A 72,089-nucleotide genomic window follows, 5' to 3' on the forward strand; every position below is an offset into this window, starting at 1 on the left:
TTTGAGCTTGTTTCCCATACAACAAGGTTTGAACAAATTTTGAGAGTACTAAAGAAAGAACTCTTTCTGAGTTACCTACTATAGCGATCCTAACATGGAAATTCATTTGCCTGAGTCCAAAGAACAAATGAATGATGAAGAAGCGATTGAGGTTGACTTGGCTGAGGTGGCGGCTATTAAGGCATAAGTTTGTAAAGAATCTAAAGACTTTGAAGAGGAGGTTAAGTCGTTGAAGACTTAGAAGATTCCTCAATTTACCTATGATGCTGAAAACAAGTTATATGACCCATAAGAGGACATATCTTTTTGACATTAAAAAGGCCAATAAGATATTCGATCAATCGCCTAGAGAAGAGGAAGAAGTTTGAATATTTTCTTCTAAAAACTATGGTCTTCAATCTCCTAGAGAAGGTCTGAAGTCTATTTTTAATAGATATGGATCGAAACTTAATCAATTTTGTCTTAGGCAACAAAACCAAAAAGGTGAGCAAAAATTGCAAATCACCATATGTCGAGGTGATTGTAATAAAATAGTTTCTCGGAAGATTGAGAAGCTAATCCAACCAACAATCTTTTGAAACTCAAAGAGACCAAGGATGATTAGACTACCAATTAATGAGGTTAGTTGTTGGTATAGTATGCACAGTATATCTTACAAGAGATATACTCTTCCTAAAGATAGCAAGCAATGGCTTTAAGACAAGCTAAAGAAGAACTGTATAATAAAGTTGTCTAAAGGAAGCAACTAAGCAATGAAAATAATAATATTGCTCCAGTACAGCAAGGAGCCATTGTGTCCAAAAAAGATAGTCATTCTAAAAATTCAAAAGTCTAGGTAGTGAAGAAAGTAGAACCTCAACTTAAAGGCCAAACAAACATGGATGAAGCTGAAATTTTTGAGGAGGATAATGGAAATGATAGTATGAAGGAAAATAACTTAATTGTTAATTCAACAAATTAGAAGTTAACAATGAAATCTAAATCCTTGGAAGAAATGGAATGTAACATGGTTTACAGTTTGTCATTTTCATTTAGAGCTCGAACAAATCAACCGAGCATCATAGAAGGCGATGTTGTTGAGGATGGGGGCATTGACCCAAGCTCATTGAACATCTTGAAGGTACTTCTAAATATAAGTGCAGCCAAGAATGAACTAAGCAGATTATCTATAAAAGTCGGCTGAAGGAATGCCTACACATCTTAAGCTGCTTTATAGTCAAGGACACTTTGACAGTATGTTAATGAGTAGGATCTTGATAGACAATGGCATTTTTATCAATATTTTACTTGCTTTCATGCTTATAATTTTCAAAAAATTTTGAATAGTGTCTAATCCGATCAAAAGTGACAATGAGCAACTTTCCTAAAAGAGTCACAAAGATGAGAGGGATCCTACTGGTAGAATTCACAGCTGGAAGTAAGACCATTATGATCGGACTTTTTGTAGTGGAATCAAAGTCTACTCATCATGCTTTACTTGGTAGAAATTGAATCCATTCCAAATTACATTCCATTATTTCTTCGCATCATTCTTTTTCGGAATGGTGAAGAAATAGAGGTGGTTTAAGGCCGATAATCAACCATTGTTAGTCCATTAATTCTATAGAGGCTAGATATTATGAAGATGATCTTGGCCTCTTTCAATTTTACAGAATGTCAAAATAAGATTGTCCCATTGGAATTACAGCTTTGAAATAACCAAACGCAATGTGTAGTGTGGCCTAAGATATTTGTTAGGAGCTAGCTCGGCTAACTATGTCTAACATTCCTAAGAATGAAATCAAAACAATCCAATTAGTAGTGATCCAATAGAAGATAAGAACATGGAAGTTGATGCGAATCCGCTGGTGCCCGCGCAACCGACAACACGCTGGGGTGCTGACCCGATACGGATGAAGACCTGGTCGATCACTAGGGCTCAAGCTAAGAGGTTTAGGGAAAACCTTGCTGCCTTTATCCAGGAAGTAATTCATTCTCAAGAGGGTTTGTCCATACCCAAAGATCCAAGATTTGTTTTGAGCATACAAGTGGTGGAAGTCGATATGGACCCAGGTAGCGATTTTGGTGCATTTATGGATCCCGGGCAGCGGGAAATGGGGTGAAATATTCTTGAATTCACTTGATATCACTAAGCTGGTCATTTAAGTGGTGTTCACATGAGAGAGAAATTGGCCGGGTTTTGCTGTATTTTCCGCTAACTTTACTGTATTTTGCTGAGTTAGCTCTTTCTCTTTCCTCCAAGCAAGGACAATGTGTGAGACTCCATAATAATCTTATTTGACATCCTAAAAAGCATATAGAAGCCGATTTGGAGCTCAAATTGGTCAAAGATGGGCCAAAGTCAATTTAGTCAAAAAGCTAGTATTTTAGTTTCCTAATTTGATTTCTACTTTTTGTTTTAGGAACCTTTACTTTTGGTCTTTATTTATTTATATGCTGGACAAATAAGTTTAGGAAAGTTATTATTTTATTATTTTCATTGTAAATTAATTAATTCCTAATTCAAAATAAGGAAATTAATTAATCCAAATTAGATTAGGAAAGGGTGTGAAATTAGGCAATTTCCTAATTGGATTCTATGTTGGCCAAAATTTCCTAATCCTTTTAGGGTTTTATTTTGTTCATTCAAAGCCTATTTAAAAGCTTATTTTCAATGAGAAATCAAGCTTGAATTTTATACTGAAAATTATTTGTGAGATTGAATTCTCTTTATTCTTTTGAACATCTAAAACACCATTAGTGAATGGGTGTTTTAGTTTGATTTATCAATAGGATATCCATCACCTATTATGACGTCTTCATTATGGCAAGATTTCTAATCATAGGTTGGTTAGGGATTGAGGTGACCATCAGAACTTGAACATAATTAGATCCGGGCTAATATAATACGAGTTTAGGCGTAGGTCATCCTAGGTTCGTATCAGAAGTGGTTGAGGCTATGATCTGAAGATTTATAAGTTACTTAACTGAAAAGAAAGTGGAAGATAATTTGGCCATTACTTAAGCTAAATGCATCATGGAGGAAGACAAAGAATTAGAGGTGGAGATAAAGATTAAGTTTGATGAACTTGAACTTGCTCCAGCTAAGCTAGATGATATGAAGGCCAAAGTCTAAGATCTTTTTATTGAGGTAAACTTAGGAGCTAAGGAAGATCCTTAGCCAACATTTGTTAATGGCATACTAAAACCAGAATTACTAGCTGATGTCATTAAACTCCTCAAAGAAGTCAAGGATTGCTTTGCATTAGATTACCACAAAATACTCAACTTAGATAGAAATTTGGTTGAATACTGCTTGTTAATTAAGAATATATTTAAGCCATACAAACAAATGCTATGAAGAATATCATCCAAAGTCATACTGAAGGTGAAAATTAAATAGAAAGATTACTTAAAGCTGGTTTCTTCAGAAAATCCTGATATATGGAATGGTTATGTAATATAATCTCAGTGGTAAAGAAAAATGGCAAAATATGAATTTGTGTTGATTTTAAAAATCTGAATCTAGCCACCCTTAAAGATGAATATCCAATGCCAGTGGCTAAACTACTTGTAGATGGAGCAGCTCAGCACGAAATTCTGCTTTATGGATGGACATTCAGGATACAATTAAATTTTTATCCCCATGATTAAAAGCAGCTCAGTTTGGTGGCTTACAGCATTGGCCACTTGATTGGGCTTCCTAGACCTGTACACAAAAGAACAAAGGTAATGAAAGTTTTTTGTGATTTTATGTACTTGAATTATGCAATGAAATTCTCATACGATATTGATGAAGTGTTTAGGAACATATGAATGTTTAATCATATTTGCTTGCAATTTTTCTTGAATTATGTAACTATCTATCTCAATGTGCTTTGTAAGTGTATGGAAAATTGGGTATGGAAATCTAGCTATGGCAAATATATGTAACATAATGGTCTCATTAGACTTGTACTTAATTTTGTAAACCCATTTGCACCCAATTGGTTTATGTCCATTGGGAAGAGGGACAACACACTCCATGTGTTATTTTGTAACAATGCTTACAATTCTACATTCATGGCTTCTATCCAATGTGGTTCAAGGATAGCTTGACTATAAGATTTATCCTCAGTGTTATAACGTTAGCTAGAAAAGGATGATGGGTAGAAGAAATATGAGAGCAACAAAGTACTCACTAATTTAGCTCCCTTTTCCCTTGCATCTTTCAGGGCTCATAGGTTTTATAATCTAGTTCTCTTGAGGCTCAATATCATTATTGGAACATTTCTGGTCAAGTACACACTCTGATACCATCAATAATGCCTCATGCCACTGGCGTCCTGTCACCTTCTTGCTCCACCAATGCTGTCTCCATTTTTGTCATCACACTCTAAGCAATATGGGGTTTCTATTCAAACTTTCTAAGGGGTCACCCATCCTAGGATTGCTTTTATTCGAGCATATGCTTGACCTAGAGTTCTTTCAAACACTGAAGCCAACAGGTTTGAAAAGGCCTTGGTTGTTAAAATAAATTATTATCTTTACATTTGAGCCATTACCATTCCACACCTAGGCAATGTGTGATTGCTCATTAATCTTGCCCCATCTTGTCTCACATTTTTCAGGACTCATAGGTTTATAATTTACCCCTTAATTGCTCACCCATCTTACCCTTTCTCGCCTCGCATCCTTCAAAGCTCATAGGTTTTATGTTAGAGCTTTAGAGAAGAGATTTTGTAGAAGTTTACCCCATATTATCAATAGAAACTTTTATTTTATTTTATATTTTTTCTCTTTTATTCTTGAATCTTTTAAGTACTACTTGACTGTTTTTGGTTCTTATTTAATTCAACCCGATTTTTTCCCAAAATAGTCTGGTATCTTTTGTTGTAATGATGTTTTGTAGTTCTCATCTTTCTTATTAAGTTTGTGAGTGATTCAATATTGTGTTCTAATGGTAGAGCTAATGGTGGTAGTCACATTGTCATGATGACATTCAATAAAGTGAAGGAATCCTTGCAAAGGATAAGGAAATTTACTTCCTAACTTGGCCAGTATGCTCCTCAACCACCTCGGATGAAAAGAGTCTTACCATATGATGCGGTATCACAACAACTAAAGAGCAAATGAAGTCACTAGGATAATGTTCGAGGAATGGCACAACTTGCAATAGTGGAAAAAGAAGTCTAATTATGAACTTAGGGCATATTCATCCCAATCAGTCTTAGTCATCCTGAGCAGAATAAGTCCTACTAATATGACTTCCATTAAGGAAGAAAGGAACAATGTAGATGATGGAGCTCAATTTCACAACCACTTTTAGATGTTTGGAAAACTAATAAGAGTGTAATAAAGGCAAGAGCATCAAACATGTAGAGCACATCCTTCAACCAGATAAGTAGAATAATAAAAGAAACTATTCAAAATTACTAGGAAATGTCTCATTTAAAGTAGCAAGATGAAGACCTGGAAACTCAATTGAAAGAACAAAGCTTGACAAGTGAAAATTACATTGTGGATAATTTCAAAGTTGTTAATAAAGGTATGACCAACTAAAACTCTTATATATTTAAGTTATTTTTTATGATCTAACGCACAAAGATCAAGCACCTTAAAAAGTCAATCTATGTGGATTTAGTATTCAAAAAGATTAAAAACTGCAATGTAAAAAGGCATCTAGCTAGGTGCCTAGTACATACATTGTTATGGTGAAAAACTGCAACATAGCACAAAGGGAATTGCCAAGTAGAAAGGCTTGAATCCAAACGCTTTTAATTGAGGAGCATAAGTTAAACGAAAAGCATCATAAAATAATCCAGAAGGACACCAAACTATTGAACAAAGTTCCAAGGAAGCATGGCATAAAGCATGTATGTATTCTTAAAAATTAATTTAGATATGTGATCCTATTTTCTTCTAATATCGGGAAAGGTAGTTGCATCATCATTTGCAACCATAAAAAAAAGCAACTCATTATGGAACTCGAAACACTTAAAACCTAAACTATTGAGTATAGAGACAAAAGAGTCTTCAATGCAGAGGGGAATAAAGCAATCAAAGATGAAATGGTGAACCTATTGAAAGTAGAGGGTATACTCATAATGCTCGTATCATTAACCAAGTTAAATTTTGAATACACGTTTAAATTGAATTTCAAGGCATATAACAATGAAGCAGAGTAGAGAACAATATTAACCGGGTGAATATTTGTAAAAGCATTATATGCTTAGGTGCTAATTGTTATAGTAATTCACCACTCGTGATGACCCAAGTAAGTGTTTCCAAACTCATGATATTAGAATGAAAAATATGTAGAGATGCTTGAAGAGTCAAAGAGTATTAGCTAATGCAACTATCATGATATGTGAATACACATGTTGATTTATCTACTAATCTTGCATTTTTGAATTTGAAAAGTTTAGCAAGGATAGTTTATGCCTACTCAAACTGCCAAATATAGTGCAAAATGAAATAAGCAACCCCATTTCTTAGCTCATAGTTGACTTGAATGGGTAGTTAACATCAAAAGTTTAGTGGATGAATATTAAGCAGCAAATTTTTCTTTAACGAGTGAGGGTATTTTTTATCATACCTATAGTGTTTTCAGCAAACAAAAGCAGGATGTGTAGGAGAAGATATTAAAGCACAAATCAAGATCACCACACCATAAAAAGGTAATATAATCTTAAAGTTCATCTTATAAATTTTCATGTAAATGGTCAGGTATATAGGCAAGTGACGGTTAACATAAAAGACCAAAATGATGGGTTATTAAGAACAAATTAGGAAAATCCTTACAAAGTAATTTAATTGATGAAGCATGCACCAATTTGATTTGAATATATGGGAAAAAATGAGCGGCAACACCAATGGAATACTAAGTTGCAACATCAAAAATAGTATCGCCTAAGATCATAACTTTTGTCTAAGTGCATTTTTATGTTATCTTGTAGTATAGTTCAAGTGTTAGCTTTTGTTTTTTGTTTTTTTTTTAATAGAATGCCATCATTTTACAGCCACTACATTAAAAAAATAATAATAAATAAAAAATAAAACAGTGAAAAAGTCTTAGGTAATTTGAAAGCTAGAAGTTTAATAGCTTGACACCTAGTTGGCACGAATATTTCCCAATTGTTGAAAAGTTGGAAGTTGAATGGCTTGGGACTTAGGTAATTTAGATGTTTTCCAATTAAAAAAAAAAAGTCCTAAGTGGTCAAAAAACTGAAAGTTGAATAGTTTGACACCTAGTTAGAAAGAATATTTGCTAGGTGTTGAAAATTTAGGAGTTGAACGACTTAACACTTAGTTGGGATAAATAGTTCCTTAGTGTTTAAAAGCTAAAATTTGAATGGCTTGGCACTTTGACCATAAAAAAAAAAAAAACAAAAAAAAAACAAAAAAAAACAAAAAACAAAAAACAAAAAACAAAAAACAAAAAACAAAAACATAAATAAAAGATGTTAGTTGGTTAAAAACCTAAAAGTTGAGTACCTTAACACCTAGTTGGCCCAAATATTTCCTAACTGTTCAAAAGTTGAAAGTTGAACAATTTAACGCTTAGATTGATAAAATATTTTGCAAGTATTTAGTGATTTGATATAGAATAGCGATATATTCAATAAGCTTGGTGACCAGCAATCAAATAGTCATCCTTCAAGCTCTATACCTAGTATATCTTAGTAATTTCTAAATATTACATGGGTCGGGTGATTAATGGTTGTATAATCATCTTTCGGATCCAAAACTTATTGTGTTTCATGACTTCCTAACGCCTCATTTGGTACGCTATATAAGGCTGTATAAAATTGTACGTCTAACGATGCATTAGTAATACTAAAAACCTTGGTATTATCTAATACAAACTACGGTCTTGAATTCAATGTCTCCAACAAAGAAAACCATTTTTGGACCTCATGTACATAGGTAATGGATTCTCATTTTTTTTCTTTCTTCGATTTGAGTTTTCTTCTCATTTTATTAATATTTTTATCTTATATATATATATATATATATATATATTTCATCTTTTCTCGTCTTCAACTTTGTTTTTTCTTTTAACTTTCAATTTTTTTCATTCTTCAACCTGATCTGCCTATTAAATTGGCAAGAAGAACAATCTCTTTGATTTTTGTTATTTTTTTTTTTATCATCCATTTTTTTACCATATATATATATTCTTTTTAAAACTTCTCTAATCTCTTGAATAGATATATTTGCCCTAACATATCTCAAACCCTCTTGGAAGTAGTATCACTCTCATCTGTGCAGGTCAATGTAGGCAACTTTTTTTTTTTTTTCTTTCTTGATCTTTCTATTTGTTTTTTAATTTTTATTTTTTATATTGTGTTTATTTTTCATTTTTTATCTTTTATTTCCCTTGCCTTCAAACGATTTATTTTTTTATTTTTTGACTTTTCTTTATATAATCTTTCAATTTGGGGATGATTAATGTGATCTTTATGCAATTTACCAAAGGGTCTTTGCTTGGGATTTGGGTATGCATGTATGTCACTATATCTTTCTATCCAATGAAGAATTGATTGTGATTAACGATTAGTCCAAGTTTTTTTGTAGAATTTTGGTGCTAGAATTTAGTATAGGTGGCATGTAGAAAGTTTTATGATTGTAAGATATTGCTGCTACTATATTTGGTCTAATAAACTTGTAGTAACTTCTTATTTTATTTTATTTAGCTTTGGTAGCATTGGATGGATTGCTGCTTCTTGACAAATAAAATCCATGTATTAATTAATTAATTTTCTTTTTTTTTTGACTGAATTATTAATTTGTTTTTCTTTTTTTTGACTGAATTATTAATTTGTTTTTTTTGTGAGTATTTGTTTTCTTCTTTTTCCCTTGTTTTTTACTTCGCTTTTTATGATTTTTTTTAGTTAGAATATTTCTTTGTGTCAGTTTTTTGCTCAAGTAGCCATCTGTTTATATATTGCTAAGATTGTTTAATTAGCACACACAGACAATTGTAATCAAAAGCCACTTGAACAATCATGCTAAGTAGTAACTTCTTATTTTCTTTGATTTAGCTTTGATAGCATCATGGACTACTACTTCTTGATGAGTAAAATCCATGTAGTAATTAACTTGTTTTCTTGTGAGTAACTTATTTGTTTTTTTCTTTCCCCCCCTTTTTTGGCTCTACTTTTGTTGATTTTTCTTAGTTAGAATATTTATTTTTATTGGCTTTTTGCTCAAGTGGCCATCTATTTATATATTTGCTGAGATCGAGTAATTAGCATACACACAATCATAACCATAAGCCACTTGAACAACCATGCTAAACTCTATAAAGTAAATAGATTTAAGATATTTCCTAAAAAAACCTTTGAATTTCATTACAAATTTTTTGTATATTCTTCTGGAAGTGATCATATTGATTTACTTTTATTTTTTTATGGATAGAGAAGGATCAAGAAAAGGTCTTTGCCTTTCTAATCATAAAGGTGTGGCACTTACCATGATGGGTTTATTGTTGATGATGATGTTGTGGATATGAAAGAGAAGACAAAGGCTTTATAACAATTACATGCTTAGAGATTGAGGCTTTATGAGACGAAATTGAGTTATTTAGATGGTATAATAGGTAACAATGACTTGGAATGTATTAATTAACTTTGAATGGATAGAAGAAATTTTGGAATATTATGTGAGTTACTTCATAGTGATGGAATGATCAAGATTGATGGTATAGTATCATTGGAGGAGTAAGTATGTATGTTTTTATACATACTTGCTCACCATTTGAAAAATCGTATTGTTGGTAATAGATTTAAGAGATAAGGAGAAACAATTAGTAAGTATTTCAATTATATATTACATGGTGAATTATGATTGCAAGGTAGGTTACTTCATATTCCATAACCAATTGTTAAAATTAATATCGATAATAGGTGGAGATGGTTTAAGGTAAGCTAACAAGAGTGTAGGAAATTTTGGGTATATTTGCAATTTCTTGTTTATATGCTAAATATTTATACCTTACATAGAATTGCTTGGGTGCATTTTAAGGTTTGTGTGTCCGAATAGAACAAACCAAGATACCAAACCAAAAAAGGAGAAATTGCGACTAATTTTTTCGGTGTTTGTTCGTGTGACATGAAATATATCTTTGCGTTACAGGAGTGGAAAGGCTCTACCTTTAATTCTAAAGTACTTTAGGATGCAATAACTAGGCCAAATGGATTAAAAGTCCCCCACAAGTATATAGAGATATATGTAATTTAGTTGTTTGAATAATAAAATAAAAAACACTTAAAAAATTATTTTTTTCCTTCATAATAGGCAACTTTTACCTTTTAGATGATGGTACACAAATAAGGAGAGGTTTTTTGCACTTTATAGAGAAACTCAATATCATTTATTAGAATGGAAAGTGGGAGGTAAACCTAATAATACTGAGGAGTACTATAATATGAAACATACTTTAGCAAGGAATGTGATAGAAAGATATTTTGGATTGCTTAAGATGCGATAGAGCATCTTAAAAAGTCCATCCTTTTAGCCTATTAAAACTTAATACCGAATAATGATGGCATATTGCTTATTACACAACTTTATTAGAGGTGAAATGGTTGTCGATTCAATAGACAATAAAGCAAATAATAATGATAGAAATCTAGAAAATGAAGAAAGTGAGGGAAAACCACAGTTGGTAGAATTGACTCTTCAAATAAATGGACAACTTGGATGAAGAACTTAGCAAAGCAAATGTATGAATAGTGGAGTGGGAATAGGCACCACTAACTTATATTTCTATGTTTGACATCTAGTGATGTAATGATTGTTTTTGTATTTTAACATTATGTATGTTTGAACTATTATGTCTTTGTAATCTATTTGATGTTTGTACCTATTTGTTTGCTTTTCTGTATTTTTATTTTTTTCCAACTTCAATGAATGACCCTATTATAGCCAAATAAAAATTACAAAGTATTGTATTTTAATCAAATTCAATGTCTTATATTATTCATTATTCACTAGGACATTAACCAAAAGTCACTTATCTTGATCGAACATTTCAAATAATTAATACTATTTTTCATATTATATTACCCCAAAAATAATTAAAGTATATGCAAGTATAGTTGGCTACATATTGTAATTATCATAAACTTAACATTGATCATAGATTAACATTGATCATCAACAAAAATACATGACTTTAATCAATATAAACCTACATTTATATATATATTGGTAGTTAATAGAAATATATATATATATATATATATTCGCTTGTGATACGAACCTAATTGACTTGCTCCTAAACCCCATATTATACTAGCCTGGATTGAAATTAAGTTCAGATTCTAATGGTCACCTTAACCCCTAATCAACTTGTAATTAGAAATCTTGGTATATGATGAAGATGCCACAATAGGTGATGGATGTCCTATTGATAAGTCAAACTAAAACACTTGATTTCTATTAAGTATGTTAGGTGTTCAAAGAGAATAAAGAGAGTTGTTTCTCATAAAATAAATTTTTGTATCATATCTAAGCTGCTTCTTCATTAAAAAATAAGCCTTTAAATAGCCTTTGCACGAACAAAATAAAACTTTAAAGGACTATGTAAAAACCAACCAAGTGTTTAGAAAACTAAGGTGTGGTCGAATTTTTTTACCTCCTTTCCTAATCTTAACATTGATCATCAACAAAAATACATGGCTTCAATCAATATAAACCCACATTTATATATATATATATATATATTGGTAGTTAATAGAAATTTATATATATATATATATATATTTGCTTGTGATCCGAACCTAGGTCGACTTGCTCCTAAACCCGTATTATACTAGTCTGGATCGAAATTGATCACTTTAACCCCTAATTAACTTGTGATTAGAAACTTTGGTATATGATGAAGATGCCACAACAGATAATGGATGTCCTATTGAACACTTGATTTCTATTGTGTGTTTTAGGTGTTTAAAGAGAACAAAGACAATTCTTTCTCACAAAATAAATTTCTATATCATATCTAAGCTGCTTCTTCATTGAAAAATAAGCCTTTAAAGTAGACTTTAAATGAACAAAATAAAACCCTAAAAGGCCAGGTAAAAACCGACCAAGTTTTTAGGAAACTAAGATGTGGTCGAATTTTTACCTCATTTCCTAATTTAATTTAGTTTAATTAATTTCTTAATTTTGAAATATGAATTAATTAATTTATAATCAAATAATAAAGTATCAACTTTTCTAAGTTAATTTGTCCAGAAAATAATCAAATAAAAACCAAATAAAAGACTATTTCCTAAAATAAAAGTCAAATGCTCAAATTAGGAAACTAGTTGACTAGTTGTGAACAAAGCTTTTTTCTTTTTTTTTTTTCCAATCACCAGCTAGTTTGGACTCCAAATTAACTCTCATATACCATGTAGGATGCCAAATAGGATTAATATTTGTTCCCATACGTTGCACTTGATTGGAATAAGTCAAACTTGCTTGATCAACAAAAGAAGTCAAAGCTAGTGCCAAATTGGACAATTTTCAGCCACATGGAGATTGTGCGTAAATATGATGTTTGGACTGTCTGGTTTCTGCCTTGACATGATTTCATGGTCTTTTGGAGTCCTCACTCATCATCGTCTTTTATATATTTATTTATTTATTATTTTTCTTCTTGTGAATCACTTATCATCTTAAACATAAGTATTGCCTCGTAGTATATGTTAAGAATTGTAGGCATGGATATCCTCTTCTTGATTTCATAGGCTATAATTTTTTCTTTAAAAATAATCTTTTTAGTGACTGAAAAAAATATATTTTTAAAATAAAAATTGATTTAATATATTTTCACAAACAAAATTAATATATGTTTTTTTTAAAAGAAAATATGGTAAAAGAAATTCAATATTTCCATATATATATATATATATATATAATAGAAAATGAAAGTATACATGTAAATATTTAGGAAACAACTAATTAGTAAATATTAATAATTATAAAACAAATGGTTGAGAAATAAATGTTAAAATGATAAAAGAAATGATTTTTTTAGTGTAACGGCACTTAAGTCATTTTATCATATCACATAGGAGAGAGAAAATTTTTGAATGGAAATCAACTTTTATGGGGCATATTTGAAATCTTTCAAACCTCGAGATACTATTTGAAATCAGAATAAACCTGACCGGGTGTAATTGAAATTAACTTCTTTTTTAATTCCAAAAATAAAACAATAAAACTTAATAAAATTCCAAATAAAAATTAAATTTTTGATAAAAAAAAGTTAAAATTTCATTTATAACAATAATTTATAAAATAATAATATAATAAAATAGTATAGTACAATATACTGTTGCACTAAATAAGGTATTGTTATATAAGCATTTTATACAAGCATGTACCAAATACAAGATAGATATAGTATAATACATTTCAGCACAATTAATTAAAATACAACTCAGCCAATACAATTAAGCACAATACAGTAATGCATACTAAACGAGCCCTAAGTGTTCAATGAGCTTAGCTTAAAAAAATAGCTCAACAATTATTTTGATAAAATAACACTCAGCTCGTATAAAAGGTTTCCAAATATTTGATGAGCATCGTAAAGATGTGTTCTTAATACTTACATGTTTGCATTAAAACAGTTTGCAAGCTTGAGGTTGGAAATAACTACATGTTTACCTCATAGCATTTTGAAAGCTCGGATGGAGTTTTCAAAAAATACATAAAAAGATATGTCCAAGATGCAACATTTACAATATCTAACTGTTTCTTGGGAAATTAAACAATGAATTAAGTGTTTGAAAGGCAACATGTACCTGAGCAAATAACCAACGGAAAGCACAACAAAAAAGCTATTTTATGCAAATATCTTTCTTTAGAAATGAAGCCAACGCTTTAACAAGTGAACTCGATATAAACTTAAGTATTCACTTCAAAGTACTCATCAACTAATGTAGAAAGAGCATTCCATATTCAATTTACATGTTCTTAACCAAGGCCACTAGCAAAGTACAACTCTTAAACTCCAAGCTAGTTTGTAATTCACCAAAAAGACACTTGATGTTTTGATAGGAAAAGATACAAGCAGAATGTCACTCTTCATCTAAGGGATCATCAAGGTAAAAGGCGTCAGCAAAGCATTACTCTATAACTAACAACTAATACAATGAATGGAGAGTATGCTTTTTACATAGTTATTCAACAAACCGGGGAGTAGTTGAAGTTTTGATCTCTTCACAACAACATTTCCTTCATGAGCTAACTCTAATATAACCAAAGTTTTCGTAACAACCTCACAATTTTGAACTCTTATGAAATTAACAACAATCAAGGCACAAAATATGATATTTAATATCTTAGAGTTCTAATCACTTGCAATTATCTCTTCATTTGTCCATTGATCCATAGGCTTTATACTTTCAATTCCATCTCAAAACAAAATTAGAGCTCTCCATCCAATTATCACTAACCACAAAACTTTCTTTTCCAATGATTTCAAGAATACCCGCATTCTTGCTTTCCAAAAACTGTAATTTAAGCCATCAAGTTATGAAGATCTGACAACTGAACCACCTTCTCTAATCGTGTCCATTTTTCCAAACATCCAGAATATCACATCCAAGATGTTGACCCAAACTAAATTGAATCAATTCTAATACCAATTAAAAGTGTGGAATCAGACTTAGAATGGGGGGGTTGAATAGGTTTGAGGTGAATTTTTAACTAGCTATTTGGCAAGATACGTATAAGAACATATTCTACTTCTTTCATAACTTTGTTACCTCCAAACTATAATTTCAAATCCATAATATAATATATAAACAACTGAGGAATTAGTCCTCCAAAGTAGTAATATGGAAAGTTGTAAAGGCAAAAAGTAAAATTCAAAAAAATAAAAATCAACCCAGAGATTTTTACATTGAAACTCTAGATGGGAAAAATCACTGGTGTTATTCATCATCTTTAGTCGATATCCATTAAGAAATTGAGAACATATACAACAAGACTCATAGTGTAACAGATACACCAACATCTTTATGTTAGTGGATAATCAAACTTTCTAGCCTTAGACTCTTCAAATGTTAGACAGCTTCGTCGTCACAATGGTCCTCCTAGCAAGAGAACTTCATCACTATTGTACAACAATCCTCCTCGCAATGATATGTCTCTACTAATATCACAATAGTCTTCCCCGCAAGTGAATAGCTCCATCAATAATTTTTCTCAACAAATCATGGCTCCACCAATAATATTTCTCAACAAATCTTCTAGTAAAATGATGGGCTAAAGTTTTAAAACATGATCTTGATGATTTTAAGGTGAAACCATGTCAAAAACCCTTCAGATTTAAGCGGATGAAAATGGGTTTAAAAGAAATCTAGAGGAAACTAAAATTAAATGTGAAAATCATGTTTTTGTTAATAAAATGGAAATAAAAATATGATTTCCCTCATAAACCTCTCTTAGATTAGCTTAGAATAGCTTGGGCCTAAGATCTAGATAGAAGCACCGACTATGGAGGTGTGTGGCTAAAAATAAAAAAAATAAAAAAACCCTAAAATTGAAGAAGATGACAAATAGTTTTCGTTATTGACCAATCGATAACTAAAACAAAGGATCCAAATTTTGACTCATTAAAAAGCATAAAACAATATGAAAATAAGTATACCCTCCTTAAAAATAAATTGAAAAATTATTAAAAAAAAAAAGTGTTAGTGCTTAACCACCTAAGACCAGCGAAGTCTTTAAGTTATTTACCATTCTTAATTGAAATTTGGTTTGGATGCTCTGGCATAAACTGAAACTGATACATTTACAACTCATTGTTTTCAATCATGAAAATAACCAGCACAAAATTAAATATTTTATTATTTAATTTTCTTTCTTGAAAGAATTAATTTTTTGAGGAAAATGTTATTTGTTTATGAAATTTTAGAATGTTTAATAAATCTTTCAGAAATAGAAGGTCACATTAAAAATGTCTTCTTCTTTTTTCCACATCAGTTTGAGAAAGTGTTTAGATAGACCTATTAGATAGATTTTTTTTGTTTAGTAGCAGTCTATTATTTTGATGTGGTAAAAAAAATCTAATAATAGGTAAAACCATTAAAAATACTCTAAGGTCATCGATCACCTTAATAGTATCAAATTCTTTTTCTTAGCAAATCAGCTTGACTGGATGCTTAGATAGATCTAATAAAAAAATATTTTTTAAGTAGCAATCTATTTTTTCTAATGTGAAAAAACAAATATGATTACTTATGCTCTTAGGGTAAATTTGTATATATTATATTGTTAATGTTCTTTAAAGAACTAGTATCGATCCCGTATGATGTATGGTATATGTAACATAATAGATGATTTCGATAATGAATTATATTTAAATCAAATCAAATTAATTAAGTATATTATTTTTAATAAGTAAAGATTAAAGATCATTGATAATTTATTATAGATTTTACAATTTTCATTGATATTGTTTAGTAGTTTTGCAAAAATAAACCATTTTGGATATCTCTTTTAATGGATATGTGAATGCCACTCTAAATTCAATTAGAGAAATAAAAAATATATGATAATAAAATAATAAAAATTATGCAAAATGAATCTGACAAAAATCAAGCGATTGTACTAATTTGTATAGAACAAACAAATTAAAGATTCTTAAATGTCTTGTGAGAAAAAGGATTTTAAATTTAAATTTAATCAACTAAATGAGACAACAACAAATAACAATAACTTTTTTAGAAAATAAAAAATATTATAACAAAAATTGAAATTATAGAGGAGACATTGTTCAATATTTATATGTCTAACTGATTTGGAATTGAAAGAGCACTTGCTCCATTGCCTATTTATAGGTGAAAATCTTAATATTAACACAAATATTATTTTGAATGATAAATGTAAATTTTTTCCAATTCCTAAAATCAAGCTACTGATCCAAATTAAATATTTTTTCTCCATTATTTGAATCAATTTGAAAAATGGCCATATATAGTCACCACCATTTTCAATTTAAATATTATAAACCTATTCTTATATATGTCCTCATTTATTTGAGGAAAAAAATTTATTTATTTCCAAAATAAATAATTAGCTTTATTCAAGCTTTATTTGTTCCAAAAAATAATTATTATTTCAAAAAGGTATTATTTATTTTATTCAGATTCATTTATTCAAGCTTCTTTAATTTCACGATCAATTCCCAAAATTATTATTTTTATTTAAAAATCATAATTTGGGGTTTAGAAGGGAAAAAAAAAAAAAAACAAAACATAATTTGGACCTACATGACTTAAATAATTGACTACTTTTATGTTTATTTTTTTCTATATTTAAAAATTCAAGTGAAATTAAATACGGCCAATTACCAATTATAATATGAACTATATATAAATTGTATATAATTAATATTTATAAAGTAATTAAAAAAATTTTAAAATTTATTAATTAAAAAAGGTTTGTTAATAATTTGTTGTTCGTGTCAGCATACGTAGTACGTTGATCGAGAGGGATAGAGGGAGACATGGTTGCTTGAGGGTTCTGTCCAAAATCCCAGTTTCCACAAAGCCCAAAAGCCCAAAACCCCACCTTTCTCTTCCACGGCCTCTCTCACCGTGTGGAAGGAGCAGAGACTCTCTCTCTTTGGGGCTGTGGCAGCAGAAGCAGGAATATTACATTTCTCTTCAATGTCTTACGACAAGGAGCTCCATGCTGCCAAGAAAGCTGCTTCTATCGCTGCTACTCTCTGCCAGGCATTTCTCTTTCTCTTTCTTCTCAGCTTGCTTCACGATGGTATTTTGTTCTTTTTTGCATTTGGGTATAAATTGGAATCGTTAATTGAACAAAACCCAGAATTTAAATTGTTAGTAGGGTATGATTCCAGAGCATGATCGGGTAATTTTGAGTGGAAGCCTGAAATCGAACTGTTGCAGAAAATTTATTGTCTCCTTTTCTTTGGTCAAGCCTCAAAAACACAAAACACAGAACATATTGATTTTTTATTTGTCATCTTGATTATGGATGAGAAAACAAATTGATGGGGAAATATTTTACTCTTTCATAATTGGAGCCTAAAATTATTTTTTATGAATCACGTTATTTGGAATTTAAATTTTGACACACCCCACATTGTGAAAGATTGTTATATAAGAAGCACATTGCAAACATATGATCCAGTATGTTTTATCTTTTATAGGTACTTGATTTGTGACAAAAATGTTTTTATATAATAAGAAATTTATTATGTAATTCAAGTTAATCCTTGTTTTTCTTTGTATTATTAATTTTCTTTTATCCTAAGCTGATTTCAAGTACTCTTTCTTTTTATGAACTCCAGAAGGTGCAAAAGGAGCTGTTGAAATCAGATATTCATTCAAAATCAGATAAAAGTCCAGTAACAGTGGCTGATTACGGTTTGATTTCGACTATCCTGTGCATACTGTTTGATCATTTACATGCAGTCAATTGATTTGTCCAAGTTCTTCAATTGATCATATGCATCTTGATTTTCAATAAGGGAGAAGTTCAATATTTATGTGCTAGTTGCTTAGAAGTTGCCTTTTAGGCCCTGTGCTATATATGTAGATTGCTTTTGTTGGTCGAATCTGAATGTTGGATCTTCTATATTCTCATTTTGTGCTTGTCTTCAGCTAAGATTGGAGCAGTTTATAGAAAAACTACCAATGAGTGAAATGGGATTTTGTTAGATCTTGCTAGATATATGACCTCAATATTAAGAATGTAGCATTTGAAGTTTATAAAGTATTGCCATCAAGTTAAATGGGTTTCATTGCATCTTGCTGGAAAAAGCTAGCATCTATATCATATCATAGGAGAAGCAATTTATAATTTTCTTTGGTCATTTTATTGACAGGACGATTTGCTTGAAGGGATTGATATTGGGCTTGTCCTGCCTTGCATATAGAAGCTAGGAGTGCACTATCTGTATGAACGTCTTCATTCCTAAATGTAGATTAAATCACTGAAAAAATCATCCAGTGACAACAAACATGTGTTAAATAAACTAATTTAATTTATGATGGAACAAGGAAAACATAAAGGTAAATGGATTGTTGGAAAATAAGAATCACCTTGCTATTACATGTAGATAGTGAAGTATCTAGTAAATAGTTAATAATGATACACTACTAGTTGTGAGATTAAAAACCAATTTGGATGAAATATTTTACTCTTTCAAAAGGAAATGTATTATCTATTTTCTATGTCCAAAACTCTTAAAATCTATCTCCAAAACTCTTAGAAACAATACTAAGTAATGATTTGTGTAATGGAGGATATACCCAGAAACACGTATGTAAACAATTTAAGTGGCTGCTACTTAGCAATATGACAATGAAGAAATAACTAAGTAATAGATACCAATTTGACTGCTGCATATCACGCATCAATTGGGGAAATACTAAGCTGAAATCTCCCCTCTCTCTCTCTCTCTCTCTCTCTTATTTTTTGAACAATTCTTGTTTACTAATCTTCCGAAGTACCACCAACCAAGCAAACATTTTAATCTTTGATGGTGCACGTGCTCTGGGTGGTGCGAATGAAAGAACTAAATGAAACTCAATGATAATTAATTAATGGGTGAAAAAAAGCTTCGCAATAGACATTATATGGATTACGAGTCTAGATCGTTTTATCAGAAGAATAAGAATTCAAAACAACAATCTTTATAATCTGATAATGTTCCAAAACTATTGGACATGATAAGCTTTAAAGGCTATTTTTTTATTTTAATCTTATCGTTGAAAAAAAAAAAAAATAGATTTACTCTGCTGTCATAACGAAACTAATGAATATGAATGGTAATTCAATTCTAACATCTTTTATAAATAGAATAGTATCATATTCTAAGTGATAGTCATTCTGTATAACATGCTGATAATCCAATGTTTTGAATTGTTTTAACTATCATACCTTTCTGAGATTCATAAATATAATATGACTGTTATTCTTTATCTATTGCTCAACTGTAACTCAGGTTCACAGGCTCTTGTTAGTTTTGTGTTGGAGAGGGAGCTTCCTACAGAGTCATTCTCGCTAGTTGCTGAGGAGGTGAGTGTGTAAACTTTTCTAGACCATTCTCATATAAACATTACATGTTTCCCTGTTGAATTGTAAAACAACCTGTCAACTTTTTGAACCTCTGTAGGATTCTGGAGATCTTCGCAAGGATGATGCCCAGGAAACACTACAACGCATTACAACACTTATAAATGATACTCTTGCTAGTGATGGATCATATACTGTTTCTAGCTTGACCAACGAGGATGTGCTTAGGGCAATTGACAGTGGCAAATCTGAGGGTGGTTCTTCTGGACGACATTGGGTCTTAGATCCCATAGATGGTACAAAAGGGTATGCTTCAGGACTTGGACTTGTTACTGAAATAGTTGTGTTGTTTATGTATTTAATGTTGTTTCTTGATGTGGGAGGTTGATTTGTCTCTTAGAATGAAGTGTTATTTTCATTTAGTAATATGCCTGTGTAGAATTATTTGTTATTGGTGAAAAGAGGACTATTTAAAAATCCATGGAATTTTATTATACAAGGTCATCTTTTCCAGAGTTGTATTAATTGGGGTTGGAGGGTGAAGGGGCATTTGTAGATTTTGGAAAGATGTATGAGGAGGTGAACAGCCATTGTCCTCAGTGTTTCTAATACTATGGATTATCAACAGCCAAAAATTCGTTATTTGTAGCATTGCAGCAAGTGATGGTTCATATTCTTGTTCATCTTGGAATTTATTTTATTTTATTTTTTTGTTTATTTTATTTTATTTATTTCTCTGAAGGTGATAATACTCTAAAATAAATGGTTTCAGTTTTTTTTTTTATTTTTTATTTTTACCTTTCTTAAGTGTTAATTTATGAATTTTGTTGTTATTTTTCTTGCTAATCTGCAGTCTTCATGTTTACAGTGTCTTCTTAACCACCATGCTGAGACGGCTTATATTTGTAATTGTGCCATAGATTTATTAGAGGAGACCAATATGCTATAGCATTGGCATTGCTGGATGAAGGGAAAGTAGTATTGGGAGTCCTGGCCTGTCCAAATCTTCCTCTGACATCCATTGGTAGTGATACCAAGCATTCTTCACATAATGGAGTTGGTTGCCTCTTCTTTTCTCAGATTGGTTCCGGAACATACATGCAGCCACTTGATGGTTCTCCACCAGTAAAGGTTGTCACTTGCATAAATTTATTTTAGTAGGCATTTGAAAATTATCGTAGCTGTATTTTTGGTGCTGTCCAGGTGCATGTCACTACTATTGAAAATTCTGAAGAAGCATCATTCTTTGAATCTTTTGAAGCGGCACACTCCAAGCATGACTTATCTAGTGCCATTGCTAAAGTAACTAATTCCTCTCCTTAATTTGTAAGCTGGAAATTATTATTGGAATATTTTACTAAAGCATTTATGATGAACAGAAACTAGGTATTAAAGCACCACCAGTTAGAATTGACAGCCAAGCAAAATATGGTGCACTTTCCAGAGGAGATGGGGCCATATATCTGCGTTTCCTTCATAAAGGATACCAATACCATGAGAATATATGGGATCATGCTGCTGGATGCATTGTTGTGACTGGTAAATTCTATCATTTCCTGTTTTCTATCCCATTAATGAATGAGCCTACATGTGATTGGAGATGATGGTATTTTAATAATTTTCAAATACAATTAAATATTTGGGGTAAAGGTTTTGTGCTCTTTATCTTCAAATTACAGAACAATCGAGTGAGAGAGGAAAAATAATTAAGACTTGTGAGGAAAAATCTAATACCAGGCAAGGGTGAAAAGCTTCAACTACACAAACAGTTAGCCAAAGAATTCCAAATTGAATAGAAAATCTTTAGTGTTGAAATAGAAGACTGGGAAGCAGCAGTGAAATTAATGGAGAGAAATGGATTGCAGAGTTTATCATTCAAAATAGTTCTTGGAGGTATTTTCTAGCTTAGTAATTTCGAGAAAGTAGCAGGACAAAGAATGAGTTTATTAGAAATTGGAGAGGTAGTTTGCATTTCGTTTAAATTGATTCTCAACGATAGGAAGACCTCTCAGATTATTACACAAGGCATGTGTATATGGAGACAGAAATACTTCTTTTATTTGTAGGGAAGTTTTATAGGTGGTAGATTAATGGGAGGAAAGGGTGAGACGAACAAAATATAATAAGCTTCCAATAGCTGGAAGGTCAAAAGGGGTGTGAGTTTGAAGAGATAAAACAGATTATTCTTTATGCAGATGAATAAACCTTGAGGAAGATGCCATTTTGGCGTGGCCATTCTCAAAATTTGGCATTGGCATGAGCTCTCCAATGCAAAATGCCAATGTTATTGTCAAATTTAAACACGAGTACTCCAATGGCAAATGCTAAAATATAGCAATACCAAATTTGAAATTATATTTTACTACATTGTCTTTCTTCCAATACGGGTCCCACTACCATAAATTGGGACCCACTGTCAATTTATAACTTACCTTTACATTATTTTGACAAATGGAGCCCACTACTATAAAATGGCAATGGGTGGTGCCAAATTTGGCAACAGGTTGGCATTGCCAAAGCTTGGCACTCCCCATTGGAGAAGCCAAAATGAGAAGTATTGCCAAATGAGAGCAATGGCATTCCCAATATCATGTCATTGGAGATGCTCTAACAAAGAATTTGAAGAAAATGGTATATTATGCCGGCTTCAAATTGACAAGGTCTTATTGACCTGTGCTGATGCTGAAGATACTGCCACCACAGGACAATGGGATGAACATTTCATTTGAGGGTCCCATTGTTTTAGTTATGAAATGGTCATTGGAGGTCCATAAGAGAGAGGGTCACTGTTCCTTAGGAATCGGTTAAATTGCGTTACAAGGCCTCCCATTTCATTTAGAGGAACAGGAAGTAAATAGGAAAATAGGAAATTATTGTGGAGGATTAGTTGAAATTGACAGTTTAACATTGAGTTTTAAAAATATAATTGAGGCAAGAATGAAAATCGAAGGCTTTGAAAGTGGGTTGATACCATGAACAACAGGATTATGCAAATCAGAGTCAGGAGATTGGGCTGGATTTGGAAAATAAGTGAAGTGTTTCTCTATCACAATTCTTAGATTGATAGTCTGGAAGAAGGTGGTGGCATGGTAATTGGAAGTGATATATGGATCCATGTAAATGGTGGAAGAGAGGGTTTTGGGTTATGGAGATGAGCTGAGAAACAAAATGTTTCTAAGTATTTTTTGGTTTTAGATGGAAATAAACTTTCCGTTTACATTGACTGTGCTTTTCTCGAGGAATGTTTTCTTCAAAACCCAATATTTGTTTTTGAATCCATTTTTACAGAAGCGGGGGGTGTAGTCACAGATGCTGGAGGGAAGCCATTGGATTTTTCCAAAGGAAGATACCTTGATATTAACACAGGCATAATTGTTACCAATCAGAAACTTATGCCAGCACTCTTGAAGGCCGTTAAGGAATCAGTGGAAGAGAAAGCTTCTTCATTGTGATTATTTTGATCATGAAATGTGATCTTTTGTTGTTGTTATGATTATATTATTTCTCCAGTGCCATCAAATAATTGAGAATCGATAGGTGGAATTTGTTCAAGCCACCCATGCATTTTAAACTTCATATGGTTAATAATATTAGTAGTGATCTTTATGCTTTCACTTTTACCTTATTCCTCGAATACATAACCTTATCATGAAAATATTTCAAGAACATTATAGAAATAAGAAATTTTCCTTTAGTTGGAAGCTATTGTTATATTAACATGTAGGGATGGTTTAAACTTCTATATATATATATATATATATATATATTGGTTCAAATGAATGTGTTTCTTGGTTACGTTCATTTATTGGAAAATTATGACCACATTTTGGATATTTTCATAGAATATATTTTGCGGGACTGAATACTTATAGATTCAGCTTATGCATACAAATTTGAAGAACGTTGTTGGTGATTTTATTCTTATCATTATTATGGTTGTTTTAATAACCACATGTATTCAGTTACTGGTTTTCGGGATAATTTTGAAAGTTCTCGCAAATATTATCTATTTAGGTAAAACAGAACTTGTAATTTTTGAAACTGGGTGGATGATAAACTTATATTCTAGAAACATAAAAAATCATATTTTCAAAAGCTGTCTCGCATATTCATTAGATTAGAAAATGAAGTCAATGAAGTCGCTCAAAATACCTAATAATTTTCATCGGTAAGTGCTCCCTTTTGTACTTCCAATGAAAATTTATCCATAAAGTTGAGCAATTGATATGGTTATAAAATTTCCTTTACATCATACAAAAGATGATAATATCTACAAAGAAACATCTGATGGGTAATCCTGAGGGTGTCTTTTGATTGTTTCTCGCAGCAACTTCTCCTGATCACGAAGGTTGGATGGTGGGGCATCGTATACGTCTGTGAAAAGTTCTGCAACCGTGGGTTTCTCAACTTTCTCTGCTACTTGAATCGCATGTAGCAGCTACAACAATATCATGATCTATTAACTCTTGCAGACAATTATGAATTGCAAAGCATGTTACATTATGTTTGTTTTCCTTCGAAACTAACTGTTCTATAATTATCACAAGCTAAAGACCAGTCGTCCGTTTTAATATTGTGTAACAAGCATCCCGTATTTATATGTTAGAAAAGAGACATGTACATTAAGGTGATGGTCTTTCCATTCTAACTCACATGAACTGTATTTCTACACCTAATAGTAATAATGGAAAAATAATATATATGCATATAAAGCATTGCTTTCCAGTTGTTGAGGAACCACTTTGATAATAACAATGTTAAAATTTGAATATGAAAAGGACGATGTTGAAGTGGATTTTTTTGACGTTGATATCTTTGAGTTTTTCTTTCTAATAGAGATTAAGGTTTACCTTCTCCTTCACAATGTTTCTAAGCTCTGACTCAAGTTTGCCATTCCACCAACCCCTGTTTTCAATCCATTTTCTAAATCTAGTTAGCTGGTTCGTGCTACCTTAAACAATTCGATCTCTTCAATTGGACCGTACTTGGTGGAATCGTCTGATGTGGAGTGGTGTCCTACTCGATATGTTAAAGCCTGCAATTGAAGGAAAAACAAAAACAAGCAGCTAAGGTTGGAAATTAATACAAGAATTTTCTTCTCATAAGGCAAGACAATTTCCAAAACAAACATCCTCAAGTAACCTCAATTAAGATTGGTCTGTTTTCACTAATTGCCATACTACGTGCTGCTGCTTGGACTGCACTAAAAGCCTTACCTTTGACAACGATACCATCACCTGTCAATTAAGGGAAAATTTCCCACCAAAGAAAAGGGAAGAATAAAGTTCAATTGTCAGATAACAAAGGCATCTGTGAAAAAAAAAAAAAAAAAAAAATTAAAATACAAGAATGAAGAAAGAAATAGGAAAGTATACTTCGGAACTGGTCTGAAGTAGTTGCACTGATAGCCCATCCATTGTTGCGACAGATAAATATAACCGGGACCTCCCTAACTGCTGCAAAATTTAGAGCAGCATGGAAATCACCCTGGCATTGCATCCAAACATTAGAAAATATAAACAAAATACAATTCCTTGGACTGCAAATAGAAACAAAGTTCGACTCTGTTGTTCAAAGCTAGCCTTTGATTTTCATCCATTAATACTCCAAGAATGGGGTTTTTCAGATATGAGTTAAGTGACGGCCCAATATGGAGTACTGGCCAATAAAGATAAAGAAATACTGCCATGCTATCAACCATACTGGAAAAGCTACACTCATATTTCAAGTGAAACAGAAATCGGGGCATTAGCAAGATTTGAGCACAAGATCTGTTTGACAATTAGGATTTGTAAGAAGTTATTATTAATCCCAAAAGCTTAGGCCTCCAACTATTTATATCTAGTTAACATAAAAACATAAGTTATTATTGATGCCTAAAATTTAAACTGTTTGGAAGGCCTCCAACTAAGTTAACATGAAACATACTTATCAACATAAAACATTGTGGAATAGTTTAGTGACCGTTTGGTATTGAACACTTTCTAATTTCCCTCCTAGAAAACCCGATAGAGCTTGTTCCTTAGGTTGAGACCTTAGTACAATAGTACATTACCTCACTTGTTCCACCATCACCAAAATAAGTCACTCCACAGGCACTTTTTTTATCCATCGTCATAGAATATGCAGCGCCAACAGCATGAAGAATTTGTGTACTGCAAAGTGGCAGGAGTTACACGCTAAGTGTGAGAGTCACTCGTCCTTTGGAATTTTGGTTGTAATCACCAAGCCAAGTTTATCCAAGACCATTAGTCAAGCCCATGGTCATTTGCTTGATCACAGTTTGTTTTGTAAAGAATAGTGTCATTATGATTCTTTGCACATTTTCATGTATATTCCTACCAAAATTAAAACGGCTAAATAAGCCTATTAGAGGAGGGTAGCTAGTCGGCGAGTTGTTGAGCTAGACCGTTGGCATAGATAAGAACTCTTAATAGCATGCTTATAAACCTCTTTTCTGTTCTCTCCATCGAGATCGAATAAAACGAACGCATTTCTATTCAATTGTATTGTTGCCTTGTTTACTGACCCTTTGCTAACAATTGTGATTACATGCTTTATTTTGTTGCTTGCTTGGTGTTTATACAATACTAATATCGAGTGGATTATTTGCTTGCGAGAGACATTAACAGTTGGCTTACTACCCATGAAAGACGAGTAAACACCACACGGTCCCGTTGCGCACCTGGAATGGTGGGACCATGACACTTAGCACCAGAAAGGTTCTAATAAGACTTCCATAAAGAAAGGTTAGCATCTTAATAGTAATCTATATTTTTATTTATACAGAAATATATACTTTTTTTTTTTAATAATGCCATAATTATATACTAAATGGAAAATGTTTATTAGTTTCTTCAGATTATCTAAGTGAATTTATTATTCTTTAATATCAATATGGAAATAATATTTTTGATTAAAATAAATATTTAGAAACAAAGACAAGGTAAATGCAAGTTTTAACAAAATAATAAAAAAAGACGAGAAAATATTAAAGAATGTGTATATGAATTAATATAATTCTGTCCGATAAATTTATATTTACTTTTTAAAAATTATCTTGGTCCTCCAAAGACCATCATTTGGCTTCTCCTCTCTTATTGGAATAATGGATGTTCGCTTGCATGGTTGATGTTGATTTTTATAAACACAACATTAGATTACCTTGTAATTACATGTCAATCAAATCCATCAATATATTTATGGATGCAACAAAAACCCATATCAATTTGTAAATAAATAAACAAACCACATGCAACACGAGCAGATACTTTAATACTGTATGCCTTTTGCATCTATCTGACGCCTATAACTATTTTCACGGCAGTCAATAATAATAATAATAATAAATAAATAAATTATTGAAGTTAGCAAAATTAGCCATACACACCTACAAAAAAATGAAACAGAATAAAATAAAATAGTTTCAATGGAATTACCTAAATTGGATTTGGGTAATTTTATCAAATTCAATTGTTAAAAATGAATAATAAACTTAAATACCAAAAATAGTTATATAAATTCAATTGTTATATATTTTAAGAAATAAAGTATAAAATATGTAATAGTTAAGGGGATGTAAAAATGTATTTGTCAACAACGGTAATACACTATTTATTTATTATGTGACAATGCACATTATAAGAATATATATATGTATCTTATGAAGAATCTTTCTATGATTAGATCAGTTTGTATGTAAATTTAAAAAAAAATATTAATTTTAAAAAAATTATTATTTTTTTTCTCACACCGACACGGAAATAGATTTTTTTTTTTTTTTTTTTTACTTTGTATGTGGACGGTTTTCATCAAGAATTATCCATGAAATTAATTCCTGAAATCTTTATTTTTCAAAAAAATTTGGCATTTCGAAGACAAAAAATGATGAAACATTTGGAACGATGGAATTTCCTAACCACCAAAAAAACAAAAACGATGTTCCATGGCTAGACAGCACTAAGGGGTTGGTTTGTGTTACCAAATCAGAAAAATGAGTATTCAACATAACGGACCGTAAAAAGTAAAAAAAAATAAAAAAAAATAAATAAAGAAAAAGGTTCAGTAACATGAATGGCATTACCTATTCTAGAAAGAATTTCTCCGCATCATGATATTACAATATTAGGGTTTAAAAAATTGGAAATTTTCTTTCTGTATATGTGGCACGTTGATCGAGAGGGATAGAGGGAGACATGGCAATAAATTGCTTGAGAGTTCTGTCCAAAATCCCACTTTCCACAAAGCCCAAAAGCCCAAAACCCCACCTTTCTCTTCCACAGCCTCTCTCACTGTGCGGAAGGAGAAGTGCGTCTCTTTCTCTTGGGGTTGTGGCAGCAGTAGAGGCAGGAATATCACATTTCTCTTCAATGTCTTACGATAAGGAGCTCCATGCTGCCAAGAAAGCCGCTTCTCTCGCTGCTACACTCTGCCAGGCATTTCTCTTTCTCTTTCTTCTCAACTTGCTTCACAATGGGATTTTGTTCTTTTCTGCATTTGGGTATAAATTGGAATCGTTATTTGAACAAAACCCAGAATTTGAATTGTTAGTACGATATGATTCCAGAGCATGATCGGATAATTTTTGAGAGGAAGCCTGAAATCGAACTGTTGCTGAAAATTTATTGTCTCATTTTCTTTGGTCAAGCCTCAAAAACACAAAACACAAAACACAGAAGACATTGATTTTTTATTTGTCTCCTTGGGTATCGATGAGACAACAATTTGATTGGGAAATATTTTACTCTTTCATAAATGGAGCCTAAAATTAATTTTTATGAATCACGTTATTTGGAATTTTAATTTTGACACACCCCACATTGTTAAAGATTGTTATATAAGAAGCATATTGCAAACATATGATCCAGTATATATCCTTGAATTTCTTGATTCAGATGAAAATGATTTTATCTTTTATAGGTACATGATTTTAACAAAAATATTTTTATATAATAAGAAATTTATTATGTCATTCAAGTTAATCCTTGTTTTTCTTGGTATTATTAATTTTTCTTTTATCCTAAGCTGATTTCAAGTGGTCTTTCTTTTTAAGAACTCCAGAAGGTGCAAAAGGAGCTGTTGAAATCAGATATCCATTCAAAATCAGATAAAAGTCCAGTAACAGTGGCTGATTATGGTTTGATTTCGACTATCCTGTGCCTACTGTTTGATCATTTACATGCAATCAATTGATTTGTCCAAGTTCTTCAATTGATCATGTGCATCTTGATTTTCAATAAGGGAGAAGTTCAATTTTTATGTGCTAGTTGCTTGGAAGTCACCTTTTAGGCTCTGTGCTACATATGTAGGTTGCTTTTGTTTGTCGAGTCTGAATGTTGGATCTTCTATATTCTCATTTTGTGCTTGTCTTCAGCTAAGATCGGAGCAGTTTACAGAAAAACTACCAATGAATGAAATGGGATTTTGTTGGATCTTGCTAGATATATGACTTCAATATTAGAGTGGAGAATTTGAAATTTATAAAATATTGCCACGAGTTAAATGGGTTTCATTGCATCTTTCTGGATAAAGCTAGCATATATATCATGTCATAGGAGAAGCAATTTATAATTTTCTTTGTTCATTTCATTGACAAGATGATTTGCTTGAAGGGATTGATAGTGGGCTCATCCTGCCTTGCATATAGAAGCTAGGAGTGCACTATCTGTATGAACATCTTCATTCCTAAATGTAGATTAAATCAGTAAAAAAGTCATCCAGTGACAAGAAACATGTGTTAAATAAACTAATTTTATTTCTGATGGGACAAGGACAAAATAAAGGTAAATGGATTGTTGGAAAATAAGAATAACCTTGCTATTAAATTGGGATAGTGAAGTATCTGGTAAATAGTTAATAATGATACACTACTAGTTGTGAGATTAAAAACCAGTTTGGATGAAATATTTTACTCTTTCAAAAGGGAAATTATTATCTATTTTCTATCTCCAAAACCCTTGAAAAGAATACTAAGTAATGATTTGTGTAATGAAGGATATACCCAGAAACACGTATGTGAACAATTTAAGCTGCTGCTACCTAGCCATATGACAATGAAGAAATATCTGAGTAATAGACATCAATTTGATTGCTGCGTATCATGCATCAAGTTGGGGAAACACTAAGCTGAAATCTCCTCTCTCTCTCTCTCTCTCTGTCTCTCTATTTTTATTTTTTTATTTTTTCGTTTTTTGGGGAAGAAATCTTGTTTGCTAATCTTCCCAAGGACCACCAACCAAGCAAACATTTTAATCTTTGATCGTGCACTGTTCTGGTGGTGCAAAATAAAGAACTAACAGGTGAAAGAAAGATTTGCAATAGACTTTACATGGATTAGGAGTCCTGATCGTATTATCATAAGAATAAGGATTCAAAACATCAATCTTTATAATCTGATAATGTTAAAAAACTATTGGACATGATAAGCTATAAAAGGCTCTTTTTGGTATTTTAATCTTATCATTGGGAAAAAAAAAAAAAAAAAAAAGGATTTACTCTTTTGTCATAACCAAACTAATGAATATGAATAGTAACTCAATTCTAACATCTTTTATAAATAGAATAGTATCATATTCTAAGTGATAGTCATTCTGTATAACATACTGATAATCTAATGTTTTGAATCTTTTTAACTATCATTCGTTTCTGAGATTGATAAATATATTATGACTGTTATTCTTTATCTATTGCTAAACTGTAACTCAGGTTCACAGGCTCTTGTTAGTTTTGTGTTGGAGAGGGAACTTCCCACAGAGTCATTCTCGCTAGTTGCTGAGGAGGTGAGTGTGTAAACTTTTTGAGACCATTCTCAAATAAACATTACATGTTTCCCTGTTGAATTTTAAAACAACCTGTCAACTTTTTGAACCTCTGTAGGATTCTGGAGATCTTCGCAAGGATGATGCCCAGGAAACACTACAACGCATTACAGCACTTATAAATGATACTCTTGCTAGTGATGGATCATATACTGTTTCTAGTTTGACCACAGAGGATGTGCTTAGGGCGATTGACAGTGGCAAATCTGAGGGTGGTTCTTCTGGTCGACATTGGGTCTTAGATCCCATAGATGGTACAAAAGGGTATACTTCAGAACTTGGACTTGTTACTGAAATAGTTGTGTTGTTTATGTATTTAATGTTGTTTCTTGATGTGGGAGGTTGATTTTTCTCTTAGAATGAAGTGTTATTTTCATTTAGCAATATGCCTGTGTAGAATTATTTGTTATTGGTGAAAAGAGGACTATTTAAAGATCCATGGAATTTTATTTCACAAGGTCATCTTTTCCAGAGTTGTATTAATTGGGGTTGGAGGGTGAAGGGGCATTTGTAGATTTTGGAAAGATGTATGAGGGTGTGAACAGCCATTGTCCTCAGTGTTTCTAATACTATGGATTATCAACAGCCAAAAATTCATTATTTGTAGCAGTGCAGCAAGTGATGGTTCATATTCTTGTTCATCTTGGAATTTATTTTATTTTTATTTAAAATCTAAATGATAGACTCTTCTAGGTTGTCTATTTGGAGGAAATCCATCTTTAAGTTTTTTTTTTTTTTGTTTATTTTATTTTATTTTATTTCTCTGAAGATGATAATTTTCTAAAACAAATGTTTGCAGTTTTTTCCTTACTCTTACCTTCCTTAAGTGTTAATTTATGAATTTTGTTGTTATTTTTCTTGCTAATCTGCAGTCGTCATGTTTACAGTGTCTTCTTAGCCACCATGCTGAGACAGCTTATATTTGTAATTGTGCCATAGATTTGTTAGAGGAGACCAATATGCTATAGCGTTGGCATTGCTGGATGAAGGGAAAGTAGTATTGGGAGTCCTGGCCTGTCCAAATCTTCCTCTGACATCCATTGGTAGTGATACCAAGCATTCTTCACATAATAGAGTTGGTTGCCTCTTCTTTTCTCAGATTGGTTCCGGAACATACATGCAGCCACTTGATGGTTCTCCACCAGTAAAGGTTGTCACTTGCATAAATTTGTTTTAGTAGGCATTTGAAGATTATCTTAGCTGTATTTTTGGTGCTGTCCAGGTGCATGTTTTAGTAGGCATTTGAAAATTATCTTAGCTGTATTTTTGGTACTGTCCAGGTGCATGTCACTGCTATTGAAAATTCTGAAGAAGCATCATTCTTTGAATCTTTTGAAGCAGCACACTCCAAGCATGACTTATCTAGTGCCATTGCGAAAGTAATTAATTCCTCTCCTTAAATTGTATGCTGGAAATTATTATTTGAATATTTTACCAAAGCTTTTATGATGAACAGAAACTGGGTGTTAAAGCACCACCAGTTAGAATTGACAGCCAGGCAAAATATGGTGCACTTTCCAGAGGAGATGGGGCCATATACCTGCGTTTCCCTCATAAAGGATACCGTGAGAAAATATGGGATCATGCTGCTGGATGCATTGTTGTCACTGGTAAAGCTATTATTTCCTGTTTTCTATCCCATTAATGAATGAGCCTACATGTGATTGGAGGTGATGGTATGTTAATAATTTTCGAATACAATTAAATATTTGGGGTAAGGTTCTGTGCTTTCTATCTTCAAATTACACAACAATCGAGCGAGAGATGAAAAATAATTAAGTCTTGTGAGGAAAAGTGTGAATACCAGGCACGGAAGAAAAGCTTCAACTACACAAAAAGTTAGCCAAAGAATTCCAAATTGAATAGAAAATCTTAGTGTTGAAATAGAAGACTGGGAAGCAGCAGTGAAATTAATGGAGAGAAACAGAGTGCAGAGGGTATCATTCAAAATATTTCTTGGAGGTATTTTCTAGCAGTAATCTGGAGAAAGTAGGACAAAGAATGAGTTTATCAGAAATTAGAGAGGTAGTTTGCATTTTGTTTAGATTGAAGATTCTCAATAATAGGAAAACCTCTCAGATTATTACAATAATAGGAAAACCTCTCAGATTATTACGCAAGGAATGTGTATATGGGGATGGATAGACCTTGAGGAAAGTAAAAAGCTGAAATCAATTAGAACCAGTTTTAGAATGTGGCAGTGGTTCCCCAAAAAAAAAAAAAAAAAAAAAAGGAAAAATGTTAATCGACCTAAGAGAATCTTCATTGGTAAATGCCATTTTGGCATTGCCATTCTCAAAATTTGGTATTGGCATGAGCTTTCCAATGCAAAATGCCAATGTTATTGTCAAATTTAAACATAAGTACTCCAATGGGAAATGCTAAAATATAGCAATGCCAAATTTTAAATTATATTTAACTAGATTGTCTTTCTCCCAATATGGGGCCCACTACCATAAAATGGGACCCGCTGTCGATTTAAGGCTTACCTTTACATTATTTCAACCAATGGAGCCCAGTACTATAAAATGGCAATGGTTGGTGCCAAATTTGGCCCCAGATTTGGCATTGCCAAAGTTTGGCACTCACCATTGGAGGAGCCAAATTAGAGCAATGGCATCCCCAAAATTATGTCATTGAAGATGCTCTAACAAAGAATTTGAAGAAAATGGTATATTATGCCGGCTTCAAATTGGCATGGTCTTATTGACCTGTGCTGATGCTGAAGACACTGCCACCACAGGACAACGGGATGAGCATTTCATTGAAGGTCTTATTGTTTTATTTATGAAATGGTCATTGGAGGTTCATAGGAAAGAGGCTGACTGTTCCTTAGGGAACGGTTAAATTGTGTTAGAAGGCCTCCCATTTCTTTTCCTCTTTTTTTTTTTTTTTTTTTTTTTTTTTTTTTTTTGGTGGGGTGGGGGGGTGGGTGAGAGAATATACAAGGCCTCCCATTTCATTTAGAGGAACAGGAAGTAAATAGGAAAATAGGAAATTATTGTGGAGGATCAGTTGAAATTGACAGTTTAACATTGTGTTTTAAAAATATAATTGAGGCATGAATGAAAATCAAAGGCTTTGAAAGTGTGTTGATACCATGAACAACAGGATTATGCAAATCAGAATCAGGAGATTGGGCTGGATTTGGAAAATGAGGATAACCTGAAGTTTTTCTCAATCACAATTCTTAGATTGATAATCTGGAAGAAGGTGGTGGCATGTAAATGGTGGATGCACGGGTTTTGGGTTACGGAGATGAGTTCAGAAACAAAATGTTTCTAAATATTTTTTGGTTTTTGATGGAAATATAATTTCAGTTTACATTGATGTGCTTTGGTTGAGGAAGGTTTTCTAGAACTTGTTTACATGTAGCTCCTCTTTGATGAAGTCTCATTTCTATTGGATGCAATACATATTGAAAACTCAATGTTTGTTTTTGAATCCACTTCTACAGAAGCGGGGGGTGTAGTCACAGATGCTGGAGGCAAGCCATTGGATTTTTCCAAAGGCAAATATCTTGATGTTGATACAGGCATAATTGTTACCAATCAGAAACTTATGCCAGCACTCTTGAAGGCTGTCAAGGAATCAGTGGAAGAGAAAACTTCTTCATTGTGATTATTTTGATCATGAAATGTGATCTTTTATTGTTGTTATGGTTATATTATTTCTCCAGTTCCATCAAATAATTGAGAATATGCAGGTGGAATTTGTTTAAGCCGCCCATGCATTTTAAACTTAAAATAATTAATAATATTAGAAGTGATCTTTATGCTTTTACTTTTTACCTTATTCCTAAAATACAAAACCTTATCATGAAAATATTTCAAGAACATCATAGAAATAAGAAATTTTTCTTTAATTGGAAGCTATTGTTGTATTAACATGCAGGGATGGTTTAAACTTCTATATGTATTGGTTCAAATGAATGAGTTTCTTCGTTACGTTCATTTATTGGAAAATCACGACAACATTTTGGATATTTTCGTAACTTACGTTTTACGGGACTGAATGCTTATAGATTCAGCTTATGCATATAAATTGAAGAACATTTTTGGTGATTTCATTATTATTATTATTAGTGTTATTGTGGTTGTTTTAATAGCCACATGCTTTCAGTTACTGGTTTTCGGGATAATTTTGAAAGTTCTCGCAAATATTATGTTATCAATCTAGGTAAAACAGAACTGTAATTTTTGAAACTGGGTTTGAGAAAAACCATTGGATGATAAACTTATACTCTAGAAACATAAAAAATCATATTTTCAAAAGCTGTCTTCCATATTAGATTAGAAAAAGAAGTCGCTCAAAATACCTGATAATTTTCGTTGGAATTGTTCCCTTTTGCACTTCCAATGAAAATTTATCCATAAAGTTGAGCAATTGATATTGTGATAAAATTTCCTTTACATCATACAAAGGAAATGTTATCTACAAAGGAACATCTGATGGGTAATCCTGAGGGTGTCTTTTGATTGTTTCTCGCAGAAACTTCTCCTGATCACGAAGGTTGGATGGTGAGACATCGTATACGTCTGTGAAAAGTTCTGCAATTGTGGGTTTCTCAACTTTCTCTGCTACTTGAATCGCATCTAACAGCTACAGCAATAATCATGAGATATTACCTTATGAAAAAGAGGGAGAGATAAAAAAAAATAATAATAATAATAAAAAAAAAAGAAGGTCTTGCAGACAATTATGAAGTTTGCAAAGCATATTACATTATGTTTGTTTTCCTTTGAAAAACTAACAGTTCTACATTTAGCACAAACTAAAGAACCAGTCATGCGTTGTAATATTGTGTAACAAGTATTTTGTGAGGTGCTTTTAATCTCAGTATTTTCCCGTATTTATATGTTCAAAAAGAGACATGTCCATTAAGGTGACGGTTTTTCAAGTCTAACTCACATTAACTATATTTCTACACCTAATAGTAATAATGGAAAATTAAAATATATGCACATAAAGCATTACTTTCCTGTTGTTGAGGAGCCACTTTGATAATAACAATGTTAAAATTTGAACGTGAAAAGGACGATGTTGAAGTAGATTTTTTTGACGTTGAAATCTTTGAGTTTTCTTTCTAATAGAGATTAAGGTTTACCTCCTCCTTCACAGTGTTTCTAAGCTCTGACTCAAGTTTGCCATTCCACCAGCCCCTGTTTTCGATCCACTTTCTAAATCTAGTTACCGGGTCTCGTACTACTTTAAACCATTCGATCTCTTCAATTGGACGGTACTTGGTTGAATCATCTGATGTGGAATGGTGTCCCACTCGATATGTTAAGGCCTTCAACGGAAGGAAAAACAAAAACAAAGAAGAGCTAAGGTTGGAAATTAATACAAGAAATCTCCTGTCCTAAGGCAAGACAATTTCCAAAACAAATATCCTAAACTAACCTCAATTAAGATTGGTTTGTTTTCACTAATTGCCATACTACGTGCTGCATGGACTGCACTATACATGGCAAGAGCATCGTTACCATCAACGCGAATACTTCGGACTCCATAAGCCTTACCTTTGACAACGATACCATCACCTGTCAATTAAGGGAAAAATTCCCACCAAAGAAAAGGGAAAACTAGAGTTCAATTGTCAGATAACAAAGGCATTTGTGATAAAAAAAAATAAAAAAAAAAACTTTTAAAATACAAGAATGAAGAAAGAATTAAGGAAGTATACTTCGGAACTGGTCTGAAGTAGGTGTACTGATAGCCCATCCATTGTTGCGACAGATAAAAATAACTGGGACCTCCCTAACTGCTGCAAAATTTAGAGCAGCATGGAAATCACCCTGACATTGCATCCAAACATTAGAAAATATAACCAAAAGCAACGCAAATAGAAACAAAGTTCGACTCTGTTGTTCAAAGCTAGCCTTTGATTTTCATTCATTAATAATCTCCAAGAATGGGGTTTTTCAGATATGAGTTAAGTGACAGCCCAATGTGGAGTACTGGCCAATAAAGAAAGAAATTGGGGCTTAAACTGTTAGGAAGGTCTCCAACTATTTATATCATAAACACATAAGTTATTATTGATGCTTAAAGCTTAAACTGTTTGGAAGGTCTCCAATTAAGTAAACATGACACGTACTTAACATAAAACATTGTGGAATAGTTTAGTGGCCGTTTGGTATTGAACACTTTTTAATTTCCCTCCCTAGAAAACCAGAAAGAACTTGTTCCTTAAGTTGAGACCTTAGTATAATAGTACATTACCTCACTTGTTCCACCATCACCAAAATAAGTCACCGCACAGGCACCTTTTTTATCCATCTTCATAGAATATGCAGCACCAACAGCATGAGGAATTTGTGTACTGCAAAGTGGCAGGAATTACACGCTAAGCACCAGAAAGGTTCTAATAAGACTCCTCCTATAAAGAAAGGTTAGTATCTTACGCAATTGTTGATGCTACAGTGAAATAGTTGTGCCTTTTAGACACATAATGTATTGGCATCTGCCTGCCCTTCCCGTAATCAGCTTTGTTACTGAAACACTGGTTCGCAAATTCTTGTAGGGTGAAACCACGCCATAAGAGTACTCCTGGCTCCCGGTACTGCATGCTTATCAAAGAAAGTTCATTCTGGTGTGTGTATACCGGTAAATGTTGAATCACTATCTATTCCAAAAGCTTAAGCTCATAGGAAGAGGATCCAACCATATATATCAAGTTAGCACACAAGTCCTCTACCAGTAAACGTTGAATCACTATCTACTCCAAAAGCTTAAGCTCATAGGAAGAGGATCCAACTATATATATATATATATATATATATCAAGTTAGCACACAAGTCCATAACCATCGGCCATGCTAAGGGGCCTTACCCATGAACATTCAAACAGGGATACCAGAATTCAAATTCAAGACCACATGGTCATCAAGGTTCTGATACCATGCTAAATCACCACCTATCCCAAAAAGTTCAAGCTAATAAGTAACACCTAACTATGTAGATCTAAGCTAGCATACATACAATTTATTATCAATAGTCAGAAGTACAGTAAAAGTATTAAAACCTGAGGAAAGACAAAATCATCAATGGTGAGTGCTGCTGCAGATGCAATATTGATAGCCTCTTCTCCAATTGTGGTTGCATAAAAGGAAATTCTACCCTGTCTTTGTGCTTCATAGAAGATTGTGTCCATAATTTGAAGCGTAACCATGTTAGAGTACATTTTCAGAGCAACTTCCTCACTGACCTATTCAAATTCAGATGACAACTTATAAGTCTTTATGATTAAAACGACAGGAAAAAAAATAATAATAAATTAATTCTTCGCAAGTTGTTGTATCAAGATGGAGATACCTGTACATAGTTGCTGCCAGTAATTGGATTCCCATTGTCATCAAGGACCTGATAGCAATGTACGCGCTCCTGAGTCGATTCAGATATGAACCTCATGACAGGAGAGAACATAATCTTTCCTCCTGGGAAATCCATGACCTGCCATTTAATTGATGCTTCAGTGAACACATTTTTTCTAACTCAAAATCATGTGACCTTGCCTCTTATATGAGTGTGCAGTGATCGATATACAGTACGTTTTTTAGAATTGTCTTCAGCCTTCTTGTTAAGGATAACTTGTTACCAACTTCAAAAAATAATCTGCACAATATGCCATCCAGTGTTTTCTATGATCCTATATACTTTATGAGATGAAAATTATTTTTTATAAAAATGGTACTAACCAAGAAAAGAAATCCCCAAAGGCAGGTAGGTAGGTGACACCAAAAAAAAAAATTGCACAAGCAGCTCACAAAATGGAAGACATTGAGAAAAACAACTTGGGATAAAAGTGAACCGCCTAATAATCAACCTAGTTTCTATTAAATCCAGACTTTTTTGATGATTTCAAAAGACAGTTGTAAGTGAAATACTCTGAACTCTGATTCATTTATGATAATTAAAGGCTCCTCAACCAAAAGTAACAATTCCAGTGGCCATAACCAAACAAGTTTAATAACAAACTCTTTATACCAGTATCTTTATAGGTCCATTTACAGACATACATTCTGTGTTGAAGTACAAAATGACCTACATTTATATTGTGAACATGCACCTACATATGCAATGTTCTATTATACTTCCACACAGTTTGCAAATAAATCTGAGAAATTTCATCCCAAGTTGCATTCTACCTATGATTTTTTGGTAAAGTTGAGCATTTATAAATGTTTGCAGCCAACACTCAAATCCGCCAAAACATTAATATAAAGACTGGTTCTCTGATATAAAACAGATATTTAACTTCTCATTCACATGCTTGCATGGGCATGTAGCCATTTATATCCTTCTCTAGCAAAATATTAGTTTCTCTAAGATAATCCAGGCAACAAGAATGTAATGCATATAACTTGTAAACCAGAGGAATTTGTTATCATCAAAGCTACATTAGGAATTACTCATAAAGCACAGAATTTCCATCATCACCAAAGGATGGAAGTGATAATTTCCTCAGGCAAATAATGAACATTAACTACAATCTAATTAAGGGGGTTGGCCCAATCTACCATTTTGAATGAAGAATGTTACATAAACTTATATCCAAATCTCCTCCACATATTAACATAATTAAAATTAAGATGTGGACCTTCTGCTAATAACAAATTATATTTACAAACAGAGTAATACCACCTAACTAAATCAGTAACATGAATTAATTAATCAAATTCTAAGAGGTTCATGGCCAAACATAAGAGCAAGGTCCCTTATGAAGATTAACTAAGACACATTATGATTCATTATCATATTAAATACTTATAACTGTAAGACAAGTTGAAGATAAAGTATAGCTGAGTCTGTAAATAATAGAACAAATTTATACGTAGTGATCGAACTGGCGAGTTAAACACAGAACAAATAAATCACATCAAGTTCATGATGGAATTTTGAAAGGCCTATCAGTTAAACCACAAAAAAAAAAAAAAAAGGGCTCCAGATTAAAATTTATGATTGGAAGAAAAAATAAACAAACAAATAAATAAATAAAGGAAACTACACATTGATAGCATACCTGTGCATGGCAATGGGAACCATATACAGAATCCGACTGTTTCTCCGCTCTGGTGGATTCATAACGATGAGAGGAGAAATAGGTTGGTGAATCAATGAAAATTACAGGTGGGTTTCTGAGATTTTGATTGAAAGAGGGAGAAGGCGAAGAAGAACTGTGGTTGATCATGCCCATCATAGACTTGAAGTTGTTGATAGTTTTCAGTGATTTCCTCAGCCAAAGAGCCATCTTCGGATTATGTTCCCAAGAAAAAGAAAAGAACAACTGACGAAAATGAAATTGAAAATGAAAATGAAAATGGTGGACAACAAGCGAGTGTATGTCTGTTTGTGAGATAGAGAAGACAGAGTACAAAACTGGTTTAGCTTTCTCAGAGGCTGTTCGTCGAATCTATAAAGGTTGTTTATTTTGTTTTTTATTCTATTCGATTCGTTTATTTATTTATTTATTGATGGTGAGGTTAAAGATTAGAGTGCCAAATCAGATATAATAAATGATAATTCTGTCGTGGCAGGAATTCTAATCTTTATGAGCCAAAAAACATTGTTTATTATTTATTGTTTTTGTTTTTTATTTTTAGTCTCCCCTGGTGTTCCGCGGTTCATTTCGGACGAAATCTCGAACCGGATCGACTCGTCGGTTGTTTCACTGAAAATCACTTTTGCATCTTTAAAACCCAATCAGTCGGTTAAAGTATTCAGTTCTGATGGGTTTTCGAATTTTGGAGAACTTTTTTATTAATAAATTATAATATAATTAACATTGATAGAACGAAATATTTCATCCATGCCCTCTCAAGTTTAGCCAAATTTTTTATTTCAAAATTAAAAAAATTAAATAATAAGAAGTTTAGCTAAATTTCTTTGCAACAAAACAATAAACAAAAAACAAAAAATAAAAAAATTTAGCTTAATTTCTGAAAGTTCACTCAAAGCTTTAAGAAAATCATCCATACCCCTTTTTTTTTTTTCAAAATAAAATAAATAAAGATCGTCTATTTGTTTCGTCTATTTGTTTTTCTCTTTCATTAGTTGTACATATTTTTCAATTTGAACCGTTATTCTTGAATTTAATAAATAATATAACACTATTTTATAATAAAACATTAGAAAAGATGATATAATTCATATTACATATAAATTAATATCCATTTCCAATCCTTTAGTCTATACTAAAAAGTGAAAAGTGCCACCATATTTTATTTTTCAAAATGGTTAAAAAACAGCTGCTTTTCATGCATTTTGGTTTTTTTTTTTTAAATTTTTTTTTACAATTTTATATATCTAAATTTATTTTTTTTTATTTCTTTTTACAATAGCATGTCAAAGATAAAATAAATATTTTATTTCTATTAAATATAAAATTCCCAACTGATGATTTTGAGATCAAACTGACACGGTATGTTTTCCCAGTAGCACAGATATACGTGTAATTTTGTATTACTTGTTGAAAATTATATTGGTTAATTAATACTAGTAAACAAAAAGAATATTACTTTATATAATATAAAATAATTGTTTTTGGAGGTGTGAATATAATACACACATATATATCACAATCACTATTACACATCAACACACGTGCAAAACACGTTGACCTAGTATATATATAAAATACAAGTATTCACAAGTATTAAAGAATAATAAATAGAAAATCCTGACCATTTTTTTAACTCCTTTTAAAATTTATAATTTCTCCTACATGGCACTTTTAAATTACTTTTCTTCCCTTTATAGTTAATTTAAAAATACTAAATAATTTGTTAGATATTCTTTTTTTCGGTTGCTTTCATGGTTGTTTTCCTTCCGTCTCTTTCCCTCTTCCTTTTCTTTTTTGCCTTTCATTGCAAAAAATTAAATATTGACAAGTAAATGCTTTCACCTATGCCGTATTACAGGTATAAAAATTTATTAAAATATTATTTGACCTATATAAAGTTGTATAATCTTTAATTACAATCTTTTGATATTGGGGAATACCCATTGATTCAATTATATATTAGGAAAAAATGGTTTTGAAAAGCTATACTTAGTTGAAAATATTGACTTGCCTACATACATTTTTTAAAAGGATCAAACCACTTGTGGTTCTTAAAAAGAATTTTGTTGATTATTTGAGAAATTTAAAAATTTAGATTTAATTTGAAAATTGAAATTTTGAGAAATTTGAATGATTTATTTGAAATTTGAGCTACACCTAATGTTGAACTGAGCTGCCTATCTATCCTTTGAACAGTTAAGTTGACCGTGATTCATGTAAAAAGATTTTTGAAAACTTTGAAATTTTAAAATTTGATTGATTATCCAAAAATATTTGTTTAGGTTGTTTGATGTGAAAATTTTTAAAAAATAGTTTTTACTAAGTTTTAAGGTAAAATAATTATGCATAATAAGAATTTCCATCTAAGTTGATACTCCGCAAAAAGTTTTAATCATATGCAAACATATTTTAGCATTTATTTGACCATTTTTTATTTAAAAGAGATAACCAAATGATTTTATTTTGCTGAATTTTCTGATAACTCATTATTTGGGTTGAATATTATGACAAATAATACATTCATAGTTTCTCATAGTTTTTGGGTTCCCTTTGGTTCTTTGTGTTGGATTTATGCTCTTGGAACAAGTTAATCCATTAATCAGAAGTCTTGATTAATAATGGACCGTAGAATCTCCAAACTAACTCATTAAATGACAAAACCCATTTAACTGATTATTAAGATACAAGAAAGAGCTCATTAATGGAGTTCAAGGTGTTATGAAACCCTATGAGTATTAGGTTAGCAATCTATAAATACACTGTTTACTAACTTTCAGTGATATAAGTTTTTATGTATTATTTTATAGAGATTGAAAATCTCAGTAGAAAATTAAATACCTTAAGAGAAAAACAGAAACCGTGAGGTGTGTTTTTCAGCCTAACCTTTTTATTTCTTTTATGATCATGTGCGTCTATATACAGAGCTGTCACATACAGAATAGTCTTGAAGGTCCCGTGATTTCAAGAAAATATTTTCTATACAACTACAGGTTAATAATGAATAATGAAATATATCTATCACATATTTTATTCAGTTGTGCAATTCTTGGTTTCCGCTGCATGATTCCAACTATTAGAATCAGAGAACCGGTTGAATCGGTATATGATAGATTGAATTCATAATGTTAATTTCATTTATATATGATGTTTATTATATATATGGTACCTAGAGTTCTAATATTCATATTATTTACAATTTTGGTAATTATGAATGAATGATTGGTTTTTAGCTTTAATTCATGGTAGACTTTTACTTGTATTTTTTCCTTTTATTGGGGATTTAACAAAGAGGTTAATCATAAGATTAAGTTTCCTCCTTGATTTATTTATTTATTTCTCTAGCAATTTTTTATTTATTTTTCTTGCAATTTGTATTTATTTTGTAATAAAAAGGATTTTGGGAAAAATATATGTAAAATACTAGAAAGAAAATGTGCAGTCATCACTTTCATCAATTTTCAAGCCCTTTTGGAGATCGGTTTAAGACACAACTACCATGGATGAATAGTACTCATAAAGACAAAGCCAATGAGCATTGAAACACTATTGGAATTTGCCCGACGTGCCTGCAGCACCGAAAGTGATTATGAGTGAATCTTGCGCACCTAATTTTCTTGGGCCATGAAGGTGTGTGAATTGCTCAATTTAACTGATTTTTGGTGCATAGCTTCATCTATGATGGCCTATCTACCTGTAAAATTTCACGGTAATCGTATTTTTCTACGGTCACCAATGATGTCTTCAGTGCTCGAGTTCAACAGGGGGAACAAGCTAGGGTTTGGTGGTTTTGAGATTAAAACCCTAGAAAAATCCTAGAAAACCAGTTCTAACTTGACCTACACCCCATAGACTTGCAAGATCTGGAGAAAGGAAGAGGAACGAGAAATCAAGTTCGAGCTTTGTAGCCCTAATTGTGCTTGTAATTTTTCTTTCTAGGAAACCATAGATTAAGGGCTTATTTATTATTCAAATTTTTAATAGTTGTTTAAATTATATGAATATAACATATTTATATGTGCTTGTATGCCATATAGAATAGGTGGTGCCATATTATTGCATCATATGATATATATATATATATATATATGTGCATAATAATATATGTTTTAGATTATATTATTATGGAAAATGCTTAAATTAATCTGATTATAAAATATCAAGTGGGTGAAGTTTAAAATTAATTTAATTAATTTAATGCCTACAGGCTCCATTAAGGGTTCAATAAAAAAAATAGTTATGTGATACCCCAATGAATAAGCGTAACTAGATTTATTGGATTGGACCTTAATTGATTTCAAAATTTAATTAGGTTGTACGGTCCAACATCGACAATGCTTAGATATTAAGAGAATTTTAAAAATAAATTAATGGTTAATACATTCAATTTTAATAATATTAATAATCTTTCCAACAAAGCTCTGTCAATATTATTAAAAGCCCAAAAAATATTGGAATAATGGTAGATTTTACTAAAATTAATTTGGAATATAGGTGTTAGTGTTATCTAAGAAAAATATATATAAGGAGTAAAGTTTCTAAGGAGTGTGAGATCCACCTCAACTTCCTTGGGAGCTAACTTAGTAGGGCACTAAATATACCATGTTCAAAGTTTAATTTATTATAAATGTTTTACCCAACGTAAGTATTTGAAATGGAAACTAAATTATTGTTACAACAAACATAAGAATAACTAGGTAACGAATCTGCATATTTATATATTTGTTGTGAAAATTACATGTTAATATATGTTCATTTTTTTTTTCTTCAGAAAATATCAAACTTAAATCCTTTAGCAATGATTTTGAGTCAAAAGCCTATGGATGGAAATGACTATGAGAAATGGAAAACCAATATTTTTATTATCTTTAAGTTTGAGAGAATCAAGTTTGTCCTAACAACTCTAAAGCCCTAAGAACCTATTGCTAATGCATCTGAGGAAACTAAGACAAGATATGCAGACTGGCAATGGATAAATACTACAGTTTGCTATTATATTATTGTCAGAGTTGCCAGTCATCTGTAAAAGCAAATAACCAATCTAAAAGATGCACATAAACGATCAAGATTTGATGCAACAACCCATTGGGATGCTGATCTGATACGGATGAAGACCAGGACGATTACTAGGGCTTAAACTAAGAGATTTAAGAATAATATTGCTGCCTTTATCCAGGAAGTAACTCATTCTCAAGAGGGCTTGTCCATACCTTAAGATACAAGCCCCGTTTTAAGCCTTCAAGTGGTGGATACCAATACGGAACCAGGTAACTATTTTTGTGCAAATTTGGACTTCGGTGCAGCAAGGAATGGTTCTACCACTTCATGAACTCAATGAATATCATTAAGAGGACATGGAATCCAACCAAGGCAGAATCCAAAGCATCTAAAAAGGACTTGTACAGACAACATCTCAATTTGGCCGAAAATGTGCTATTTAGCTGCTAACTTTGGCTTTTCTTCTTGTTTAACTTATTCCAATCAAGGGGCAACGTGTGGGAATCATTATTAATCATATTTGGCATCTTAAATGGAATATGGAAGCTGATTTGGAGTCCAAATAAGCTGGAGATTGGTCAAAAATACCTTAGTAGTCAAACTAGTTAACTAGTTTCCTAATTTGATTTTGACTTTTCATTTTAGGAAATTAATCTTTTATTTTGATTTTTATTTATTCATTTGCTGGAAAAAAAAGTTTAGGAAAGTTATTATTTTAGTATTTCAATTGTAAATTAATTAATTCCTAATTCAAAATAAAAGAATTAATTAATCCAAATTAGTTTAGGAAACTAAGAAGAATTAGGCACTTTCCTTTTCTCTACTTTCTTTTTCTCAACACTTTGTGTCAGGTTTTGAATTAATTTTTTAGGGCTTTTGCTTTTTAATCTTAGCCTATTTAAGAGATTATTTTCAATGAGAAATCAAGCTTAAATTTTATACAAAAAATTATTTGTGAGATTGAATTTTCTTTGTTCTTTTGAATACCTAAAATACTATTAGTGAATGAGTGTTTTAGTTTGACTTATCAATAGGCTTTCTATCACCTATTGTGGCGTCTTTATTATATATCAAGGTTTCTAATCATAAGTTGATTAAGGGTTAATGTGACCATTAGAACTTAAACATAATTAGATCTGGACTAATATAATACTAGTTTAGATGCAAGTCGTCCTAGGTTCCTATCATTTGGTATCATAGCCAATTTTGTTCAGGTTTGATCTATCTTTATTTGATTTATTTGTTTTTGTGTTAATCTACAATTTTAGCATTGGGTTAAGGTTGCTTCTATCATCATACATGTTCTACATATTTTTTTTAAAAAAAAATCATTCCTAGTTGAATTAGGTTTTCCTTGTTCTACCGTATTTTTGTTTCCTAGCTTGTTGGTTGTCTTTCATTATTGTTCTTGTTAATTTTGGTTTTTCTTTATTTTTCTTTGCTGTTTTAGTCTTAAATATTTGCATTCATATATTCAAAAAAGAAAAAGAAAAAAAAAAGAACAGCCGAACAAATTGAAAAAAAAAGTGCACTTTTGTATTTTGTTGGAGGTCACAGGTTTGGTGATTATTTGGTGTTGGAATTGCAATTTTGGTGCTGATGTTTGCTACTGAAATTTTCTTATGTTCTATGAGTTAAAAAAAAAAAAAGAAGAAAAAGCCGAATATAAAAAAAAAAAAAATTTCAGTTTGTTGAATTTGGTGTTGAAATTTGTTGCTGGAAATTTCTTGGAGCTGCTATTTTTTTGATTATTTATTCAATATTTGGAGTTTCTAGAGAATTATTTTTGTTTGTGAATATTTGATACAAAACTTGAATTACAAGAACAACAACCAACACTATTCTTTAATTTTGTTCGAATTGATTCTTGTTCATGTTTGAAATTCTTTTTCTAAATTTTTATTCTTGAATCTTTAATTTCTTACCATCTAGTCCAGTTCTTATTGATTCCACAATTTTCTTGTAATTTGCCTTATTTTTGCCTAGAAAAGCCAAAGTTTAAGTATTTTAAATTCATACAGTATTACTTGCTTTTTGCTACTGTTTTGTTGATAAGTTTAATTAAAATATACTTGTGATCTGATTGATATTTTATGGGTGTTTTAATTAGAACTTTGAGATAATTCATTGAGTGGAAAAGGAAAGAGTGTGTGAGCTTCAAAAGGGATAAAAGCCGAAACTAGTATGCAAATACGAGTGTTGAGACCTTGTTTGAGTGAAACACGTGAGGGAGTGATTTTTGGTGAAAATTTATTTTATTTTACATTATTTATACTAACATGTTAGATTCAAGGTTGAGGAGAGGAGATCCACCACTAAGAATTAATGAAGAAGAATCTGTAAGATTCCATGGTGATTCCCGAGCTACGGGGAGTGGTGAGCAAACAGACATAAAGGCTATTTTGGAACAATTACAGCGGATGAATGCTCAATTTGATCACCTAAATAAAAGGATGGACAGAATAGAAACATCTCATGGTGGATCGAATTTAAGGCAAGAGTTCCATGGAGGTCTAGGTCGAGGTCGAGGAGGCCGTGGACGACCTAGAGAGGAGTTTGAACAGGAATATTTTGGAGATGATTTCGAGGAAGGAATGGATGAAACACTTGCTGTCCAAGAAAGGCTAGGCTATGGGAGGCATAGGAGAGAGGGGGTAGATGATGATCTTGACAACATCAAGGTAAACATACCACCTTTCATCAAAAAAGTGACCCGGAGGCTTACTTGGAATGGGAGGACATATAGAGATGATCTTCGATTGCCACATCTATTCAGAGGCTAACAAGGTGAAATTGGCAGCAATGGAATTTGATCATTATGCACTCCAATGGTGGATCAATGAGAAAAACACCCGAAGGAGAGTTGATGATAACTTAATTACTACATGGCGACAAATGAAAGGAGCCATGAGGAAGCGGTTCATACCATCACACTATCATAGGTTGCTGCATCAAAGACTTCAATCTTTATTTCAAGGAACTAGGTCCGTGGAGGATTATTACAAAGAGATGGAGATGGTCATGACGAGGTTAATATGAATGAAGATAGAGAAGCAACCATGGTAAGGTTTTTGGGTGGTTTGAATCGTGATATTGCTAACCAAGTGGAGCTTTAACAATATGTAGAATTGGAGGAGATGCTTTATGTGGCCGTCAAAATTGAAAACCAATTCAAGAAGAGGGAAAGTTCATGGTTTGGAGGAGTTACAAACAGTGGGAGATTAAATCCAAGTGGCTGGAGAAACAATCCTACCTTTGAAAACAACCCAAAGCCGAAAGTTGGAGAAGAAAGTTCAAATCGGCCAAGGAGAGAGACTAGAACCGAATTTGTACACAAAAGTGAAGGTAAAACTGATCCTAAACCTTCCAAAACTCATGAAATTGTGTGTTTTAAATGCCAAGGACGAGGACACATTGCTACCCAATGCCCGAATGGGAGGATTATGGTGCTGAAAGGTAATGGCGAACTAGAATCCGAAAGTGAAGAAAGTGATGCTGAAACTGAAATTGAGGATGGAGAAGTTGGAGATGATGGGCATGATGAATCTGAAACTCTCAAGGCATCTAGGGCTGATTTGAGTTTAGTAGTAAGGAGGATTCTAACCGTACACAAAGATGAGGACCAAATTCAAAAAGAGAATATCTTTCACACCCGATGTGAAATTCAAGATAATATTTGTAGTATGATAGTTGATAGTGGGATATAATTAGTAATTTGGTAGTTGATAAATTGGGGTTAGCAACCATTAAACATCCAGAACCTTATAGATTACAATGGCTTAATGATAGTGGTGAGATGAAATTGAATAAGCAAGCCAATGTAAAATTTAGCATAGATAAATATGTGGATGTTGTTTTGTGTGATGTTGTGCCTATGCATGTTGGACATATTCTATTAGGTAGACCATGGCAATATGATAAAGATGCTACTAATTATGGTCAAGAGAATTGTATTGTTTTTAGATTTAAAAGTAAGAGGGTTAAGCTGGAGCCATTGACCCCGAATGAGGTTTTTAGAGACCAACTACAAATGCAACAAAGGAGGGAAGCCGAGAGGCTCAAAGAGAAGGCTAGTATGGCACCAACAGTTCCACCATCCATTCAAGAGGGAAAATGTAAGCTTGCTGTCCAAGGTAAGTCCTCTAAAACTCAGGTAGAGTGGAAAAATCTAAATAAAATGGAGAATGAGAAACTCAAAGCAAAAACCGAAAGTGATGCAAAATTCAATGAATCTGTGAGTGAGAAAGGAAAAGAAAGAAAAGAAAGGAAAGATAAAAATTTTTATCTTTGTTATAGGGATGTTAATGAAGCCATTTTGAGTAAGAAACCATTGCTGGTCATGAATTATAAAGATACATATTTAAAAATATTTTTTTTGTATAGTACTTTATCTGTTATAAAGAAACCATTGTTGAGAGCTTTACTTTGTGGAAATTTGAAAATTAGGAAGAGATTATTTGCTAACTTTAAAAAGTGTAATTTTTACCATAATGAGCATGTATTTCAAGATTTTATTGTGATAGTATTTAAAACAGGAGATTTGGTTTGGTTGCACTTATGAAATGAGAGGTTTCCAAAACAAAGAAAGTTAAAGCTCATGCCATGTGTGGACGGACCTTTTCAAGTTTTGGAGCAGATTAACGAGAATGCCTGCAAACTTGATTTAAACAGTAAGAATAATGTTAGTGCCACATTTAATGTTGCTGATTTATCTCCTTTTGCTGCAGGTTATGACTTTGATTTGAGGAAAAATCCTTTTTAAGAGGAGGGGAATGGTGCGAATCCGCTCGTGCCCGCACAACCGACAACCCGCTGGGGTGCTGACCCAATACGGATGAAGACCGGATTGATCACTAGGGATCAAACTAAGAGATTTAAGTACAAAATTGCTGCCTTTATCCAGGGAGTAACTCGTTCTCAAGAGGGATTGTCCATACTTGAAGATACAAGACCCGTATTAAGCCTGCAAGTGGTGGAGATCGATAAGGACCCGGGTAGCTATTTTCGTGCAAATTTGGACTCCGGGAAATAAGAAATGGTTCTAACACTTTATGAAATCAATGAATATCATTAAGAGGACATGGAATCTAGCTAAGGCAGAATCAAAAGCATCTAAAAAGGACTTGTACGGACAACATCTTAATTTGGTTGAAAATGTGCTATTTAGCCACTGACTTTGACTTTTCTTCTTGTTTGACTTATTCCAATCAAGAGGCAATGTGTGGGAATCATTATTAATCATATTTGACATCCTAAATGGCATATGAAAGCTGATTTGGAGCCTAAATAAGCTGGAGATTGGTCAAAGATACCTTAGTAATCAAAATAGTCAACTAGTTTCCTAATTTGATTATGACTTTTCGTTTTAGAAAATTAATCTTTTATTTTGATTTTTATTTATTTATTTTCTGGAAAAATAAGTTCAGAAAAGTTATTATTTTAGTATTTCAATTGTAAATTAATTAATTCCTAATTCAAAATAAAGGAATTAATTAATCTAAATTAGTTTAGGAAACTAAAAAAAATTAGGCACTTTCCTTTTCTCTACTTTCTTTTTCTCAACACATTGCGTCTAGTTTTGAATTAATTTTGTAGGGTTTTCCTTTGTAATCTTAGCCTATTTAAAGGCTTATTTTCAATGAGAAATCAAGCTTGAATTTTATATAGAAAATTATTATGAGATTGAATTCTCTTTATTCTTTTGAACACCTAAAAAACCATTAGTGAATGAGTGTTTTTAGTTTGACTTATCAATAGGCCTTCCATCACCTATTGTGGCATCTTCATTATATACTAAGGTTTCTAATCACAAGTTGGTTAGGGGTCAAGGTGACCATTAGAACTTGAACATAATTAGATCCGGGCTAATATAATACGAGTTTAAGTGCAGGTCGTCCTAAGTTCGTATCAATATTCTAGATAGGATGTTTGTTAAGAGTAGTAGTACTACTAGACAAGCAACAACACGGGCATTGATGTATTCTCGTATCATTGGCGGGAGTGTCTGGGAATATTATCACATGATGATGGGGCATTTTAGTCGTACGGTGGTTATGGGGGCTAAGTTGGATGAAGAAGTGCAAATTAATATGATCTTGGAATCTTTACTTGGTAACTTCAATTAGTTCAAATTGAAATATATTATGCATAATATAAAGCTTTCTCCTATTGATCTTGTGCAGCGGCTTAAGAGTACTGAAAAGACTCTTATGAAGTAGCAAGTACATATCATGCTGAAGGTTCTTCTAAACCTAAAATGCACCTTAAAGATGAAAGAAGAACAAAAAGTAGAAAGGAGTAGTTACAGTTGCTAAACCAGCTGCAATGAAGAAGTTGAAAGATAAAGTACTTTAAGTGTGGTCAAAAGAGTTATTGGAAAAAGGATTACCCAAATCAACTGGCACAAAGGATGAAGAAGCTTGAAGTTGGGAAATAGGGAACATGTCCCCATAATGGTAATAGCACTAGTGGAGTTATCTTTTGATAATAAAACTTTATGTTAGTTAGACTATTTATTTGCTTCGAATTTTTTTAAGAGGAATTTGGTTTTCGTTAGTTGTTTATTTAAACATGGTTTGATAGTACAATTTGATTCCTCAATTTTAATGGCACTTTTATTTGTTCAAGAGAATTGATGAATATTCTTTATTTTTGTAACGCCTTTGTCTTATATAGTAATGACATTGAAAATATAGATGATAAGCAAATTCCCTTATCTAAGAAAAGAAAAATGTTGAATGAAACCTATCTTTGACACTTGCGATTAGGTCATATAAACTCTAATGGGATTCATGGTTTGGCTAAAAGTGGAATTCAAAATTCTTTGATCTTTTAGCCTATACCAGTATGTGAATCTTGTTTGGAAGGAAAAATGACAAGTAGGTCATTCAAGGCCAAAGAAAATTACGCCATTGTAAAGCTAGAATTGGTGCACACAGATATACGTGGACCAATGAATGTTCAAGCTAGAGGCAAGCCTGAGTATTTTATCATGTTTACTGACGACTACTCAAGATATGGTTATGTTTTCTTAATGCACCATAGGTCTGAAGCTTTTGAAAAATTTCAAGAGTATAAAGCTGAGATAGAAAAGCAATTAGGGGTCTATATAAAGCAGCTTCGGGGATAATTTCTCAATTTGTCATCCCTTGGAACACCCCAGTAAAATAGAGTTGCTGAAAGAAGAAATATGACTCTTTTAGATATGGTGAGGTTGATGCTTAGTTATCCATATTTACCTAAGTCATTCTGGGGATGTGTCTTAGAAACAACTATATACCTACTAATCTTGGTTCTGTCTAAATCTTTTTCAAAAACACCTATATAATTATGGAAAGGACGTAAACCCAGTTTAAACTATATTCGGATTTGGGGTGCCCTGGCATATGTCTTAGCATAAAAGTCTTAAAAATTGGAATCTCGTACAGGAGCGTGTATGTTTATAGGCTATCCTAAGGGAATGTGAGGTGGAATTTTTTATAATGCAAAGGAAAAGAAAATAGTTGTGAGTACTCATGCTACTTTCTTAGAAGAAGATTATATGATAAATTTTAAACCTAAATGTAAGGTGATTCTTGAAGAGCTTGACTCAGTTCGAGATCTATTTGAAACTCCTAGGCCTTTACTCTTGTTTCCTATGTATGTTCAAAGAGGGGAAAATGTACTAGAAGTACCCGAAGGTGAACAAACATGGGAAGTAGTTCAGGACCAAATTCAAGAACAAAAAGAGGATAATGAAGAGATTAGTGATCCACCACCACAACCAGAACCTGGATCCTCATGTACATGTACAATAGCCAGTGCAGCAAACTCATAGTGGGAGAGTGATACATAAACCTGCAAGGTATGCCTTATTAGGTGAGATATATTAGGTCATTATGGATAATTTGGATGACGATCTTAAAACTTATAAGGAAGTACTGAAAAATGTTGATGTGCAAGAGTGAAAAAAGGCAATGGACCATGAGATGGAATCTATGGATTCTAACTCAATTTGGTCTTTTGTAGAAGCACCTGGAGGGATAAAACCCATTAGGTGTAAGTGAATCTATAAGAGGAATAGAGGACTAGATAGGATGGTAAAAACTTTCAAAGTTAGATTGGTGGCAAAAAGTTATACCTTGAAAAAATCTTTTTTTGCAAGTAGCTATGATTTAATCTATATAGATTCTCTCAGCTATAATAGTAGCTGTCGATTATGAGATTTGACAAATGGATGTTAAGATAGCTTTAATAAATGGTTAGCTAGAAAAGGACATCTATATGCAGTAGCCAGAAGGGTTTATAGCAAAAGGCCAAGAACACATGGTAAGCAAGTTGCATAGGTCAATTTATGGACTTAAGCAAATATTCAGGTCATGGAACATTAGGTTTGATCATGCCATACAAATTTTCATTTTGAGAAAAGTCCTAATGAATCATGTGTGTACAAAAAGATTCAAGGTTTAGTAATAGTTATTCTAACCCTTTATGTAGATGATATCCTTCTAATTGGAAATGATGTGAAGGTGTTATCAGGTGTAAAAAGTTACTTGAAAGAATAATTTAATATGAAGGACTTGGGTGAAGCTAACTATATTATAGGGAACAAGCTTTTATGAGACCGAAAAAATAAGATGTTGGCTTTATCTCAAGCTTCCTATATTGAAAAAATAGTGGCGGAGTACGGCTTAAAGACTTTTAAGAGGGGAGTTTTACCCTTTAGACATGGAATAAATCTTTCAAAGGAACAATTACCAAAAACTCACGAGGAGAAAAAATTCATGAGTAAGAAAGCTTATGCTTCGGCAATAGGTAGTCTCATATATGTCATGCTGTGTACTAGGCCAGGTATCTGTTATACAATGGGAGTAGCGAGGTGTTTCCAATTAAATTCCAGAGTAAAACACTGGATTGTAGTAAAGCATATACTCAAGTATCTAAGAAGAATAAGAGATTATATGCTTGTGTATTTTAGTGGGAGTCTGAAAACTTATTGGTTATTGACTCTAGTAAATCAACCTCAGGCTATGTATTTACCCTAAATGGAGGAGCCATTAGTTAGAAAAGTATTAAACAAACTTGGTTTGTTGACTCCATTACTGAAGCTGAATATATGGTTGCATTTGAAGTTGTAAAGGAAGCTGTGTGGCTTAAGAAATTCCTTATGGACCTTCAGGTGATACCATATGTAGATCGGCCATTACCCTTTACTGTGACAATAGTGGGGCCGTATCGTAGTCCAAAAATCTTAGGTATCATAAAAGATAGAAACACATAGAAAGGGAGTACCACTTGATTTGTGATTTCATATAGAGAGGAGATACAGTGGTTACTAAGATAGCTTTTGAGGAAAATTGTGCAGACCCTTTTACCAAAACTCTACCATAGTAAGTATTTGAGAAGCATGTAGATAATATGGGTCTGAAAAGTATCTCAAACTTACTTTAGAGTGAGTGAAAGTTAATTACATTTGTGCTCTAGGAGCAAGATAAGTTGTAATTTCATTTCTTGATTTAATTATAAGAAGTTTTTTTTAAAAGCTTTTGCACATTTTATTTTACGTATAAGGTCTAGATTAATTATCTAGTATATAATCATATGGATAAGTCCTTAGAAGATATGATCATAGGTTCTCATAATTAATGAATTATCTCATAGTTGTTAAATAAAGTTGGGCACTTTATTTAGATTGCAATATTTTATGAAATTGTCTGCTTTAGTTATTATAAAATATTGGAATGAATTATGGTCATTCTGAAAGGACCAGGAGATATTTAATTAAGGATCAATTATTAAATCTCAAGCAATATTGGATATGTTATTTTTCTTAATCCCAAATATATCATAAATAGGTGATTAAGTAACTATGGTTCTTTGAGTTATCAATAAGTGAAGTCTATTATAAATGGCTAATATCTTGATAATTTGGAAAATATGGTTTTTTGACTACCAAACTTATGAAATATACAAAATGGAAATTTTATGAAATATCCTTTTAACATGTTTTGGTACTTGGATATTGAAAGTCACTGGCCAGTATATTGGATCCGTTAGAGAAACTGATAAGTCAAGAGAATAAATAATTAATTGATTGATAGAAATTATTATCAATTAATTATTGATATTTTACAAAGAAAAATACATTTAATATAAACATTATTAATCTTGGAGTCTAAATCTGGGCTTCTAGTGGAGTAGTACCAGATTAGATCAAGATCCCAGGCTTGCTCAAAGCAAGTGAGAGATTATTGGATTTATGTTTTTGGAATAAGCTAATCCATTGATTAGGAGCCTCGATTAATAATGGACTGTAGGATCCCCAAGCTGGCTCATTAAATAATATAACCTATTTAATTTATTATTACGATATAAGAAGAAGCCCATTAATTGGGCTTTATAAAATCTTAGGAGGATTATGGTTAGTAGTCTATAAATAAACTGCTTACTAGCATCCAAGACAGGTTTTATGAATTATTTTCTAGGGATTGAGAATCTCAATAGAAAATCAAATACCTTGAGCGAAAAACAGAAACTGTGAGGTTTCAGAGTGTTTTTGGGATTAATCGACTTGTTTCTTTTGTGATCAGGTCTGTCTACATGCTGATCTGTCATGTAGAGAATTGTTTGGAAGGTCATGTGGATTCAAAAAGATATTTTCTGTGCTACTACAGGTTAGTAGTAGATAATAAAAATATATCTATCACATATTTTATTCAACTGTGTGATTCTTTGCTTCCACTGTATGATCCCTAACACTTCTGGAAACTCTATAAAATAACTTTGACTTCTCTTCTTTCATCTTTATTTTTATTATTTTATTATTTTTTTCAAATGAATAAGGCTTCATTTTTGTTTTATTAACTCTAATCAAGAAATTTTTTATTTTTATTTTTAAAAAGGAACCATGCAATTACTTAGTCAAAGGATAGTCGATGGTTGTTAATCATTTATGACCACCAACCCTTGCTCCCTTACATCTACTAATAATAGTTACTTTTATATGGGAAGAGTGTGGCTATTGCACCTTTAGCCTAAGAATAAAGAGAAGATTGTCAAAAAAAATAAAATGAAAAAAATAAAATTCAGAAGGATATTTTAGTTATCCGAAATGGAGGTGTAAGGAGTAACTGAGGTTATGTGCAAAGAATGATCCATTTAACTTTTGATTTTTTAATCAAAACACCATAGTGGCTTTTGATTGGGTTGAATATTATCATGTCTTTATTGGTTTTATAATAATAGGCTACTCAAGTTGATTTAAAGACTCATTAAGATAATCCAATTTAATTTAAAAGGAAAATAGAGTACAATTTAAGAAATAACTATATTTTTATTTAACGTATTACCCATCAATTAAGTGGATTAACAAAAAAATAAATACCAAAACTGATTTGTTTGACCATGATAGTGGAATTGACATGGAAAATTGGTTGTGGGCCTCATTTTTAAATTTTGGGACTAAATTAGAATTCATTATTATTTTGATTTTAAACAAAAGGATTTAAGTGAAATAATTTAATGGGTTTGGAGCGGAATTCTAAAGCAAATCAAATCACTTCAAATTTTTTTCTTTTTATCCCTTCCCTTTAAATATTTTTTTGGTTTTGTACGTTTTCTCCACTTCAGCTTTCTTTTAATTATTTTTTTTAACTATATGTATATTGAAGTCCCCATTAACCAGCTAAAACACATAAGTTTATTTTACTGTGTTGAGATTAATATTTGGAGGATTTTGACAATTATTAGGTAATTTAGAAAAACTGAATATTTTTGGAGGTTGGATTTAGTTTATTGTTTTTAATTCACCAATACTCATGTAGGCCTAAGGTAATTCTTAGGTCATTAATTTTTGCAAAAAAACCCTAAGATTAAGGTCTTGATAGAGAAAACCATATAGTTTGATGGGTTGATTTTATATCAACTCAACTTGCTCGTTAAGTATTGTTATTTGCAATTTCTTGAATGTGTTTTTGTTGTTTTTGCAGGTTAGGCTGTATTTGATAGCTAGGAATATATGGGTATTCAAGAATCAATTAGAGCATCGTAGCTCTCTAAAATCATAGCTGCTGCACTTGTAGATGATATGAAGAGTGCTTTTCCAAAAGCTAAAGTATCGCAGTGCTCTAGAAGCAAAGTCGCGGTGTTATGACATGTTTAGTAACTAAAGGTATTTTTGTCTAAAAGTTAAAGGGTGAACCCTAGAAAAGAGAGAAGACTTGGTGTGAAAATTCATTCTGAATGGACTAAGGATTGCATGTAGAGAAAAAGAGAAAAGGTTAGTGTACAAGGAGAAGGAGAAAGAAGAAGGAGATCATACATCCGAGAGGATTGCAACTTTAAGCTTTTGTCTTTAGTAGCTGTCTTCCCAGATTTTCCTATCTTGTGAAATTCTTGTTGAACATTGATTGTTATTTTATTTTGTTAGTTATAATGGTTGGTCACATTCTAGACATATTTATGCTTGTGTCAGTCATATGTAACTAAGCAATTAGCTAGGGCTTAGATGTAGTCATGTGGAACTAGACTGAATTAATTTGTGGATACTTATTTGATTTTCTATTTATTAAAATTCAGTTTCATTTTTATTCTTAATCTTTTAACTAGTTTGGCCAACTCTTTGAATGATTTAAATACATGAGTTTGATATTAATAAATATAAATTTACAAATAGATTTGTTATTGAAAACCCAAACAAGATTGATACTAAGTTGTGCAATTGAGTTTTTGTCATCCATATAATTTGAACTTAATAAGATTGTTTGTTAATCAAGCAAAACAAAGAGATTTGACAATTTAGTTAATAGTCCATAGATTAGTTAAATTTGCGAGAGATAAATAGCAATTTAGATAATTATGACAACTTAAGATAGCTACCATTAGAATTAAGCAAACTAATTCGAATTAGGGAAACATTAATGAATTATAAGTCCCAATTCTTCTTCAACTCGGTCTGATATTCAGTTTACTTAGTGTTGCTATACCTTTAATTAATTTAGTTTAATTTGTGTCCTTTTTCACTTTGTTTTTCTTAATAATGCTAAAAGTTCGACCAGGTAGTCATTACTGGTAACCGTTAGTGAGTATTTTACATACTAATCTATCCATCTAGGCTTAATTATTTTTTTGATTTCTGAAGCTTTTGATTGTTTTTTTATGTTTTTTTTTTCTGTAGGAAAATTTTTAATTATAGTTTTTGAAGATTATTGAAAAATATTGGAGTTTTTAAGCTTATTTTGAATAATTTCTTAAGAGTTAAGCTACAAGTATAAAGATAAAGTCCTTTTGATTGTTGTTGGACTGACCTACTTATTCAAGGATGGAGAATACGCCTCATTTAGCTTCCAAGAGGACAAAAATTCAGCAATATGGGCATGCCCACCCATTGCCTTGGGGGTACACACCAACTTTGGCAAGGAAGAGGAAGATGAATGGCATGCCCACCATCCTAAATAGGTGACCTTTACTCACTAATCTACTAATCTAAGCTTACTTATTTGTTTGATTTCTCAAGCTTTTGATTGTTTTTTATGTATTTTGTTTTCTTTTTGTAGGAAAAGTTTCATATAGTTTTTGAAGATTATTTGAAAAATATTAGAGTTTTTCAGCTTATTGGGAGTAATTTCATAAGAGTTAAGCTACACATATAAAGATAAACCCTTTTGATTGGTTGTTGGAGTGACCCACTTATTCAAGGATCGTAAACACACCTAATTTAGATTCCCAAGAGAAGAAAAATTCAGCAATATTGGCATGCCCATCCATTTCCTTGAGTGTACACACCAACTTTGGCAAGGAAAAGGAAGATGAACGGCGTGCCAACCATCCTAAACATGTGCACATGCCAACTTAGCTTGTTTCTACATGTGATGAGCCTTTGTGGAGCCTAAATGTTGATTTTGGTTGTTCAAGGCTAGATCATTAAAGGTCATGTGATTTACGTGTGACTAGTTTTTGAGATAGCCTTGTGATCAAGATCAAATAATGGAATTTAACTATCTAAGGTAAACATTGATGATGTTCTTGAGAAATGATTCTATATATTTACTTAAAAAGGCAAAACTTAAAAAGGAGGTAGTTCGGTTAGAGAAGACACCACCATTTAGAGGGAAAAAGGTTTTTCATAAAGAAAGAAGCTTTAGGGTTTGCTTGGACAAGCCATCACCTATTGAGAATCTCTTAATCTTTGAATCACTTCTGTAATTTTTTTTTTAATATTTTGTATATAACTCTTTACTTGGTTAAGACAATGTTCAAATGTATGGTATTCTACTTTTTTTTTTTTTGGTTGCTTTTGATTATATAAGAGGCTAGATACTTGATTTATATATGTGACGGATCGATTTGATATATTAATGGAAATATTTTGATCCAATTATTTGTATTTTCCTTGGGTTAATTGAAGAATATACCCTTTTTGATTGAGAAATTAATTGCTTGTCATCTAAATTGATGAATTAGTGCTAGGGTAGGCTTAATTTAATAGATTAAGAGGAAGAAAAGCAAACTAAGAGCTATTATAAGATTGATAAAGCCTATTTAGGTCTTGGGCAACCTTGAACTTAGCTTTAATTGAGTTTTTGTTAACCAATTTGACTTGTATAATTAGAAGGGGAATAAATTGCACAGTTAATTAGTATAATTAGGAAGATATTCAAATTTAGTACATTTTTCATATAGTTTGCTTATTTTGAGTGAGGAAGTGAATGAACTTAGTAACTCTATGTTGATAATTGGATATGGAATTAGTCATTAATAATCAAATTAAGAGGTCTTATGCTTAGTCCAAGTGAAATCAAGGTCCTAGAACTTTTATTCATAGAATTCGGTTGCAATTTGTGTGATGTTCTTTTTATTTTACTTTAAATTTCAGTTGTTAATTTAATTAATTCTAGATAAAGTTAATTTACAAAAATCTTTAGTATTTAATTCATTAGAAGGAAATTACTTTTAATACCATTAGTCCTCATGGGAACAATCTTGTACTCATGTACACTTTATTACTTGTTTGATCTTTGCACTTGCAAGATTCATCATAATCAAGTTTTTAGCTATATTGTCTAGGATTTTTATATAATTTTTACAAGATTTTAGAATGTGGTGATTGATCAATTCAAGCTTTTGGCATTGTTGCTAGAATTTGAATTGAGTTTTGGTTTTTCAAAATTCTATTTTGGCCAATATTAGAGTGATACTGGTTAATTTTAATCTAAGACCATTTTTCTTTTTGTTTGTTTAAATTTTGGTTTTAATGTGTTTTTATTTTTGGTTTGCTTAGTTAGTTTTTTTTTTTCCTACGTGAATACAAAGGAGTCAAATCCAGACACTGTACCTCATAAAATTCAGAGCTTGAACATGCTTTGCGTAATCTATGAAAAGTGAGAAGAATTACATAATAAGAGTTGTTATTTCAAGAAGAAGTAGTTATGGAGGAGGAAAACAATAATTATGAAGCTCCATCACAACCATATTCTATTCGACATGATTTTAAACCATTAATGCTTGAGCATCTTTTGGGAATTCGTAGGCAACCTATCAATGCAAACAATTATAAGTTGAAACCTACTTTAATTACAATAATGCAACAAAACCAATTCATTGGTTTTACTAGTGAGGATCCCAACGCAATTTGATTGAGATTGTTTCCTTCTTCCTTGAGGGATAAAGCTTTTAATTGGTTACACACTTTACAATGAGTTTCTCTCACTATGTGGGAGGAAATGGCTGTGAAATTCTTAAACAAGTACTTTTCACGTCCCATGTTTTCATATTTGAGGAATAAAATTAACTAATTTAGGCAACAAAAACCTAGGATGGGCGATCTCCTAGGAAGCTCTAAACAAAAAACTCTATACTGAATGTGGTGGCTAAAGTAGGGACAATATCAATAGAAAGTGATAGGTCCAGAGTGAAGACGGGGTGTTACAAATGGTATTACAGTCTATATCTGGCAAGAAATATGCCAGAGAGGGTGTTGAGCCCAAGGGGGTGTACTGGTGCAAGGCATTAGCAGGCTATCTGCTATCCAATCTCACATCATTTGGGTGCAGATCAGGAAATGATTTAAATGTAATAATAGTTACTTTCAAAATACCGAGGCCTTTTTAGAGCGGTTGGCTTTAGGGTTTGAAAGAACTCCGGAGTTAAGCATGCTTAAGAGAGCAATTCTAAGATGGGTGGCCTATTGGGAAGCTTTAAAGAAAAAACCCTATATCGAGTGTTGTGGCTAAATTGGGGACAATATTGATAAAGAGTAACAAGTTCGCTAGTAAAAGTGGGGTGTTACACCTTCAATAACTTGGTGTCCAAAGTGGACGCATTATCACACTGACTAGCATCTTTTAATAAAGTTTCTATACAAATGGAGAATATTTGTCAATTGAGCAATATCAATTTCTAGAAAATAAAAACTAGAATTATGTTTTTAGGCCAACCAATGACTTGCCTAATTACCACAATCTTGTTTGAGGAATTATGGAAATTTCTCTTGGTTAGACCAAAGAAATGGTTCTAATCCACCATTGAGTTTTTCTAAATCCAAGGAGGAGAAGTCATCACTGACAAACTTGATTACATCATTTTTTGTAGAGATAAAAGGAATATTTAACTAGAATTAATCTAGAATGAAATTATTTGAGACCCATTGTTCTAATATGCGTGCTGTAATGGAGAATTTAGAGCATTAAACGGGTTTACTAGCTTAGAAAATTAAAGGGAAATTGGTTTGTATATTTCCAAATGATACAAAGCCTAACCTTAGCAAGCCTTATCCATTGAGTTAAAAGATAGAAGAATCTTTGATGTTCCCTAAGTTAGAGGTAGTGAGTTTGTTTGCAAATCTTTTGTTGGTGAAATTTCTTCTAATTGTAACTATTGTATTGAGAAGAGGAATATTTATTGAGAAAAGTCCTATTGTTGGAGTTTGAAAGAATGTTGTTGTTCTTAAAGGAGTTTGTGTTAAAAATCCTCATGTTATTACTTCCAAGTCTATTGATGTTGGTGAGAAGTTATTAATTCAAAGCCTTTGAAGAAAAATGATGTTGTGATTTTATTAAGAAGACATCTTTCGTTAGTGTTGAACAAGTTCGTAATTTTGTTTCTAAGGAGAATGTAGTTGAGAAAAAGTAGCCTAAGGATAATGATTTTTTGAAGCCTAATTCCAATGTTGGCTTAAGTTCTATCTTTTCTCCTTTTAAGCCTCTTGTTACCTCACCTTTGTCCTATCCCCAAAGATTAACAAGAAGTTGAATGACTAATTTTCTAACTTTTTGGATATCTTGAATAAGATTCAAGTTATATACCTTTGGTTGATGCAATATAAAGGATTCCTAATTTTGTAAGGTTTTTGAAGGAAATAATGTCTAAGAAAAGGAATATGGAAGAGTATGAGACTATTTCTTTGACAGAGAAGTGTAGTTCCATTCTTAAAAAAGAGCTACCTAAAAAGCTTAAAGATCCACATAGTTTTATAATTCCTTGTAATTCCTTGTAGCATTGGTTATTTGAAGTTTAAGAGAACTTTATGCGATCCTCATTTGATATCAATCTTATACCGCTCTCTATCTTTAACAAGCTTGGTTTTGAAGATGTGAAAATTAACCAATATTACTATTCCAATGGTAAATTGATCTATTTCTATGCCATCTGGTGTTATTAACGATATTTTAGTTGAAGTTGGTAAATTCATCTTCCCTGTTGATTTAGTTGTCTTTGAATGAAGTTTGATAAAGATGTACTGACTATTTTATGTATATCTTTTTTTGCCATGGGAAACGCATTGCTTAATGTTTAAAGCGGAAATCCTACTTTAAGGGTTGATGATGATGAAGTGAAGTTTGATATCAATTATAATATGAAATTTTCAAAGAAAATGCAATCTTGTTATAAGATTGAGGTTGTAGATACTTCAAACATGCTGGTTTTTCATAAGATGAGCCCTAGTGAGAAGGTTTAGAAAGTTTAAGATGAATCTATTATGGAATTGTATCACAAGAAGAAGCCTAATTACAAGTTCAGGATTTTTCATGGAGTTTTGCTTAATAGAAGAACTTATAAGATAAATAAGAAGAACAAGAGGACTTTCAAAACTATGTTTTTTCAAGGTTCAAAAGTTTGAGTTGTTAGTGATTTAGGAGCAACTTCAAAGAGCTTTTCTTGGAAGAATATATTTTCTTTGAGATATTTACAACTTGAAGGCCACAATGGTGGTTTGTTTTGTGTTTGTTCAAGAAGATTAAAGACAATGGTTAATTGATGTCATTTTAGATTTTCACAAGCAATAGGAGTTCTCTTTGGTTTCTTTGGAACAATTTCTCAGCTTAGTCTAACTAGAGAAGTTAAACCCTTTATATCTTTATTTTTGGTTCTTTTGTTTAGTTTAGGAAGTTTCTTTTAGTTTAAGTAATTTTTGCATTTTATTGTTTTTTTTTTCAAGTTTTTAGTTTATCGAGTAATGTTGTATTTCTTTTTTTTGAAAGCTATTTAATGAATTTTTTGAGTATTCTAAGATTTCAAGGAGTATAAATTTGCTAAAAGAAAGTGTTTTTCAAGTTTTGAAGCATGTTTGTAAAGTTAAGCAAATTGGAGTTGAAAAAGTGTTGATATGGCCAAGTTTTGAACAAGAAAAGGTTCCAACACTTAGGAAAATTGTCCAAGAAGCTGGAAACTCAGTCATGGTGACATGCCACCCAATATCTTTGTGTGCCCATGCCAAGGAAGGCTCCATCAAACTTGTTCCTAAGCTGGTTGGCATATACACCCACTCAAAAGAGGTGCATGCACCAATATTGTCCCAATTTTAGCTCCCAAAACCAATCCATTGGCATACTTGCCCATTTTGATTGTGTCCATGCTAATTAAGTGTTGCATCATTTCTTGCAAATACAAAGCCAAATTGCACACTTATTCTCTCATTCTCCTTTGCTTCATCCCATTTTTATTTTATTCTAGCTTTGTTTGTACCATTCCACTACATCTAAATTTAACTACCCACTCTTTTCATACTTGAGTTTAGCTTTCTAAATCAAATTTCTTGGCATTCTATTCAAAAGATCCAAGATTAATTCAGGAATTTACAAGAATTGCAAGAATTTGCCAAGTCTTTGTAACACCCCATCCCGAACCATGTCGAAATTTTGCCACGTTGATCGAGGTTGACTGTTGACCGTTGACCGAAGGGGTCAAAAGTTGACTTTTTGACCCGGTTGGAATTCTAGGTTGAATGAGGTACCGTTACAAAGTACACGTTCGCACGCGTTCGTAGACTGGTAGCACGTTGAAAACGGAGCTACGGTTTGAAAGTTATGAGCAAAACAAGTTGAGATCCAAACTGTCCAAGGGGTGCCGGAGTTGACTTTTTATTCATGCAAGGTTGAGCTTTGACTCATGCATGGTTGTGAAGTGCTCGTCGATACGAGTCCGTAGGCTAGCGGCACGTCCGATTTGGACATGTGGTTTGAAAGTTATGGACCTGTAGAGTTTTTCAAACACCGTATTATTTTAATATTATTTTTGAACGTATCACGATGTGCCACGTGTGACTTACTGAAGGTGACCATGTGTCACCATGGTGAAATGCCACATGTCAACCATGTGTAATATCAAGTTATTTTTATTATTATTTTAAATAATAATATTATTATTAATATTATTTAATTAATTTTCTTTTATTTCTTTTTCTTTTTCTTTTTCTTTTCTTTTTCTTTTTCTTTTCTTTTCCCCACGTGGGAAAACACTTTCTTTTTTTTCTTTTTTCTTTTGTTTCCTTTCCCTTTCCTTCCCTTCTTCCCCGAGCCCGACAGAGACACACACGCAGAAATTTTTTTTTTCTCCCTTTCTCTCTCCTTTGACTCTCTCCCTCTCCCTGTTTGATTGGCGTTTGGCCGGATTTCAGTCGCCGGAATGCTACACGCGCCGGCCACTGGTGTAGCCCGCCACCTCGGGCCGGCGAAGTCGCGGCGGCGAGGTGAAATATTTCCGGTGATTCTCGCCGTTTTCGACCAACCCAGCCCGTCCCATACCTCTATCCCACTATTTTCAACCCCTCTGAGTCCATTTCTGGGGTTAGATTGCCCAAAATCCCCACCGTTTGAAAGATCCCTCATGATCAAAACCGGCCGAAGCTTCCCGACCAAATTCCGGCCACCTCCGGCAGAATTGGGGTCGATGGAGACCGGATTTGTGCTCCTCGTCGCTCAAGCTTCGATTCGGTATATCATTCGCCTATTTTGGTTAAAGTTTGTGTTTGGCCCCCCGGGTACCGGATATTATTTACTCGATTAAAATATTAATTTATTTGACTGTCTGTGAATTTTGTTCTAGGAGCACCGGTGAGTCGTGAAATTGATCCCACGGTGGATCATGGGTTAATTGCGTGCTCCAGGTGAGTGACCCACCTTCAAAAATTATTTTGGGCAATTAATTATGTTTATTTGGTATTTAAATTGGTATTTAAACTATGCTCGTGTGGTGTGATTTAATTATGGTTTATTGTGGTTTAATTTATTTATTATACATGAGCATAGTATGTTATGTTTTGGTAGTATTTATACGTGGTTTTCAGTATTAATTTTTCGGGCATAATTGGGTAAATATTTTATAAAAAAATATTTGTGTAAGTTGGTGGTTTAATTTTATAAATTATGCCCGCGGTATTTTTATGGTTGCATCTCGTATTTCGAGAAAATTGTGGTTTGTTGTTATCGCTGTTTCGTCCCGGTTTGGTTAAATAAAAATGTGTGGGATGGTAAGTGTGATAATTTAATATATTTCCCACGGTAATTTTGGAAAACGGTACGGTTGGTTAATATTGTTTATTTTTAGACGCACTCATACAGTATTGGTGTTCTGTTGTATGGTGTATGGACATGTGGTAGCGCGCAGGTATTATGTGGTTTAGCGTGCGGTTATTACTTCACCCGTGAGTTGCCATTGGACCGTGGGCAGGCAAGTTTGTTGTTGTGCACAGCCGCCCCCCTCCTTGGCCGGGTGATGGTTTCAGCAGCGGTACTGTCGGGACGCCGAAGTGCCGTTGCAGGTTTCTCTCTTTAACCTCCCCGCCAGTCGGTGCTCGGGACGCTGGGTATCGGAGGGCATCACCGGTATATGGTGTGGTGCGTCAGGTGTAATTGTCAGGTGTAATTTTCAAATAAAGTTTCGAACCCCAAAGAGTACAAAATTATTTATTATAATTTATTACAGAATATTTATATTTGGAGTATTTATTTATTTATTTATTTATTTGTTGTTTATTAAATTATGTGGTTCATTGGTTTTTGGGAAGTACGAATATTGGGTTTTGTGAAAATGTTTTAAAAAGGGGAACATTTCCAACGGAGTGAATAGTGAAGGTTTTGAGAGAAAGTATTACTTCAATTGTTTATTTATTTAATTGTTCGGTACTGGTTAATTAAATTCCTTTATTTTTATATTATTAATATTAAAGGTGTACAGTAGATAGGGTCACTCACTGAGATGATTAGCATCTCACACTCTTAAATTCCGTTCCCCTAGGCTCAGGTTGGAGACGTTGATTGTCCGGGGCGAGCCCAACGTCTCAGTTCGTTGCCGAAGGTTCAAGAAGTTTTTCTTCCTTTTTCCTCTCTGTCCTGTATTGTTTCCGTATTTGTCATTTATAAATTCCACAGTTAATTGTATAATGCTCTGTATACTGTATTGGACGTGTGGTTGTTATTTATGCACTGGATTACTGTATTTATTTTGAAGTGCTGAAATTTGTGGAACCAACTTGTAGTATTGTGGGAGGAATAAGGGGATGTTTTTAGAAATGTGTTTTCAGTGCAGGTAATTTTTGGTTAGTCCTACTCTTAGGGGAGGTGCTGCCGGATTTTCCGTTGGAAGGTTCGGTGGTATTTCCCTGGGATCAGGGCTTGTCTAGAGTTCCGGGGAAGGAATTCTGGACGGGTCCTGACATCTTCATCAAAGTTGTTCTCGTTGAAAAGTTCATCATTTTTACTTTGAAGAGCTTTGGGTAATCATTATTTTAGGGACTTTGGAAGCTTGTTTAAGCTTTAATTTCCAAGTAAAGTAATTCTTTCCAAGTCTTAAAGGATTGAGTTGAAGATGGAGATGAATGTTGGATTGTATTCTTGAATTTTGTTAGAGGAAGTGCCAAATTTTCCTTGTTAAGATTGGGAATTTGATTTTTATTGTATAAATTGGATTGAGTGTTTGTTATGTGTTAATTTTGGCCTTATTTAGAGATTTAATTGCATCTCTATACATTTAATTTTGGTTTGACCTATCTTAGGGAGTTGAAATTGCTTTGTTGAAGTTGTTGGGAATTTGGACATAGAAAGTGTTTGATAAAAGTTCAAAGGAACATTGTTGGTTGAATTTGTTGTGTTGGATTTAGTTTTTTAAAGTATTTGGAAGTATTTGAGTGCATTTGTTGGTCTTTAAAGTTAGAGAGTATTACTTGGTTACTTTGCTTTGTCATTGATAATGGGTAAGAATGCCAGTCCAACTAAGTAAACAAGAGTTTCTAAAGCTAAGAAGAGGAAAAATAATCCAAATCTTCAATGTCCTATTATGAAACATAACGAGAATTTTGTTAGTATTAAGGTGAAAGAAAGGTACAATTCATTTCCATTTTTTGTTACCAAAGAAAATGCCTATGGTTATGGAAAGGGCTTTGAGGCCTTTCGATGATTTAAAGAGAAATAAACCTTTAGATGAAAGTGAGCACACTAGAAATGTGGAAAATATGATTTTGGATAGGCAATGGGAACGAGTAGCTCATGAGTTGGAGACTACAAATGCCACATTGATTGGAGAATTTTATACCAAGGTGATTGAGCATAAAGAGAAGAACTGTCTCTTGTTTGAGTGAAGCCATTAATGAAAATTACAAGATTGTACAACAAAAACATGAGGATTTCTTCGATGTCATGGTTAATGAATTTGACTATAATATGATTCTATCAAGATATGTGTTCTCGGAACTAAGCTGCAAATCTTTAAAAGCATAGAGGAGAAAAAAAAAAAAAGATGAAAAATTCCGACGAATAGATTAAATAGGTATGGAAAAACTTGAAACAAATTCATTTGTTCAAAACTACTACCCATTGTCCATAAGAATGGGATTACAATGTCATGGGTCGAGCTTCTTCATGCTAATTGTTGAGGTATAAGTATTAATGTTCAAAGGGTTATTCGAGATTCCATTTTTGCTTGTATTAAAAGGGAGAAAGTTTGTTAGTCTTACCCATCTTTCATTGATAAAGGGTTTAACATGTCATGTCAAGGTTAAAGTTGATATAATTATCGAGCTCGTTGAGAGGAAAACGTTGATTAATGTCACAACCAATAGGAATTACAAGATGCAAGAAAGGTTGTGTGCATGAAATCTCAAGTATAGTTTTCTTAATCCTAATTTAGTGTGCCTTTTCCTCATGATCTTTGTGTAAGGATGAGGTTTCCAAAAAAGATGAAGGTTGGAATGAATTCAAAGCAATCCAAATAATTTCATCTGGAAGGCTAAATAGAAGATTTTCATGCAAGTGTGGCTTGCAACGAGATCTAATGAGTCTGATTCTTCTCAAGTGTAAGGGTGTTGCTTTTCAATTGATGATATGCAAAGGTTCTTCATCGAGTAAAATAAGATGATGATAAAGATGCAAGGTGCTATTATGGAGATGTGAAATTGGTTTTTAAAGCTTATTGCCTACCAAACAACATTTCTTAATTATATTAAGGTTTAAGCGGAGAGTTTGACTAGAAAGCAAGCTCCAAAGAACCCCGATTCCATCTTATCTGGAAAGTTTGCTTCACCCATTCTCACCATTATATGGATTTGAGCAAGGAGATGAGAACAATGATTGGCAAAAGAAGTCATTGAAGAAAATGTTGTTGATGATGATAATAGTTGCTTGAATAAGTACTATTACTACATAAATATGTGAAAGTGAGGATAATGATGTCTCTGAATAGGAATGACGAATATCTCATCCCTAAGTAAGTTTTTCTTTTCCTTTGTTTATTATTTTTTGTTTGGAATATTGGGGACAATGATCAATTTTAAGTTTGGTGCTAGTTTGTGTTGTTAGCATTCATTTCTCTTACTCTTTGACATTTATCTTTCTATTTCCTTTACCTCTTTGCTTTATCTTTGCGTAATTTGTAGACCTTGTTTTGGGATTTATGGTTAAGGTTATGCATATTGATGTTTGTTGGAATTGTTTTTGTGGTTTTATGGAAGTTTCTATTTAGTTGAATTTAGTTTTGTATTGTTTTAGTTAAAAAGTTTTGAAAAATCAAAGAGAATTTTATGTTTCTTTAGAAACATTTTGTAAAATAAAAAAAAGCAAAATGTTTTAAAATTCTAAAATTCTAAAAAAGAATTTTTTTGTTTTTTTTTTTTTGTTTTTGTTTTTCCTAGTAGTTCTTTTGTTTTTTGTATATAATGTGATTGGCCAATGATAAAAGTAGTATATGTTATTTGTGATTTCTTTTATAATGTATTGGTGTTTCCTTGATTCAATTATAGAAAATACATTCTCATATTTTTGCTTTCATAATTTTTGAGCACTTAGGCTATTTTGCATGATTTTGATTACTTTGTGAAGAAGATTTGTATTAGTTAGGGTGCATTACTTTGGTTTGATCTCTAGAACTTGCACAATCAGTGTTCGAGCTAAAAGCTTAGATTAACACTTTGTTGAGAAAATATTTTAGGCCATTTTTGTTTATGCGCTTGAGCCTTTGAAGCTATCGTTAACATAATATTTTTATATCATTAATTCCTATTTTAAACCTTTTGTAGGATGCACTTAGTTGCATATTTAGAGCATTCTCTTTGTTTAACTTAATTTTCCTTACCTTTATGAGGCCTAAATATTAACCTTATTCTACCGTAGCATGTTTTTAAGAAAGCTTTTTACTAATTTCTCATAAATATATGTTTGTGAAATGTTTGAGGGCTAGATTTGAGTTAAGTTTTGGTTGCTTGTGAGGCTTTGGTTTGCAATTGTGTGTCTTAGGTGAAAAGAAAAAAAGGAATATTCAAATTGGGTTAGTGGTGAGAAATGTTATTCTTGAGTGGCGCTTGAGTAAAGGAAGTCTTATCCAAGACATTGCATTTCTTTAAAATTATTTCTAAGACAAAAAATAAATAAATAAAAGAAAAAGAAGAAAAGAAAGGAAAAAAAAGAAAGAAAGAAAGAAAATGAGTTATCTACAATCCTCGTTTTTGAAAAGCAAAAAAAAAAAAAATAATAATAATAATAATAAATTAAAAATAAAATAATAATGGGGGTGTTGCTGAAAGATGAAGAAGAAATAAATACATATATATAGAAAAGCTTTATTGCTGTCTAATAATTTGTTTTCGACTTGCTATTAAGAGAAGCACATGAATTTTGTGACGATATTTGTTGAGTGTTTTGCTAAATAATAAGAAGTGAAACCATTGTTTTTAGAGTTTTGAATGGAAGCTTGAGTAGGAGAGTTTTGGTGTAAAGAGAAGTTAAAAGTGAAAGAATTGGGATTGAGTGTGAGAGATTACATAGCATTTCAGCATATAGTCATAGATCCTTAATTTCAAGTTTTCTTCTAATGCTTATTTTTCCTATCAATTTCTTTCTTATTAACCTTTCTATCTTTTGGCTTATACATTACAAACCAAGAAAGATCTACAGATTCAAAGCATTACATATAGTTTAGATTAGAAAATGATGCAAATCCGCCCGAGACTGTTCAACCGACAACCCGCTAGGGTGCTGACCCAATACAAATGAAGGTGGGGCCGATCACTAGAGCCCAAGCCAAGAATTTCAAGGACAATATTGCTGTCTTTATACAAGGAATAAGTCATAGTCAAGAGGGGTTGGCCATATCTAAAGAACCAAGGCCTGTTTTACTTATACAAGCAATAGAAGCCAAAACGGGCCCGGGGGTCGTTTTTAGTGCCAATATGGAGGTCGGGTTGTATGAATTGGATCTCCATTCTCATGGGTTCAATTCATATGGTGGATGAGTCATAGAAACCAGGCAAAGCAGCTTCAAAGCCGAATAAAATGGTGGTTTGCGCACAAGGGGAAGAAAAGGCCGAATTTGCTGTATTCCTTGCTGATTTTGCTGTATTTTACTGTGTTAGCCTTTTCTCATACTTCCAAGCAAGGGCAACATGAGAAACTTCACAATAAGCTTATTTGGCATTCCAAAAAGACTATTGAAGCTGATTTGGAGTCCAATTAGATCAAAGAAGGGTCATTACCAACATAGCCAAAAATTACCATATTTAGTTTCCTAATATGTTTTTACTTTTTGTTTTAGGAAACTATCTTTAATTTTGGATTTGTATTTATTTACTTATTGAAAAAATAAGTTTAGGAAAATTTTTATTTTATTATTTGGTTTGTAAATTAATTAATTCCTAATTGAAAATAAGGGAATTAATTAATTATATTAGGAAAAGGAAAGGTTCGGCCAAGCTAGAATTCTTCCTTGTGTGGCGGGTTTTTCCTAGGGTTTTTAGGGTTTATTTTATTTCTTTCAAAGCCTATTTAAAGGCTTATTTTTCAATAAGAAGATAACTTTGATTTGATTAAGAAAATACTTGTGAGATTAATTATCTCTTTGTTCTTTGAGAACACCTAAAACACCATTAGAGAATTGGTTGTTTTAGCTTGACTTATCAATAGGTTTTCCATCCCCTATTGTGGCGTCTACATTATACCAAGGTTTCGAACCACAAGTTGGTTAGGGGTTGAGGTCAATTCCATTAGAACTTGAACTTAATTAAGATCCGGGCTAATATAATACGGGTTTAGGAGCAGGTCATCCTAGGTTCGTATCAGAAGAGCTCACATGGTTATATAAGTAGATGAAGCTCAAATTCATAAAAATTTCTAGGCCTTATCTAATGTCAAATGATGAGAATCCAATTGTATCTATACCAACAACAACACGCTGGGGTGCATGTGCAACTGAAGACCGAAACAATTACTCAGCACAAGCTAAGAGGTTTAAGGATAATCTGGTTCACTTCAGTAAATCAGTAATTCAATCTTAAAAAGATGTATTAATATCAGAAGATTTAAAGCCCGTACTGAGCATTCAAGTTGCAAAGGCAGAAATGGACTTGGGAAACTGTTTTGGTGCATTTGAGGATTTCGAGCAGCAAGGAACAGGTTTGTTAGCTTATGAACATGATTGAGCACAAAAATAGACCATAGAATCATGCCAAGGTAGAAGCAAGGG

At 32.3% G+C, this 72,089-nt stretch overlaps 3 protein-coding genes and 1 pseudogene across 4 annotated transcripts; 2 read left to right on the forward strand and 2 right to left on the reverse strand.

Annotated features, from left to right (window-relative positions):
• Positions 1–17,449: 17,449 nt before the first annotated feature.
• LOC107425654 (SAL1 phosphatase) lies at positions 17,450–23,636 on the forward strand. The gene is made up of 8 exons (XM_016035670.4): positions 17,450–17,702; positions 18,287–18,362; positions 19,946–20,019; positions 20,117–20,322; positions 20,937–21,147; positions 21,220–21,318; positions 21,396–21,555; positions 23,305–23,636. The coding sequence occupies exons 1-8, from the start codon at positions 17,637–17,639 to the stop codon at positions 23,466–23,468; spliced, it is 1,056 nt and encodes a 351-aa protein (XP_015891156.2). The 5' UTR covers positions 17,450–17,636; the 3' UTR covers positions 23,469–23,636.
• A 143-nt stretch (positions 23,637–23,779) lies between these two features.
• On the reverse strand, positions 23,780–26,486 carry LOC125423776 (2-oxoisovalerate dehydrogenase subunit alpha 2, mitochondrial-like; annotated as a pseudogene).
• A 1,658-nt stretch (positions 26,487–28,144) lies between these two features.
• LOC107425623 (SAL1 phosphatase) lies at positions 28,145–34,616 on the forward strand. 2 transcript variants are annotated; one of them, XM_060818689.1, is made up of 8 exons: positions 28,145–28,451; positions 29,077–29,152; positions 30,721–30,794; positions 30,892–31,097; positions 31,773–31,983; positions 32,114–32,212; positions 32,290–32,443; positions 33,945–34,245. In XM_060818689.1, the coding sequence occupies exons 1-8, from the start codon at positions 28,212–28,214 to the stop codon at positions 33,989–33,991; spliced, it is 1,107 nt and encodes a 368-aa protein (XP_060674672.1). In that variant the 5' UTR covers positions 28,145–28,211; the 3' UTR covers positions 33,992–34,245. The 2 variants fall into 2 exon arrangements, with proteins under 2 accessions (XP_060674672.1, XP_048335947.2); XM_048479990.2 differs by lacking the exon at positions 33,945–34,245 and adding an exon at positions 34,291–34,616 and having other exon boundaries at positions 28,152–28,451.
• A 470-nt stretch (positions 34,617–35,086) lies between these two features.
• Positions 35,087–40,390, reverse strand: LOC107425622 (2-oxoisovalerate dehydrogenase subunit alpha 2, mitochondrial). The gene is made up of 9 exons (XM_016035632.4): positions 39,858–40,390; positions 38,150–38,287; positions 37,860–38,042; positions 37,241–37,398; positions 37,059–37,158; positions 36,520–36,631; positions 36,237–36,376; positions 35,941–36,126; positions 35,087–35,435 (listed from the first exon to the last, which is right to left on the reverse strand). The coding sequence occupies exons 1-9, from the start codon at positions 40,083–40,085 to the stop codon at positions 35,268–35,270; spliced, it is 1,413 nt and encodes a 470-aa protein (XP_015891118.3). The 5' UTR covers positions 40,086–40,390; the 3' UTR covers positions 35,087–35,267.
• Between the last annotated feature and the right edge of the window lie 31,699 nt (positions 40,391–72,089).

This window comes from Ziziphus jujuba, chromosome 7 (assembly GCF_031755915.1).
Source record: "Ziziphus jujuba cultivar Dongzao chromosome 7, ASM3175591v1".
NCBI classification, from domain to species: domain Eukaryota; kingdom Viridiplantae; phylum Streptophyta; class Magnoliopsida; order Rosales; family Rhamnaceae; genus Ziziphus; species Ziziphus jujuba.

Coding starts and splice junctions, on each gene's coding strand:
- LOC107425654 (XM_016035670.4), top strand. CDS start 17,637: ATGTCTTACGACAAGGAGCTCCATGCTGCCAAGAAAGCTGCTTCTATC. Junction 20,020..20,116: donor TCTCGCTAGTTGCTGAGGAG/GTGAGTGTGTAA, acceptor GAACCTCTGTAG/GATTCTGGAGATCTTCGCAA. Junction 20,323..20,936: donor CCCATAGATGGTACAAAAGG/GTATGCTTCAGG, acceptor ATTGTGCCATAG/ATTTATTAGAGGAGACCAAT.
- LOC107425623 (XM_048479990.2), top strand. CDS start 28,212: ATGGCAATAAATTGCTTGAGAGTTCTGTCCAAAATCCCACTTTCCACA. Junction 31,984..32,113: donor ATGGTTCTCCACCAGTAAAG/GTTGTCACTTGC, acceptor GGTACTGTCCAG/GTGCATGTCACTGCTATTGA. Junction 32,444..34,290: donor TGGATGCATTGTTGTCACTG/GTAAAGCTATTA, acceptor CCACTTCTACAG/AAGCGGGGGGTGTAGTCACA.
- LOC107425622 (XM_016035632.4), bottom strand. CDS start 40,085: ATGGCTCTTTGGCTGAGGAAATCACTGAAAACTATCAACAACTTCAAG. Junction 38,288..39,857: donor GTTCCCATTGCCATGCACAG/GTATGCTATCAA, acceptor ATTAAATGGCAG/GTCATGGATTTCCCAGGAGG. Junction 36,377..36,519: donor TACTTCAGACCAGTTCCGAA/GTATACTTCCTT, acceptor CTTAATTGACAG/GTGATGGTATCGTTGTCAAA.